We start from the raw sequence: 72,089 nt of genomic DNA on the forward strand, positions 1-72,089 counted from the left end.
AGCTCCCCTGGAGCTGTACTACCATTTTACATTATCAGACGCTAGGCTCCAGGAACGCTCCCTGCATATAAACTGTAAGGAGATGGACCAGCTGCCGTGTTCCCCTGAAGACATAAATGCTGCTGTGGAATAGAATGTGAATAATGTTTTGTTCCAGATGTTTCTTTGTGGGCTGCAGTAATAACTAATGGACACAAGATATCACTGTCTAGAATGTAGGTTAGAGGTGAAGTTTGCCCATTAACACAGTTAGCATAGAGACAGTGTGATGGTTAAGTAAGTGGGAGGACAGCCCATAGTGAGTGGGTATTTTGGGAATCCCTGGGTAGTTTTTGAGGATCAAGAAGAAGTGACAGTCAGTTGAGGGACAGTAGTATGAACTGTCAGAAACAGTCTCCAGCTTTGGGCTGCTAGGGACAAAGTTGAATCTAATACTTGAGGCATTGGATTGCCAAAAATACCCTTCCTTGTGATTCTGTCTAATGGCCTGGGGGAACCTCGGGATGTATGTTGGTGCCTTGGGCGCACTCAGCCTGCGAAGCTACTGGGAAAGAAGGACTTTGACTACATGGGGCGAAAGGTATTACAATCCGAATATACTGCTACAAGTAGAGAAATATTTCTAGTTATAGAGAAGATAGCAACTCATACCGAGAACCAGGGCTGAAGTTGTGTCCGGTACCTGTGGGAAAGATCACAACCCATTACGCCTATTTGTAAAGAATGCGATTTATCATGTAAAAGTTTGATTTTTTTTATGGAATCCATGTCCCCTGGAGTTATTATTGCCAAAGTTCCAGAGAAGGGAAGCCTGGAGCCAATGGAGGCCTGCGGCCTTGAAGTAAATGCTATGCACCCCACACAACAGTACATCAGGGCAGGGGCACGACTGGTATATAAGGAGCCAGAGCAAGTGGGAGCAGAAGCTCACCCATGACTACCTTGCTTGGGCATCTTACAGAATCATAGAATTTTAGGGTTGGAATGGACCTCCTGGGTCATCTGGTCCAATCCTCTGCTCAACACAAGATTCACTAAATCATCCCAGACAGATGTATGTTCAGCCTCTGTTTGAAGAATTCCATTGAAGGAGAACTCTTCACCACCTTTCGTCGCAACCTGTTCCTCTCATTTATCACCCTCAATGTCAAAATGTTTTTTCTCATATCTAATCTATGTCTCCTCCTATTCAGTTTCATCCCATAGCTTCTAGTCTTTCCTTGTGCAAATGAGAATAAAGCTGATCCCTCTATAGTGCGACTGCACTTAATATATTTGTAGAAAGCTGTTAAGTCTCCTCTCAGTCTTCTCTTTTGCAAGCTAAACATTCCCAAATCCCCTAACTGTTCCTCATAGGACATTGTTTGCAGACCGGTCACCATTCTGGTCGCACTTCTCTGAACTTGCTCTAGTTTGTTCACGTCTTTTTTTAATTTTGGCACCCAGAACTGGACACTGTATTCCAGATGAGGTCTGACTAAAGTAGAGGGTGATAATTACTTCACATGATCTAGACAGTATGCTTCTGTTAATACAACCCAGAAATGTGTTTGCCTTTTTTGCTCCTGCATCACACTGTTGACTCATGTTCAGTCTGTGATCTATTAGTATACCCAAGTCTTTTTCACATATGCTGTTGCTTAGCCCTATTCCTTCCATTTTGTATATGCTTTTTTCACTTTTCTTGCCCACATGTAGGATTTTGCATTTCTGTTAAAAAACCATTTTGGTAGTTGCTGCCCACAGTTCCAGTTTGTTTACATCTTTTTGAATATTCTCTTTTCTCTGGTATTAGCTATCCCTCCCAGTTTTGTGTCATCAGCAAAAGTTAATCAGTTTACCCTCAATTCCTTCTTCTAAATCATTGACAGAGATGTTGAACAACACAGGGTCCAGGACAGAACCCTGTGGCACCCCAATTGAGATATTCTTCCAACTCCATTTATGACCACTCCTTGGGTCCAATCACCCAGTTATGAAACCACCTAACAATTGCTGTCACCAAGTTGTCGGTCAGCGGATGGCACGACACACAGACAATAAATCATAGAATCATAGAATCATAGAATGTTAGAGTTGAAAGGAACCTCCTGGGTCATCTGGTCCAACCCCCTGCTCAAAGCAGGATTCACTAAATCATCCCAGACGGATGTCTGTCCAGCCTCTATTTGAAGACTTCCATTGAAGGAGAACTCACCACCTCTTGTGGAAGCCTGTTCCACTCATTGATCACCCTAACTGTCAAAAGGTTTTTTTCTAATATCTAATCTGTGTCTCCTCCCATTCAGTTTCATCCCATTGCTTCTAGTCTTTCCTTGTGCAAATGAGAATAAAGATGATCCTTCTGCAATGCGACAGCCCTTGAGATATATGTAGACAGCTATTAAGTCTCCTCTCAGTCTTCTTTTTTGCAAGCTAACCATTCCCAAATCCTGTAAACATTCCTCATAGGAAATGGTTTGCAGAGCAGTCACCATTCTGGTCGCTCTTCTCTGAACTTGCTCCAGTTTGTTGATGTCTTTTTTTAAAATGTGGTGCCCAAAACCGGACACAGTTTTCCAGATGAGGTCTGACCAAAGAGGAGTAGAGGGCAATAATGACTTCACATGATCTAGACTGTATGATTCTGTTAATACATCCCAGAATTGTATTTGCCCTTTTTGCTGCTGCATCACACTGTTGACTCATGTTCAGTCTGTGATCTGTTAGTGTACCCAAGTCTTTTTCACATGTGCTGTTGCTTAGCCCTATTCCTCCCATTCTGTATATGTTGTTTTCATTTTTATTGCCCAGATGTATAACTTTGCATTTTCCCTGTTATAAATCATTCTGTTAGTTGCTGCCCACTTCTCCAGTTTATTTATATCTTTTTGAATCCTCTCTCTTGTCTAGTATTAGCTATCCCTCCTAGCTTTGTGTCATCAGCAAATTATTCAGTTTACCCTCAATTCCTTTATCTAAATCATTGATAAAGATGTTGAACAATACAGGGCCCAGGACAGAGCCCTGTGATACCCCACTTGAGACATTCTTCCAACTGGATGTGCAGCCATTTACGACCACACTTTGGGTCTGATCACTAAGCCAGTTATGAATCCACCTAACAGTTGCCTTGTCCATTCCATACTTAGTCATTTTTTCAATAAGGATTGCGTGACATACTTTGTCAAATGCTTTGCTGAAGTCAAGATATACTATACAGCATTTCCCTGATCCACCCAGTCAGTGATTCTGTCATAGAAGGAAATTAAGTTAGTCTGACATGAGTTACAAACCCAATGCTGATTCTGTTTAACCACTTCATTCTTATCCAGGTACTTACATACATGTTGTTTAATAATTTGTTCAAAGATCTTTCCTGGTATAGACATCAGACTCACTGGCCTATAGTTCCCTGTGCCCACCTTCTTCCCCTTTTTAAAGATAGGAACATTTGCTCTTCTCCAGTCTTCTGGGACTTCTCCTGTTCTCCAAGAATTTTCAAAGATTATGGAGAGTGGTTCAAAAATTTCTTCTACTATCTCCTTCAGTACTCTGGGGTATAATTCGTCTGGACCCGGAGACTTGAATTCAGTTATGTTAGCTAAGTGTTTCCTCACTTTCTTTCTGTTTATAGATATCTTGGATTCTTCTATTCCCTTAATAGGACAGTGAAAATCAGTTGATGTTAGATTTTCTTTCTGAGGGAAAACAGATACAAAATAGGAATTTAAAAGTTTGGCCTTCTCAACAACCTTTCTTACCATTTCATCATGTTCATCCTGTAAAAATCCTATAGCATCTTTGACTTTACTTTTACTTTACTTTACAATGGGATGGTATAGGGGAGAGGAAGGCCCTACCTAATGGAACCAGAGCTGCCACAAATCCAAAAATGGATTGTGACTATTGCCTTGTCCATTCCATACTAGATCATTTTTTTCAATGAGGATAGTATGATATACTTTGTCAAATGCTTTGCTGAAGTCAAGATATTCTATATCTACTGCATTTCCCTGATCCACCCTGATCCACCCAGTCTGTATTTCTGTCATATAAGGAAATTAAGTTAGTCTGACATGACTTATTAACTAAAATCCCATGCTGACTCTAGTTAATCACTTCATTCTCATCCGTTGTGTGAAAAAGCATTTGTCTCCTTCCTGATTTCCTATTCTTTTGCATGTTTGTCACATTTAAATGTTTCAGATCACAAAACAAATTAAAATATTAGAGAAAAATATAACAAGTAAACACAAAATGCAGTTTTTAAATGAAGGTCTTTATTATTAAGGGAAAAAGAAATCCAATCCTACAGGGCCCTGTGGGAAAACGTGATTGCTCCCTAAACCTATTAACTGGTTGCGCCACCCTTAGCAGCAACAACTGTAATCAATTAAGTGTTTGCAATAACTGGCAATGAGTCTTTTACAGTGCTTTGGAGGAATTTTGGGCCACTCATCTTTGCAGAATTGTTGTAATTCAGACACATTAGAGGGTTTCCAAGCATGAATTGCCTTCTTAAGGTCATGCCACAGCATTTCAATTGGATTAAGGTTAGGACTTTGAATCGCCCACTCCAAAGTCTTAATTTTGTTTTTTTAATCCATTCAGATGTGGACTTGCTGATGTTTTGGATCATTGCTGTCATGGTATAGGACATAGATCGTGTCCTAGGTTAATATTGCTGGCCTCTCTTTGGATATGGGAGGGGTATTTATACACACTCCAGACTAGGATTCCCTGTCAGCTATACTTTTGTTTAGTCTGTGTGTCTGACCCCTTGAGTGTGTGCTCAGTTTGCATTTGCTTATTTTGCTCTCTGTGCTTTACTCTGCTTGCTTGTTCCGTTGGCTTTCTGACTTTCCCTCCTCCTCACCCCTCTGTTACCTCGTTATCTCCTGGTTTTGATCTTGGCCCGTTTAACTACTCTCCAGTGTATTTCGTCTCCCCTGCACCCCGGCGTCTGGTGCCACCCTCGACCACCTCCTACCCTGTCACATGGCTCAGGTCCTGTTTGCTACCCAGTGAACTCCTCGCCATTCTGCTCTCAGCTCCCTTGCTGCGGTGCGCAGTTATCCCCACAGCAGTTATACCCCAGAGTCATGACATATTAGCTGACCCTACAGTCTTTCCCTGGTGGTGGGGTGTTAGTATATTTTGGATCCAGTACAAGCCTGTCTGACAATCTACAGGACGCTCTAGCATTACATCCTCCTCCTGATACCCTGGAAGACGCCATGACGCAGGCGGTCAATATGGATTGGAGACTCGGTTCTAGAGGAGTGATGCAGCAAGAGACTCCCTTGTACTCCAAATTATGTGACGCTGCACCCATACCTGAGCCCATGGAGATTGGGTCTATCTCGGTAAAGGACAAAGAAGGCACCGTAGTGACAACCTACTATGCTTTTACTGTGGAGCCTCTGGACATTGGAAAAGGGACTGTCCCTCCTGCTCTTTTTCAGTGAAACCATCGGAAAGCGACTGAGTCTGGGCAACAATCAAAGAGGTTGTCCAGACTCCAAGGTACATTTTTCCTCGCTTGCTAAAATTGTACTCCAGGTGGAATTGGAACTTGCTGGCGGTCCTGTGGTGACTACTGCCTTTGTTGACTGCGGTTCCTCCATTAATCTGATTGATGCCCAAGTTGTGACACTTAATAAGATAGGGACAATCAGGCTGAAAAACCCTATTAAAATTGTGGCTGTTGATTCATCCCCTCTTACCCGGGAGGGAATTTGTTTCATGTCTGATGTCTTTTCTATGAAAGTGGGTTCCACTCACGTGGCAAAATTAAGTTGATTCATTATGAATAATCTGCCTGCAGGACTGGTACTGGGGATGCTCTGGCTGCAACGCCACAACCCTGTCATTAATTCGGTGACGGAGGAGATGACTCAATGGGGATGTAAGGATAATGGTCCGTGTTGTAACCTGGGACCTTTTATCAATCCGGTAAAATCTGTATCTGTGTCATCCGTCAGTCTGGATGGTATTCCAAAATACCTTAAGGATTTCAAAGACTTGTTCTCCGAAAGCGAGGCTGAGGCACTTCCGCCACATCGACCTTTTGATTGTGCCACTGATTTAGTCCCAGTCCCAGGAGCCAAATTACCCAAGGCTCATCTGTTTAATTTGTCCGGGCCTGAGCGCCAAGCCATGAAAGAGTACATTTCAGAGAGCCTCTGCAAGGGGCATATTTGGCCTTCTGTCTCACCCGTGGCAGCAGGGTTTTTCTTTGTAAAGAAAAAGGATGGTGGTTTGCCACCGTGCATCGACTTTCGGGAAATGAACAAAATTACAGTAAAGAACACATACCCTCTCCCTCTGATTCCCGATTTATGCAACCAACTCATGGGGGCCAATTGGTTCTCTCTCTCGATTTACAGGGGGCTTATAACCTTATAAGGGTCTGGAGGGGTATGAATGGAAAACAGTATTCCTGATGACCAAGGGACTGTTTGAAAACCTGGTAATGCCTTTCTGTCTCACTAACTGTTATGACCCCAATGGCAGAGGGTCTCAGAAATAGTTTCTAAGTCTGCAAACACAAAAACCAGCTCATAGGGCAGTGGTAACTGATCTGACCATATATCTAATCCTAGCACCACAAATAACAGCAGCCGGGGAACGTGCCTACGTTGAGTCTAGACGTCTCGCGCCAGCCGGAGAACTAACTAACCCTAGAAGGGAAAAGAAAGACCTTTCTTGCCTCCAGAGAAAAGACCCCAAAAGTTGGATACAAGCCCCCAACAAATAATAACGGTGAGGTAAGAGGAAAAGACAAACGTAAGGATGAGCTAGGTATTTAGCAAAGAGAGGCCCACTAGCTAATAGCAGAATATAGTAAGATAACTTATATGGTCAGCAAAAACCCTATCAAAAATATCCACGCTGGATATTCAAGAACCCCCGAACCGTCTAACGGCCCGGGGGGAGAACACCAGCCCCCTAGAGCTTCCAGCAAGGTCAGGAATCACATTTAGTTCAAGCTGGACAAAAATGAGAACAAGCAAATAACCCAAAAAACAAAGAAGCAGGACTTAGCTTAATTTTGCACGAACCAGGACCAGCAGATAGGAGCAAACAAAAAGGATCTGATTACAACGATGCCAGGCACTGGACTAAGGATCCAGGAGGTTTATATAGCAACGCCCCTGGACTAACGACCCAGGTGGGTGCAAACTGAGGAAAGAAAATCCCAGAGTCATATCACTAATAACCACCAGAGGGAGCCAAGAAGTCTAATTCACAACAGTACCCCCCCCTTAAGGAGGGGTCACCGAACCCTCACCAAGACCACCAGGGTGATCAGGATGAGCAGCGTGAAAGGCACAAACTAAATCGGCCGCATGCACATCAGAGGCAACCACCCAGGAATTATCCTCCTGACCATAGCCCTTCCACTTGACCAGATACTGAAGCCTCCGTCTGGAGAGACGAGAATCCAAGATCTTCTCCACCACGTACTCCAACTCGCCCCCAACCAACACCGGAGCAGGAGGCTCAACAGAAGGAACCACAGGTACAACGTACCGCCGCAACAAGGACCTATGGAACACGTTGTGAATGGCAAACGACACAGGAAGATCCAAGCGAAAGGACACAGGATTAAGGATTTCCAATATCTTGTAAGGACCGATGAAGCGAGGCTTAAATTTAGGAGAGGAGACCTTCATAGGAACAAATCGAGAAGACAGCCATACCAAATCCCCAACACGAAGTCGGGGACCCACACCGCGGCGGCGGTTGGCAAAACGCTGAGCCTTCTCCTGTGACAACTTTAAGTTGTCCACCACATGATTCCAGATCTGCTGCAACCTATCCACCACAGAATCTACCCCAGGACAGTCAGAAGGCTCCACATGTCCCGAGGAAAAACGAGGATGGAAACCAGAGTTGCAGAAAAATGGCGAAACCAAAGTAGCGGAACTAGCCCGGTTATTGAGGGCAAACTCAGCCAACGGCAAGAAGGTCACCCAATCATCCTGATCTGCCGAAACAAAACACCTCAAATAAGCCTCCAGAGTCTGATTAGTTCGCTCCGTTTGTCCATTAGTCTGAGGATGAAAGGCAGACGAAAACGACAACTCAATGCCCATCCTAGCACAAAAGGATCGCCAGAACCTGGAAACAAACTGGGATCCTCTGTCAGACACAATATTCTCAGGAATGCCGTGTAAACGAACCACATTCTGAAAGAACACAGGAACCAGATCGGAAGAGGAGGGCAGCTTAGGCAAAGGCACCAAATGGACCATTTTGGAAAAGCGATCACATACCACCCAGATGACAGACATGCCCTGAGACACCGGGAGATCAGAAATGAAATCCATGGAAATGTGTGTCCAAGGCCTCTTCGGGACAGGCAAGGGCAAGAGCAACCTGCTGGCACGAGAACAGCAAGGCTTAGCTCGAGCACAAGTCCCACAGGACTGCACAAATGACCGCACATCCCGTGACAAGGAAGGCCACCAAAAGGACCTAGCCACCAGATCTCTGGTGCCAAAAATTCCCGGATGACCTGCCAACACCGAGGAATGAACCTCGGAAATGACTCTGCTGGTCCACCTATCAGGAACAAACAGTCTGTCAGGTGGACAAGAGTCAGGTCTACCAGCCTGAAATCTCTGCAACACGCGTCTCAAATCAGGAGAAATGGCTGACAAGATAACTCCCTCTTTAAGAATACCAACTGGTTCTGCGACTCCAGGAGAGTCAGGCACAAAGCTCCTTGAAAGAGCATCAGCCTTTACATTCTTTGAACCTGGTAAATACGAGACCACAAAGTCAAAACGGGAGAAAAACAATGACCAGCGGGCCTGTCTAGGATTCAGGCGTTTAGCAGACTCGAGATACATCAGATTTTTGTGATCAGTCAAGACCACCACACGATGCTTAGCACCCTCGAGCCAATGACGCCACTCCTCAAATGCCCACTTCATGGCCAGCAACTCCCGATTGCCGACATCATAATTCCGCTCAGCAGGCGAAAACTTCCTGGAGAAGAAAGCACATGGTCTCATTACCGAGCAAACAGGGCCTCTCTGTGACAAAACGGCCCCTGCCCCAATCTCAGAAGCATCCACTTCGACCTGAAAGGGAAGTGAGACATCAGGCTGGCACAAAACAGGCGCCGAAGTAAACCGGCGCTTCAACTCTTGGAACGCCTCCACGGCTGCAGGAGCCCAGTTAGCAACATCAGAACCTTTCTTGGTCATATCCGTCAAAGGTTTAACCACGCTAGAAAAATTAGCGATAAAACGACGGTAGAAGTTAGCAAAACCCAAGAACTTCTGAAGACTCTTAACTGACGTGGTAGAGTCCAATCATGAATAGCTCGGACCTTGACTGGGTCCATCTCCACAGCAGAAGGGGAAAAAATAAACCCCAAAAAGGGAACCTTCTGTACTCCAAAGAGACACTTTGAGCCCTTAACAAACAAAGCATTCTCACGCAAAACCTGAAACACCATCCTGACCTGCTCCACATGTGAGTCCCAATCTTCAGAGAAAACCAGAATATCATCCAGATAAACAATCATAAATTTATCCAGATACTTCCGGAAAATATCATGCATAAAGGACTGAAACACTGAGGGCGCATTAGAGAGCCCAAAAGGCATCACCAAGTACTCAAAATGACCTTCGGGCGTATTAAATGCAGTCTTCCATTCATCTCCTTGCTTAATGCGCACAAGGTTGTACGCACCACGAAGATCTATCTTGGTGAACCACTTGGCACCTTTAATCCGGGCAAACAAGTCCGACAACAGAGGCAAAGGATACTGAAATTTAACAGTGATTTTATTCAGAAGCCGATAGTCAATACAAGGTCTCAAAGATCCGTCCTTCTTGGCCACAAAAAAGAATCCCGCACCAAGAGGGGAAGAGGATGGATGGATATGCCCCTTCTCCAGAGACTCCTTGATATACGAACGCATTGCGGCATGCTCAGGTACAGACAGATTAAATAATCTTCCCTTAGGAAATTTACTACCTGGAATCAAATCTATGGCGCAGTCACAGTCCCTATGAGGAGGCAGAGCACTGGATCTGGACTCGCTGAATACATCCTGATAATCAGACAAATACTCAGGAACTTCCGAAGGAGTAGAGGAAGCAATAGACACCGGCGGGGAATCAGCATGAATTCCCTGACAGCCCCAACTTGACACAGACATTGCCTTCCAATCCAAGACTGGATTGTGGGTCTGTAACCATGGCAGACCCAAAACGACCAAATCATGCATTTTATGCAGAACAAGAAAACGAATCACCTCCCGATGTTCAGGAGTCATGCACATGGTTACCTGCGTCCAAAACTGCGGTTTATTTTCCGCCAATGGCGTAGCATCAATACCTCTAAGAGGAATAGGATTTACCAACGGTTCAAGAACAAAACCACAGCGCTTGGCAAATGACAGATCCATAAGACTCAGGGCAGCACCTGAATCCACAAACGCCATAACAGGGTAAGAAGACAATGAGCAAATTAAAGTCACAGACAAAATAAATTTAGGTTGCAAATTACCAATGGCGACAGAACTGACAACCCTTGTTAGGCGTTTAGAGCATGCTGATATAACATGTGTAGAATCACCACAGTAAAAACATAACCCATTCTGACGTCTATGATTTTTCCGCTCATTTCTAGTCTGAATTCTATCACATTGCATTAAATCAGATGTTTGTTCAGACAACACCACCAGAGGATTAGCGGTTTTGCGCTCCCGCAAACGCCGGTCAATTTGAATAGCCTGCGCCATAGAATCATTCAGACTTGTAGGAATGGGGAAACCCACCATCACATTCTTAATGGCTTCAGAAAGGCCATTTCTGAAATTTGCGGCCAGAGCACACTCATTCCACTGAGTAAGCACGGACCATTTCCGAAATTTTTGGCAATACACTTCAGCTTCATCCTGGCCCTGAGAAATAGCCAGCAAGGCTTTTTCTGCCTGAACTTCAAGATTGGGTTCCTCGTAAAGCAATCCGAGCGCCAGAAAAAACGCATCAATATTTGCCAATGCCGGATCTCCTGGCGCTAGCGAAAAAGCCCAATCCTGAGGGTCGCCCCGTAAAAAAGAGATAACAATCTTCACTTGCTGAGCTGGATCTCCAGATGAACGGGGTCTCAGAGAAAGAAACAATTTACAATTGTTCCTGAAATTCCTAAACCTAAATCGGTCTCCAGAAAACAGTTCAGGAATAGGTATTTTAGGTTCAGACATTGGACTACTGGTAACAAAATCTTGTATGCCCTGCACACGAGCAGCAAGCTGGTCTACACTTGTAATCAAGGTCTGGACATTCATGTCTGTAGCAAGCACAAGCCACTCAAAGGTAAAGGGGAGGAAGAGAGGAAAAAAAAAAACCCTCAGAATTTCCTTTCTTATTATCCCACTTCTGCAATGCAATAAACATTCAATGTTGGCCTGGCATACTGTTATGACCCCAATGGCAGAGGGTCTCAGAAATAGTTTCTAGGTCTGCAAACACAAAAACCAGCTCATAGGGCAGTGGTAACTGATCTGACCATATATCTAATCCTAGCACCACAAATAACAGCAGCCGGGGAACGTGCCTACGTTGAGTCTAGACGTCTCGCGCCAGCCGGAGAACTAACTAACCCTAGAAGGGAAAAGAAAGACCTTTCTTGCCTCCAGAGAAAAGACCCCAAAAGTTGGATACAAGCCCCCAACAAATAATAACGGTGAGGTAAGAGGAAAAGACAAACGTAAGGATGAGCTAGGTATTTAGCAAAGAGAGGCCCACTAGCTAATAGCAGAATATAGTAAGATAACTTATATGGTCAGCAAAAACCCTATCAAAAATATCCACACTGGATATTCAAGAACCCCCGAACCGTCTAACGGCCCGGGGGGAGAACACCAGCCCCCTAGAGCTTCCAGCAAGGTCAGGAATCACATTTAGTACAAGCTGGACAAAAATGAGAACAAGCAAATAACCCAAAAAACAAAGAAGCAGGACTTAGCTTAATTTTGCACGAACCAGGACCAGCAGATAGGAGCAAACAAAAAGGATCTGATTACAACGATGCCAGGCACTGGACTAAGGATCCAGGAGGTTTATATAGCAACACCCCTGGACTAACGACCCAGGTGGGTGCAAACTGAGGAAAGAAAATCCCAGAGTCATATCACTAATAACCACCAGAGGGAGCCAAGAAGTCTAATTCACAACACTAACACACCTGCTGTTTTCCAGAATTTAATTTGTTATTTTTTCTGACCTGATTGGGCGTTATGTAGTCATCTACCTGGATGACATTCTGATATACTCAGAGGACTGTCAGTCTCATTTACACCATCTGCGTATGGTTCTTATGAGACTCAAGGAGAACCATTTACACGCTAAACTGGAGAAATGCGCGTTCTTTGTTCAGGAACTGTCTTTTTTGTGATTAATTGTATCGGGGAGGGATTCTGCATGGATCCTAGGAAGGTTCAGGCAATTACAGATTGGGTGGAGCCTCATGACCTAAAGGGGTTGCAGCGATTTCTGGGCTTCTCTAACTTCTATAGGAAGTTCTTTAAAGGGTTTTCGCAGGTGGTGAAATCCTTGACGGACCTCACTCTCAAAGGGGCGGATGTAAAAAATTGGTCTGCGGCTGCAAAAAATTCCTTCCTGATATTGAAGAAATGTTTTACTTCAGCCCCTGTGTTGGTACAACCCGATCCGTCGAGACCTTTTATTGTAGAGGTCGACGCTTCTGAGGTTTGGGTGGGGGCAGTGTTATTCCAGGGCCCTTTCACCCTCACTAACCTCAAACCCTGCGCCTTTTTCTCTAAAAAATTCTCTTCGGTCAAGAGAAATTATGATGTTTGCAACAGGGAATTGTTGGCGGTTAAATTAGCCTTCGAAGAATGGAGCCATTTTTTGGAGGGGGCCATCCATCCCATTATGGTCTTCACTTCTCATAAAAATTTGGCCTATATCGAGTCCGCTAAGAGGTTGACCCCCAGACAGGCTCGGTGGGCACTTTCTTTTTCTCAATTTCATTTTACCATTATGTTCTGACCAGGGTCTAAAAATGTAAAGGCGGATGCTTTATCCCGAAGTTTTGATTCTGTGTCCCCTCCAGAACCTCATTTCTCCATTCTTCAACTGGGAGTCATTGTGGCAGAAGTCTCATGAGTTGCAGAGAGAGATTCTGGAAGCACAAGCACGAGCTCCCAGGAATAAACCCCCCAGTAAATTGTTTGTACCTGAACATTTCCGTCTCACGCTCCTGCAGGAGTTTCATGATGCTGTGTTAAGTGTTCACCAAGGGATTGCAGCTACACGAGGGCAGTGGCTAGGGGTTTTTGTTGGCCCTCTATGGTTGGTGATATCAAAAAGTTTGTGAGTACTTGTGGGGTATGTGCTTGCTCTAAATGCTCTCAGGTCCGGCTGGCCGGAGAATTGGTGCCTTTGCCAATTCCGGATAAACCATGGACACATCTGTCCATGGACTTTATCACTAATCTTCCTCCTTCCAAGGGCAACTCAGTGGTATGGGTGGTGGTTGACTGGTTTTCTAAACAAGCCCATTTTGTACCGTTACCAGCGTTACCGGCTGCTGAAACCTTGGCCCACTTATTTATACAGCACATAGTTCGGTTGCATGGGGCACCAATGAATGTGGTGTTGGACAGGGGTGTGCAATTTGTGGCCAGGTTTTGGAGAGCGTTTTGTAAGAAGTTGGGGATCACATTGTCATTCTCCTCTGCTTATCACCTGGAATCTAATGGACAGACTGAAAGCACGAATCAGTCATTGGAGCAAATTCTGAGATGCCTGGCCTCATCCAGACAGGAAGACTGGTGTGAGGTATTACCCATGGCAGAATTTGCTTTCGACTGTCCTATTAATCAGTCTACTGGAAAGTCCCCCTTTCAGGTCAATTATGGGTTTATCCCGCAGTTTGGGGAATTTTCCCGCATGGATGCAGGTTGTCCTGGTGCTGAGGCCGTGATACAACATTTGAGAACCCTTTGGAGGGAGGTTCAGGGGAACATCTCTAAAACCCAGAAAAGGTACAAACGATTTGCAGACAGGAGGAGGGGGTCAGCTCCGGCGTTGGCAGTGGGGAAGAAGGTGTGGTTGTCCACCCGGAACATCAAGCTTAAGATACCCTCTATTAAGCTGGTCCCCAGGTTTATAGGTCCATACAAGATTGTGGAGGTGATCAACCCGGTGGCCTATAGATTACTGTTACCCACCTCCTTCAAAATATCTAATGTCTTCCACAGGTCCCTATTAAAACCTATGGGGACAGTTAGAGAAGTTTCCTCATCCAATGTTCTACCAGTGTTGGTAGAGGGTCAGCTGGAATATGAAGTAAAGAGCATCATTGATTCAGGTGGGTGCGCCAGAGGCTTCAGTACCTAATACATTGGAAGGGATATTCCCTTGAGGTTCGGTCATGGGTTCCGGCCAGTTCTGTGCATGCTGATCGACTGGTGCGGGCTTTTCATGCCAGATACCCTGAGAAACCTGGGGGTCCAGTGGCCCCCCATTAAGAGGGGGGTACTGTCATGGTATAGGGCATGGTTCGTGTCCTGCTCCCTCTGGGTTAATATTGCTGGCCTCTCTTTGGATCTGGGAGGGGTATTTATACACACTCTAGAATAGGATTCCTTGTCAGCTATACTTTCGTTTAGTCTTTGTGTCTGACCCACAGCAAATCTTCCAGGTCCTGAAGCAGCTAAACATCCCCAGACAATCACACTTCCAACACAATATTTTACTGTAGGTATGATGTTCCTTTTCTGAAATGCTGTGTTACATCTACGCCAAATGTAATAGGATATATACCTTCCAAAAAGTTCAACTTTTGTCTCCCCACTCCACAGAGTATTCTCCCCAAAGTCTTGTGGATCGTCAAGGTGTTTACTGGCAAAACTGAGAAGAGACTTTATGTTCTTATTGCAAAGCAGTGGTTTTGATCTTGGAACTCTGCCATGCAGGCCATTTTTGCCCAGTGGAATCATGAACATTGACTTTAACTGAGGCCTGTACTTCTTTGGATGTTGTTGTGGTGGCCTTTTGTGACCTCTTGGATGAGTTGTTGCTGCGCTCTTGGGGTAATTTTGGCCGGCCACTCCTGGGAAGGATCAACCCTGTCCCATGTTTTCAACTTTTGTCGGTAATGGCTCTCATTGTGGTTTGATGAAGCCCAAAAGCTTGAGAAATGGCTTTATAACCTTTTCCAGACTGGTTGTTCTCAATTACTTTGTTTTTCATTTGTTCCAGAATTTCTGCTGCCCGAGGTGCATGCACTCCTAGCAGGTCTTCAGGCATTGCTTAGAGCGCACGTGCGCACACTTCCTCTTTCTTAAAGGGGCCACGCACGTTCCTCTAAAGTGTCCCCAGCCAACAGCTGGAGGTCTCTTACTATTTAAACCGCCCCCTCCAACATGGACGTGCATGTGCAATGTTGTGAGTTTGTTCCTAACGCACTTGTCAGTTCTCAGGTCCCAGTACTTGCATCTCAGCCTGCTGCACCCGCCAGTGCTTTCCTCAATGGCAGCCGAGCCAGCTGCACCCATCATTGCTCACCTCAATGGCAGCTGAGCCAGCTGCACCACCAGTGCTCACCTCAATGGCAGCTGAGCCAGCTGAACCCGCAAGTGCTCACCTCAATGGCAGCTGAGCTAGCTGCACCTGCCAGTGCTCACCTCAACGGCAGCCAAGCCAGCTGCACCCGCCAGTGCTCATCTCTCCATCCAAATGACTCCCACTTTCTGATTTATGCAGTATGCTAAAACCACAGCTAGTGTCCACATCTGTAATGGGTTAAAACTCAGTCAATAAATTAGGGGGTGCGTGTCTTCAGAAGAACAAACTGGGCACAAGTTATAATTCACTAAAATGGCATGTTTGCAATTTTCACTCTGCATTGTGCACTGCCTACTTTTTTCTGGCAAACACACATCTGAAATTGGTCACATCACGTGTAGATGAATTCTCAGAGAGGTGTAACTTCCATTATGGGATCACTTTTGGGGGCTTCCTGCTGTTCTGGCATCTCCATGGGTTCTGCAAATGACACAAAAAATTATTACAGACAGAGCTGCACTCTTGAAGTCAAATAATGGTAATTTTCTGTTGGGAAAATAAAACAAATTCAAAGTCAACATTTTAATGGGTAAAAAAATAATTTTTCATTTTCATGACCCAATTGGTGGTCGGAGTGGATCGCCCCCACGTCAGGGCAATGGGGTACTCGGTACCGGGTCCTTCGGTTCGGGGGATGTCACGGTGGCCTGACCCGGTCCGTCGCCCTTAGGCTACGTTCACATTTGTGTCTTGCGACGCAGCGTCGTCGACGCAACGCATGACGTATAGGAACGCTTCAGAAAACGCATGTTTTTCGACACATGCGTTTAACGCATGCGTCGTAAAACGCTGCGTTTTTGTGTGCGTTTCAGTGCGTTTTTCTAAAAAACGCAGCGTTTTCCGATGCATGCGTTGTCAAACAATGATGTCATTTTTAGTGTCTAGACACTAGATAAAGACCACCAATGGATAGAAAAGGGTGGGTATAATGGAATTTTAGTATATATACCCCGGCATCCATGAATTCCTCCCATTTTGCGTGTTTTTTACAGCATCAAGATGGAGCGTCCCATGGAGAGCATTTACATCAATATGGAGCTGGATTTAGCCATGGCTAATGCTTACGCTATCGCCTTTCATGAACAAAGGAAAAGAGATAAACAACGGAGAAGGATTCATCGGCGTTTTTGGCTACACCCAATAGTGGAAGTCCGAGAGAGCCGTGGAGCCTACCATTGTTTGTTTGGTGAGCTGAATGAGAACCTGGAGAAATATTTCGAGTATACCAGGATGTCTCAAGACAGCTTCCGCTATCTTCTGCGTCGGGTGGAATGAGCCATTACCAGGCAGGACACGCAGCTCTAGAGATCAATTTCCGCCGAGGAACGTCTGCTGGTGACTCTCCGGTACGTAATGCAACTATTTGAAGGACTTTAAATGTTGTGGACTTTTTTTCATTAACCTTTTTTTGGTTTTTGGTGTGTGAGGGATGTAAATGTAATTTTATTTTATAACAATGTACATACTTTTATTAAATTTATTTATTTTTCTTCTTGGCAGTTTCCTGGCTACTGGAGAGACCTTGAGATCTCTGCATTTTCAGTTTCGGATTGGAGTCTCTACACTTTCGGGTATTATTGCCGACACATGCCGCGCATTGTGGGACAATCTCCGTGAGGAATTTTTACCAATCCCATCCACTGAGTTATGGGAGGCCAACGCCCAAAAATTTGACCAAGTGTGTTCCTTCCCTAATTGTATTGGAGCAGTTGATGGGAAGCACATTCGGATTACAAAGCCTGCAAGGAGTGGTTCGCTGTTTTTTAACTACAAAAAATACTTTTCCACCGTCCTCATGGCCATTGCAGGTGCGGACTGCAGGTTTCTTGCCGTGGACATTGGAGCGTTTGGCCGTGCCAATGATTCCCGGACATTTAAGGAGTCTGATATGGGCCGAAGATTGTATGAGAACAATTTTAATTTCCCCCAGCCAAGACCTCTTCCCAACACCCAAGGCCCGGCAATGCCATTTGTGGTTGTTGCTGATGAGGCATTTCAAATGTCTGCCAACCTTCTGAAACCGTACTCAAGTCGGGGCTTGGACCACACAAAAAGGATTTTTAATTATAGACTGTCCAGGGCCAGAAGAACTGTGGAGTGCGCCTTTGGAATCCTTGTCTCCAAATGGCGGATTTTAGGATCCGCTATAAATCTGAAAATTGAGACAGTTGATCAGGTGGTGAAGGCTTGTGTGGTTCTACACAATTATGTTATTGCCAAAGAGAGAGTCAACGTTGAACTAGATGAACCCATAGCAAACCCATTGCCCGATTTCCAAGATCATCCTCTGAGGACAACTTTGGAAATTGCTCAGATGAGGGATCAATTTGCATCATATTTTGTTTCTGATGTTGGCCGTGTGTCATGGCAAGATCAAATGGTTTAATGTATATACTGTACTTTATCCTGCTGTAACTGTAAGTAAAATTATTGGGATTAATAAAAATATAATCTAATTTAAAAATAATAAAACACTGTTGAGTCCATGACATTTCAGCCAAATGTACTGTTCTTTAAATGTAGAAATGTATCGTGTTTTTATACTTTTGTATTTTTAAATAAATTTTTTAATTGTGTCTTTACGTTTTAAAAAAAATTCTCCCCTATAAATGTTGTTGGCAATTTAAAAAAAAAAATTAAAAATTTAATGTTCTAGAACCAAATGTGTGTACCATAAAATGTAGTAATGTGAGCACCGGTTCCCTATATTGACTCTGACAAAACAAACCAATTGTTCACATAGCCGTGTGTTCCATAGTTTTGAAAGCAAACATGATTGGCTCCCACCTTGTCAAGCAATTAATCTTGCAGACTATTTGCATATGGAACCTGGCATCATGGAGTGTGATGGCTGAAGCAGGTTTTCTGCCGCTGTGCTGCGGCTGTGTGACAGGCACTACACATGCATGGCGAGGCCAACAAATAGGCCTTGGATGTGCATGTGTTCTGCCTGTCACACAGCCTCTGAACATGTGGCTGCAGATCATATCCGCACTCCATGAAGCCGGGTGACATATGCTACTAGTCTGCAAGTGTTTTGCTTGACAAGGAGGGAGACTATCATGTTCGCTCAACTGTAGCGAGTTAACACTATTAAACTCAGGATGGTGGAATACGTCCTGAGTCAAATAGTGGCTACGCTTGGCCACGTGAACATTGCTACAACCTCACGTGACCAATAGCCTTAAGGTACCGTTACAGAAACGATTAACCAACGATCACGACCAGCGATACGACCTGGCCGTGATAGTTGGTAAGTCGTTGTGTGGTCGCTGTAGAGCTGTCACACAGACAGCTCTCCTTTGACCAACAATGGCGAAGTCCCGTGTAACCAGGGTAACCATTGGGTTACACATGGCCGCTTAAGCCAATGTTTACCCTAGTTAGGATTGTAAATTTAAAAAAGTTAAACAGTATATACTGAGATTACGGTGTCTGCCACGTCCATCGCCGTCAGCTTCCCGCACTTTGCCGGGCCACAAGCACAGCACAGCGTTGACGTCAGCGGTGTGCTCTGCTTTTACTTTACGGCCGTAAATCACTGTCACTCATTGCGGGAAGATGACGGCCAGGGACGTGGCAGACAACGGAATCTAAGTATACACTGTTTATATTTTTTACATTTACAATGGTAACCAGGGTAAACATCGGGTTACTAAGCGGCCCTGCGCTTAGTAACCCGATATTTACCCTGGTTACCAGTGAAGACATCGCTGTTTACCCTGGTTACCAGTGAAGACATCGCTGAATCGGTGTCACACACGCCAATCCACCGATGACAGCGGGTGATCAGCGACCAAAAAAAGGTCCTGATAATTCGCAGCGACCAATGATCTCCCAGCAGGGGCATGATCGTAGGTCGCTGTCACGCATTAAGATTTCGTTATCAACGATATTGTTAACGAAATCGTTATGTGTGACGGTACCAGTACAGTAGGATTTGAAAATTTATATGTTTTTTTAACCTCTTTGTGTTTGTAACAACTCATAGTAAAATGAGCGACAGGGCCAAAAAATTTAAAACAAACTGCATAAAAATCTGTCATACATTGCAGATATGAGTTGTTGCAAACACAAAATTTGTGTACGGCGCACAGTGTGAGTTGGTGCAAACTTTATTTTAGACCAAGAAATCAAATATGGTTAACCAAATAACAATTTATTAGGGGTGATAGGGGTGACACAAAAAGAAAAATGGGGAAAGGTTCTAAGGGGTGGGAACTTCCGCAATTAAGGGAGATTGATATCCCCCAGTTTGGGAGTGGGTGGAGGTGGAGGAGGAGGAGGAGGAGGAAGAGGAGGAACCACCATATTGAAGGATACTGGATGGTATGCCAACGTCTGACCACCCTATGGTCGACGGTGGCGAGAATAACAACGCAGGAGGGGAGGGAGGAGGCACGACCAGTGTCCTTGGCTCTCTGGGCTGGCTCTGGCTACTCCTGCTCCGGCTAGACCCCTGCCGAGAGCTTGGTGCAGGTATTGGAGCAGCCAGAGCCGGTGTAGCGGGTGATGTTCTTGCCCGTTTCTCCTCTCTCCCTCTGGGTGTTGTTCCTCCTGCCGTCTGTGGGTCCTTGAAGGCCTTGCAGGAGCAGGACTTTGCGGCTCTGTTCTATGGTGTCGGCGGCGTCGGCGGCGGTGGCCCTCGGCACGCGGAGTTCGGTGTGGCTGCTCTGCAGCAGGAGTCGGAGTCATGCTAGCCAGCGATGATACTACGGGCATTGTAGTAGCTGACTGCATGACCCGAGCCTGCTGCAGAGCAGTCACGAACGCATTGTTGCAGGCCTGCATCACCGAAATCTGGAGTTCCGGCGTAAGATGTTCCACCATGCCCTTCGCAATGGCACTAAAGAAATGTTTGGCCGGCCTCGAGAGCTCGGATTCCATATTTTCAAGGCGCCGGTCGATATTGGACAGAGCAGTGTCCATTCTATCGCCCAGCGCCTTGAAACAATTCTGGAATACCGTGCTTAAATGGAAAAATTCAGGCAGTAGCGGCCTGTCCGAGGCCCGCTGACGCTGTCGGAAAAACCTGAAGGAAGGAGCGCCAGTGGCCTCGGCCAGGGGAACATCTGATGGACCGGCTGCCGGTTCTCCAGATGGTGGTGCAAGCCTACTGTCGCTGTGGGATGGCTGTGACGGTCCAGATGGCGATTCACGAAGGACCGCTCCAGAGGGACAAACTGGCTCGAGGGTGCTGCTGTGTGTTCTGTGAAAACATAAGGAAAACTTTAGTATACAAAATATAACATTTCACATTCACCACCTCCTGTGTGTACTAAAGTTAACATTGCATCACACACTGTAAACTTTTACATAATTGTAAAGGGTCAGTTCCGTCTGTTAGTCCTAACGGTTTGCTGATTTTTACGGCCAGCTGCCTGTCATGGCTGACGCGACCAACCAGCGCCGGGCACAGTCCTCCTTACTCCCTGCAGTGAATGCCTGTCGCCCGCATACTCCCCTCTGTCATGGATAAACACTTACCGGCGGTAACCGTTGCCGCCGTTAAGATGTAACCCAATTTTTACTATTGACACTGCCGATGACGCATCAATATTAAAAATTGAAAATTTTTGGTGTTAAAAAATTAACAAGCTATACTCAACCATGTTTGCCGTTTGTAACGGCCGGCATGGTTTACGCTTATCGTCGGAACTGTCATGACGTCACGGACATGTGACCGAGACGTCATCACAGGTCCTGCGATCAGACCAACCCTGGGTACACAACCTGCCGTGGACTACAAGGTCTCCCGTGTCAATTATTTTAACGTTATAGGAAACTGTGATAAACCTGGATGTGCAATATACTACGCCACAATGAAATAGTGCAAGTGGCTGGCCAATATACTATGTGTCTGTGTGCTCTATACTACGTCACTGGCCAATGTTAAAAATGGATGGCCAATAAACTACGTGGCTGGGGAATACACTATGTGAATATGCATGTTGGAGAGTACACGATGTGTGGGAATAGGTAATACTTACTGTCGGCGGCCAAGGGCAGGTCTCAGGAACTGCAAAATCCTGTTGTACTTGTATGGTATTGACCTTGCCGCTGCAGCACCACTACGAGCCTGTCCCTCCTTACGCAGGCCCCGATTGAAACGGTCCTTCATGGAGCGCCATCTGGTCTTCAATTTTTTGACTGTGGAAAAGGCAAACAATTAGTTTGAGAGAAACTTTTATTGATAACACAACCGTGTGTGATGATACAAAAGTAGAACACATCACAGACGGTTGTGTATCCTGATGGTTCAGAGCGGCATTTTGGCAATACTTACCAAATTTAGTTTGGTCACTGGGTGAAGCGCTGTCAAAGCCATCCCACAGCGATTTGGCCACCTCAGTCCACATACGTTTCAAAACCACCCGGTCTGCGTGCCGGGGGTCACGGGGGTCCCACAATGGGGCTCGCTCCTGGATTGATGCTACCATGACATCCACATCAATGCTCTCTTCTTGGTCCCGTTGTGAAACCTAGAATAATAGGAAAACATTAATGTTTGCAATATAAATACAAATTGGTCTCCCTCCCTTCAACCCCCCACCCCCACTCCAAAAAAAAAAAAAAAAAATTGGACTACGTTGTTTTAAAAAATTCTTACTCGCTGTCTTGCCACCACAGCTTGGCCCTGAGGTCGCTGATCCTGCTGGCTGTGTTCCTTCTCACTTGAAGAAGCCTGGAAAATAGTTTTAAAAAATTGATTGACACGTCTACTACAAATGACACCGAATAGGAAGCAACAGTAGATCATGTACTCACCGGACTCCCCTGCGGTGTCGTGTGGCTTGAGTCACTTGCCATTGCGATGAAATTCTAAAATGGAAAAAAAATAATAATATTTACTATGCACAATACAGAGTCACATATTGTAAAATATCCAAAATCCAAAAATCCATACATTAACATTACAACCACAACAAACAGTGCACTCACTGTACAATGCCAACTGAACAAGCGCTGAGAAAACAACACCGCCATACATTAAAAGAAAAAACAATGGCAGAGAAGACACAATGCCAGAGTATAGCAAAAGCAACAGTCCCAGGAAAGATAACAAAACAAATAAACAACAGACCCTATGTACTACACAAAAAAGACAAAGATTTTTTTATGCCACAATTTTATAACATTGATTTCCAAAAAGGCACAAGAAAAAGCAAACCATACCGCCATACATTACAATAGAAAAAAATAACAAAATAAAAAGAGTACGGCTACATATGAAGCCCAGAAATTGTTCAGAACCTGATAAGAACATATTTATATTAAAAAAAAAACACAGTGGAACCACCGCATGCACAGAACAACCCCAAATAAACAGCACAATACATTTAAGAAAATTAAAAAAAAAAGAAAAACCCCAACAAATAAAAGTCAATCCTGGATAGACCACCATACTTTACAATTAAACCAACTAGGCCGGAGACAATGAAACGCCATCATATGACGCCAGAAATATACATCACAACCAGAATAAAAAAACACCACAACAAAAATGGAAAAGAAAAGTCAATCCTGGAAAGACCACCATACTTTACAATAAAATCAACAAGGCCAGAGACAATGAAAGCATATACAACGCCAGAAATATACATCACAACCAGAATAAAAAAACACCACAACAAAAATGGAAAAGAAAAGTCAATCCTGGATAGACCACCATACTTTACAATAAAACCAACTAGGCCGGAGACAATGAACGCCATCATATACAACGCCATACATCACAACCAGAATATAACAATACACCAATGTCCATATACACTACAGTGCAGAACTACATACACAACTTGCAATACAATAAAATAAAACATAAAATGCGCAGAATCAATCTATACTTACATCTCTTGAAAGCAGATGATGAGCTCTGGTAGGTCTGGTCTCTGTGGTAAGCTGTAGGCAAAGTGACAAACAATGCAAACTTTATTTTTTTATATGGGGGATGTTTTTGCACTGTCTAGACACAGTCTAGACACTGTGTAATTTTAATTAACGACGCACGCGTCGCACAACGCACGTACGACGCACGCACTTGCGTCTCGTGCGTTGTCAATTGGTTTCAATGGGGATTGTAACGCAATTACGACGCACGGGCAACGCAAGTGCGACGCACGCGTTTTTACAACGCTACAAAAATGCAACATGTAGCGTCGACCGCGCCCCGCCAGGTGCGGCCAAACGACGCATGCGTCGTGCGTTGTCCAAAAACGCATGACAATGCATGTACATGCGCCCCCAATGTTAAAGATAGGGGCGCATGACGCATGCGTCGTTATGCGTCGACGACGCTGTGTCGCAAGACGCAAATGTGAACGTAGCCTTAGAGGGGTGTCCAATGAAAGGGAGAGTTTGTATAAAGTTCGTGACGCCACCTGTGGTATTCGGTCAGGGTGACCGACGCTGCTTAGGGGTCCGCTGGGGTGATGTGATGGCAGCTAGATGGTATACCTTCCCACAGGTGAAGTGTATCCTCAGGGCTTCCCAGAAGTGTAGATGGTAATGGTGGATGATGTAAGGCACAGGGAATAATGAGGACACAAGGTTGCAATCTCTTTACCTTTTACTGGAGGCTTCAGCATCCACAGTCCAGGGTACAGACCACAGGGTAGGCAGAGTCCAGCCGGTCCGAAGGCAAATCCAGAGTCCCCTTATCCAGGTGGAAATCAGTAGCCTTCTGTTGTGAATTCCGTTCTGGAGCTCCCTCCTGTGGTTGCTAATGGTATTTTTGTGAGTTCTGCCCTTGGGCTCCCCCTGGTGGTTTCGAGTGGAACTGCTGCTCCTTTAGGCAGCTGTGGCAGCTGCCTTCACTAATCGCCTTGCCTGGGTTTGTTATTTAAACCTGCTCTGGGCTTTAGTTCATGCCAGCTGTCAATGTTCTTGGTTGGATTTGGTTCTCTCCTTGGATTTCTCATATGGCCTGTCCTTGTCAGCAAAAGATAAGTTTTTGCTAGTTTTGTTTGTCCATTTGCTTGGACGCTATTGCTCTGCAAATATGTCTCTTTTTGTCCAGCTCGTCACTATGTCATATTCAGGCTAGCTGGAAGCTCTGGGGAAGCAGATTTGCCCCTCCACACCGTGAGTCGGTGTGGAGTTCATTTTTGTAAACTCTGCGTGGATTTTGTAGTTTTTAATACTGACCGCACAGTATCCTTTTCTCTCTGCCTATCAAGTTTAGTATTGGCCTCCTTTGCTGAAATCTGATTTCATTTCTGTGTACGTCATTTCCCTCTTCACTCACAGTCAATATTTGTGGGGGGGCTGTCTTTCCTTTTGGGGTTTTCTCTGAGGCAAGATAGCTTTCTATTTCCTTCTTTAGGGGTAGTTAGTTCTTAGGCTGTGAAGAGGTGTCTAGGGAGAGTCAAGAACATCCCACGGCTATTACTAGTGTTGTTGTTAGGATCAGGGACTGCGGTCAGTAGAGATACCACCTTCTCAGAGCTCGCCCCATGTTGCGTTTTAGCCACCAGGTCATATCAGTGTGGCCTCTTAACCACCTGGTCATAACAGTACAGCTGGCCAACAATGTTTTAAATGCATCTCAAAAGAGGGAAAAGAAAGTTCTGAGCCATTTTTTTTCCTTTCCAGCTTGTTTTGTCTTTTTTTTCCCCTTAATCTCTGGGTGGTTCAGGATTTTGGTGCTGATATGGAGGTTCAGGGTCTGTCCTTGCGCGTGGATCAACTCGCTGCAAGGGTACAGAGTATCCAAGATTATGTTGTCCAGACTCCGGTATTAGAGCCTAGAATTCCTATTCCTGATTTGTTTTCTGGGGATAGATCTAAATTTTTGAACTTTAAAAATAATTGCAGATTGTTTTTTGCTCTGAGACCCCGTTCCTCTGGTGACCCCATTCAGCAGGTGAAGATTGTTATTTCTTTGCTGCGTGGCGACCCGCAGGACTGGGCATTCTCCCTTGAGCCAGGAAATCCTGCATTGCTTAATATTGACGCATTTTTTCAAGCGCTCGGATTGCTGTATGACGAGCCTAATTCTGTGGATCAGGCAGAAAAAACTTTGCTGGCTCTGTGTCAGGGTCAGGAAGCAGCAGAAGTATACTGCCAGAAATTTAGAAAGTGGTCTGTGCTCACAAAATGGAATGAGTATGCCCTGGCAGCTATTTTCAGAAAGGGTCTTTCTAAAGCCCTTAAAGATGTTATGGTGGGGTTTCCTACGCCTTCTGGTCTGAATGAGTCAATGTCTTTGGCCATTCAGATTGATCGGCGCTTGCGCGAGCGCAAGGTGGTGCACCATATGGCAGTGTCCTCTGAGCAGAGTCCTGAGCCTATGCAATGTGATAGGATTTTGACTAGAGCAGAAAGGCAGAAATTCAGACGTCAGAATGGCCTGTGTTTTTACTGTGGTGATTCTGCTCATGCTATTTCTGATTGCCCTAAGCGTACTAAGAGGGTCCCTTGGTCTGTTACCATTAGTACTGTACACAGGGGTGGATTAAGGGTAGCCAGGGCCCCGGGCTGTTCAGACACTGTGGGCCCCCCCCCCGGTCATGTGACGGGGTCATGTGACGGGGGTCATGTGACGGGGGTCATGTGATGGGGGTCATGTGACGGGGGTCATGTGATACCCGAACCAGATTATTCCGGAAAAATGGCCGGGCCCTACTCTACTGTAACCTATTAAATATTTGTTGAAATCTGCAATACAATTTAGGTATATTTTGACCAATAATATCACATACAAGGAACAAATACCACCGCGCCATGACCAGATCACAAATTACAACCACAGTGATCGAATAATATCACATACAAGGAACAAATACCACCGCACCATGTCAAGACCACATATTACCACCACTTGGTAACCAAATAGCACATTCAAGGGACAAATACCACAACACCATTTCCAGACCACATATTACCACCACATAGTGACTGAATACTACAATACTGATTAGTATTTAAAAAAAAAAAAAAAACCCACAATACTATCACAAGTGCCAGTATTCACAGGAGATCTGTACTTAGTATGCAGTGTCTGTGTACAGGTAATACAGTGATCACTGGTGACATTGTACACAGGACCTCTGTATATAGTGTATAGGTAATACAGTGATCACTGGTGACATTGTACACAGGACCTCTGTATATAGTATACAGTGTATAGTGTCAGTGTATAGCTAACACTGACTCACCAGTGACGTCTCTGGGTGAAGTCCTCCATCTTTCATCCAGCACAAACCGCCATCATTTCTTCCAGCCAGGACTCATTTCTGCAGGAAATAACATAGTTATCTAGAGCTCTGCTCGCAGGACACATTACTTAATTTTTCACAACTTCTACATTACACCACATGGAGAAAAAAAGGCGATATAGTGTCACTCTGCACAGTAACAGGACCGCCCCCCCTCCCATTTAAAACAGTATACTCAAATAAAATAAATACATCACTGCAGTAATAATATCCCTTAATTAGCCCCTATGGTAATAATATTCCCCACCCTGGCCCTGTGTGTCTCATTCCTGGCTCCAGCCATATGTTCTCCCATCCCGCCCTCATGAGTATCCATTCTACACCATATGATCTCCCCATCCTGCCCCATCTGTCTCCATCGTATCCATCCTGCCCCATGATCCAATCCTGCCCCATGTCTTTCATTCTGCCCCGTGTCTCCAATCATGCCGCGTGTCTACATTCTGCCCATGCCTCCAGTCATGCGCCCAGTGTGTCCAGCAATCTGCCCCAGTGTGTCCAGCATTGCCCCCAGTGCGTCCAGCAATCTGCCCCAGTGTCTCCAGCATTGCCCCAGTGTCTCCAGCAGTCTGCCCCAGTGTCTCCAGCAGTCTGCCCCAGTGTCTGCAGCAATCTGCCCCAGTGTCTCCAGCATTGCCCCAGTGTCTCCAGCAATCTGCCCCAGTGTCTCCAGCATTGCCCCAGTGTCTCCAGCAATCTGCCCCAGTGTCTCCAGCATTGCCCCAGTGTCTCCAGCATTGCCCCAGTGTCTCCAGCAATCTGCCCCAGTGTCTCCAGCAATCTGCCCCAGTGTCTCCAGCATTGCCCCCAGTGTCTCCAGCATTGCCCCCAGTGTCCAGCAATCAGCCCCAGTGTCTCCAGCATTGCCCCAGAGTCTCCAGCATTGCCCCCAGTGTCCAGCAATCTGCCCCAGTGTCTCCAGCAATCTGCCCCAGTGTCTCCAGGATTGCCCCAGTGTGTCCAGCAATCTGCCCCAGTGTGTCCAGCAATCTGCCCCAGTGTGTCCAGCAATCTGCCCCAGTGTCTCCAGCAATCTGCCCCAGTGTCTCCAGCAATCTGCCCCAGTGTCTCCAGCAATCTGCCCCAGTGTCTCCAGCATTGCCCCCAGTGTCCAGCAATCTGCCCCAGTGTCTCCAGCATTGCCCCAAGTGTCTCCAGCATTGCCCCCAGTGTCTCCAGCATTGCCCCCAGTGTCTCCAGCAATCTGCCCCAGTGTCTCCAGCAATCTGCCCCAGTGTCTCCAGCAATCTGCCCCAGTGTCTCCAGCAATCTGCCCCAGTGTCTCCAGCATTGCCCCCAGTGTCCAGCAATCTGCCCCAGTGTCTCCAGCATTGCCCCAGTGTCTCCAGCATTGCCCCCAGTGTCTCCAGCATTGCCCCCAGTGTCTCCAGCAATCTGCCCCAGTGTCTCCAGCATTGCCCCCAGTGTCTCCAGCATTGCCCCCAGTGTCTCCAGCATTACCCCCAGTGTCCAGCAATCTGCCCCTGTGTCTCCAGCATTGCCCCCAGTGTCCAGCAATCTGCCCCAGTGTCTCCAGCATTGCCCCAGTGCCTCCAGCATTGCCCTCAGTGCCTCCAGCATTGCCGTTCGCAAAAAAAAAAAAAAAAAGAGTTCTCCTCACCTGACCAGCGCTCCAGCGGCGAGCAGCTCCCTCCAGCAGCGCACACTCGCCGGCGACTGACAATGATGTCAGACGCCGGCGACGTGTGCGCTGCAGCCGACTTCAGCTGCCAGCCTCCAATTGGCTGGCGGCTGTTGTTAACCGCCGCAGCGCCGGAAGGGGCCTGGTGAGCAGATGAGAGGGGGCCCGATGCCGGCCCCCTCTTTTTGCCCACCGGGTCCGGGGGCACATAAATGCCGGCGGCGGGCATTCACAGTACTCGGGCGGTCAATCTGTGCGGTAGCCCAGGGCCCCCCCACACCACTGGGCCCTGGGCTACCGCCCATATTGACCCTCTTATAATCCGCCCCTGACTGTACAGCCTAAGTTTCTCTTGTCTGTTACCCTGATTTGCTCATTGTCGTCCTTTTCTGTTATGGCATTTGTGGATTCTGGCGCTGCCCTGAACTTAATGGACTTAGAATTTGCCAAGCGCTGTGGTTTTTCCTTGGAGCCTTTGCAGAGTCCTATTCCCTTGAGGGGGATTGATGCTACGCCATTGGCCAAGAATAAACCTCAGTACTGGACACAGTTAGCTATGTACATGGCTCCAGCACATCAGGAAAATATTCGCTTTTTGGTGTTGCATAATTTGCATGATGTTGTTGTGCTGGGTTTTCCATGGTTACAGGTACATAATCCAGTGGTGGATTGGAGATCTATGTCTGTAACTGGTTGGGGTTGTCAGGGGATACATAGTGATATTCCTTTGATGTCCATTTCCTTGTCCCCTTCTTCTGAAGTTCCTGAGTTTTTGTCGGATTTCCAGGATATATTTGATGAGCCCAAGTCCAGTTCCCTGCCTCCTCATAGGGACTGCGATTGTGCCATTAATTTGATTCCTGGCTGTAAGTTCCCTAAGGGCCGACTTTTCAATCTGTCTGTGCCAGAGCATGCCGCTATGCGGAGTTATGTAAAGGAGTCCTTGGAGAAGGGGCATATTCGCCTGTCTTCGTCACCATTGGGAGCGGGATTTTTTTTTTTGCCAAGAAGGATGGCTCCTTGAGACCCTGTATAGATTATCGCCTTCTCAATAAGATCACTGTCAAATTCCAGTACCCTTTACCTTTGCTTTCTGATTTGTTTGCTCGGATTAAGGGTGCCAGTTGGTTTACTAAAATCGACCTTCGAGGGGCGTATAATCTCGTGCGTATTAAACAAGGTGATGAATGGAAAACAGCATTTAATACGCCCGAAGGCCATTTTGAATATCTTGTGATGCCATTCGGGCTCTCTAATGCTCCATCGGTATTTCAGTCCTTTATGCATGATATCTTCCGGAATTATCTGGATAAATACATGATTGTGTATTTGGATGATATTTTGGTTTTCTCCGATGATTGGGAGTCTCATGTGAGGCAGGTTAGGATGGTATTTCAGGTACTTCGTGCTAATGCGTTGTTTGTGAAGGGGTCTAAGTGCCTCTTTGGAGTTCAGAAGGTTTCTTTTTTGGGTTTCATTTTTTCTCCCTCGGCTATTGAAATGGACCCTGTTAAAGTCCAGGCCATTCATGATTGGACTCAACCTACATCTATAAAGAGCCTTCAGAAATTTTTGGGCTTTGCCAATTTTTATCGCCGCTTTATTGCTAATTTTTCTAGTGTGGTGAAGCCTCTGACCGATTTGACGAGGAAGGGTGCTGATGTGATGAATTGGTCCTCTGCGGCTGTAGAGGCCTTTCAGGAGCTTAAACGTCGTTTTACTTCTGCCCCTGTGTTGCGTCAGCCAGATGTTTCTCTCCCTTTTCAGGTTGAGGTTGATGCTTCTGAGATTGGGGCAGGGGCCGTTTTGTCTCAGAGAAATTCTGATGGCTCTTTGATGAAACCATGTGCTTTCTTCTCCAGAAAGTTTTCGCCTGCTGAGCGTAATTATGATGTCGGCAATCGGGAGTTGTTGGCTATGAAGTGGGCATTTGAGGAGTGGCGACATTGGCTTGAGGGAGCCAAGCATCGCGTGGTGGTCTTGACTGATCATAAGAATCTGATTTACCTCGAGTCTGCTAAGCGGTTGAATCCTAGACAGGCTCGGTGGTCTCTGTTTTTCTCACGTTTTGATTTTGTGGTCTCGTATATTCCGGGATCTAAGAATGTGAAGGCTGATGCCCTTTCTAGGAGTTTTTTGACTGATTCTCCGGGAGTTCTTGAGCCGGCTGGGATCCTCAAGGAGGGGGTGGTTCTTTCTGCCACCTCCCCTGATTTGCGGCGGGTACTTCAGGAGTTTCAGGCTGATAAACCTGACCGCTGTCCTGTGGGGAAACTGTTTGTTCCTGATAGATGGACTAGCAGGGTAATTTCTGAGGTTCATTGTTCGGTGTTGGCTGGTCACCCTGGGATTTTCGGTACCAGAGATTTGGTGGCTAGGTCCTTTTGGTGGCCTTCCTTGTCGCGGGATGTGCGTTCGTTTGTGCAGTCCTGTGGGACCTGTGCTCGGGCTAAGCCTTGCTGTTCCCGTGCCAGTGGGTTGCTTTTGCCTTTGCCTATTCCTGAGAGGCCCTGGATGCATATTTCCATGGATTTTATTTCTGATCTTCCTGTTTCTCAGAAGATGTCTGTCATCTGGGTGGTTTGTGACCGGTTTTCTAAGATGGTCCATTTGGTACCGTTGCCTAAGTTACCTTCCTCCTCTGATTTGGTTCCATTATTTTTTCAGCATGTGGTTCGTTTGCATCGTATTCCGGAGAATATTGTGTCTGACAGAGGTTCCCAGTTCGTTTCTAGGTTTTGGCGGTCCTTTTGTGCTAGAATGGGCATTGATTTGTCTTTTTCTTCAGCATTCCATCCTCAGACAAATGGCCAAACGGAGCGAACCAATCAGACCTTGGAAACCTATTTGAGATGCTTCGTGTCTGCTGATCAGGATGTTTGGGTGACCTTTTAGCCGTTGGCCGAGTTTGCCCTTAATAATCGGGCTAGTTCGGCTACCTTGGTTTCGCCTTTCTTTTGTAATTTTGGTTTTCATCCTCGTTTTTCTTCAGGGCAGCTTGAGCCTTCTGACTGTCCTGGTGTGGATTCTGTGGTGGACAGGTTGCAGCAAATTTGGACTCATGTGGTGGACAATTTGACGTTGTCTCAGGAAAAGGCTCAACGTTTTGCTAACCGTCGTCGGTGTGTTGGTCCCCGGCTTCGTGTTGGGGATTTGGTATGGTTGTCTTCTCGTCATGTTCCTATGAAGTGTTATGATCCCAGTGGCTGGGGATCACAGGAAATACTAGCTAAGTAACTAAACATAGACACGAGCTCTAGGGAGGTGGTAACTGGACTGACCGCAAAACCTGATCCTATGCAAACACACTAAAGGTAGCCGGTGAACGTGCCTAAAATCCTGGACGTCTCGACGCAGCCTGAGAAACTGACTACCCCTAAAGAGAAAGCAAGACCTCACTTGCCTCAAGAGAAATAACCCCAAAGATATAGGAAGCCCCCAACAAATAATAACGGTGAGGTAAGGAGAAAAGACACACGTAGGAATGAAAACAGATTCAGCAAATGAGGCCCGCTAATACTAGATAGCAGAAGACAGATAGCGAACTGTGCGGTCAGTAAAAAACCCTACCAAAATATCCACGCTGAGAAATCAAGAACCCCCACACCAACTAACGGTGTGGGGGGGAGAAACTCAGCCCCCCAGAGCTACCAGCAAGCTGGGAAATCACATATTAGCAAGCTGGACAAGAAACATATAGAACACTGATGATCAAAAAATGAACAAAACGGAAACTTAGCTTCTCTTGAAGAGACTGGGAGCAAGGTAGTCAGAAGGAATCAGAATAGCACTGAATACATTGACAGCAGGCATAGACTGAGAGTCCAAGTGAGCTTAAATAGAAAACCAGCCCACAGATAACGAGACAGCTGATGCCAGTCACAAACCTGCAGAAAGACAGCACTCACACAGTACCACTTGTGACCACAAGAGGGAGCCCAGAAATAAAGTTCACAACAATGAAGGTTTCTTCCCCTAAGTTCAAGCTTCGCTTTATTGGGCCTAAGATTTCTGAAATTATCAATCCGGTGTCTTTTCGTTTGGCCCTTCCAGCTTCCTTTTCCATTCATAATGTGTTCCATAGATCCTTGTTGCGGAGATATGTGGTAGCTATGGTTCCCTCCGTTGATCCTCCGGCTCCGGTGTTGGTTGAGGGGGAATTGGAATATGTGGTGGAGAAGATTTTGGATTCTCGTTTTTCGAGGCGGAAGCTTCAGTATCTGGTCAAGTGGAAGGGTTATGGCCAGGAGGATAATTCTTGGGTTGTGGCCTCCGATGTTCATGCTGCCAATTTGGTTCGTGCTTTCTATTTGGCTCATCCTGATCGGCCTGGTAGCTCTGGTGAGGGTTCGGTGACCCCTCCTCAAGGGGGGGGTACTGTTGTGAATTCCGTTCTGGAGCTCCCTCCTGTGGTTGCTAATGGTATTTTTGTGAGTTCTGCCCTTGGGCTCCCTCTGGTGGTTTCGAGTGGAACTGCTGCTCCTTTAGGTAGCTGTGGCAGCTGCCTTCACTAATCGCCTTGCCTGGGTTTGTTATTTAAACCTGCTCTGGGCTTTAGTTCATGCCAGCTGTCAATGTTCTTGGTTGGATTTGGTTCTCTCCTTGGATTTCTCATATGGCCTGTCCTTGTCAGCAAAAGATAAGTTTTTGCTAGTTTTGTTTGTCCATTTGCTTGGACTCTATTGCTCTGCAAATATGTCTCTTTTTGTCCAGCTCGTCACTATGTCATATTCAGGCTAGCTGGAAGCTCTGGGGAAGCAGATTTGCCCCTCCACACCGTGAGTCGGTGTGGAGTTCATTTTTGTAAACTCTGCATGGATTTTGTAGTTTTTAACACTGACCGCACAGTATCCTTTTCTCTCTGCCTATCAAGTTTAGTATTGGCCTCCTTTGCTGAAATCTGATTTCATTTCTGTGTACGTCATTTCCCTCTTCACTCACAGTCAATATTTGTGGGGGGCTGTCTTTCCTTTTGGGGTTTTCTCTGAGGCAAGATAGCTTTCTATTTCCTTCTTTAGGGGTAGTTAGCTCTTAGGCTGTGAAGAGGTGTCTAGGGAGAGTCAGGAACATCCCACGGCTATTACTAGTGTTGTTGTTAGGATCAGGGACTGCGGTCAGTAGAGATACCACCTTCTCAGAGCTCGTCCCATGTTGCGTTTTAGCCACCAGGTCATATCAGTGTGGCCTCTTAACCACCAGGTCATAACACCTTCCTACTAGCGCCTGTGTGTTGTAGTACCTCCTTGCTGAGCTTCCCGGTAAGGTCCTCACATCTTTTGTTGATGTTCTAGATGTTATTTCTTCCTCTCTGTCCCCCAGATGGTGTGGATAGGACAAACCCGTATGACTGATGGCCTGAGGCTTGTTTATAGGAACCCTAGAGACGCCCCGACCCCCACAAGTTGCCACTGTGTCTTCTTAGGTATTAAGGTAGGGCAGCCAACTTGGAATTGACTGTCCTGCCGGTCTCTGAAGTAAAGCATAGAGTCAATTACTCCCTCGGTGTTCCTGCGCGCCTCAGAAGGAGGCAGCCTATTTCAGGGCAGAACTCCTCCCGGTGTTTTCTCCTTGTGCTATGACTTCGTTTCTCACCCTCTACAATACAATTCTCTTCATATCCTTTCTTAGCATGCTGCCGCACGTGGGGCAGGCACAGCTCCATAGCTTTCTGTCCCGCTAGGCCTCTGTCAGGATCCCACCCCTGACAGGGACCCTCTGTCTGCAGCTCAGTTGTTCCTCCTTTCCCCCTGTCTGCCTGACAGGTGTTGCCTGGGCAAAGCCCAGTCAGCGTCTCTCTAACTTTCTATCCAGCCCATCAGTTTTACCCTTCTGTGAGGAGTGCCCTAATAGATAGGAGCAAGGCTCCCCCTGGTGGTCTGGAGTGTGTAGTGTATGGTTTGTGATACCTGGTAGGAAGATCTCTTTTATTGCCATCAGATGTAATATCACTCCCCTTGGTGAAAGAATGGCATCACTGCAACGACCAGGACTCTGGGGCGCTGCACTCCCCCCAGTTAAATCCAGTACTCCCGGACTGGGAAAAGAAAACAACAATTACAGGTTAACAAAAGACATGCAAAATTTTTGGAATGCTGTAAAACAAATTAATATAACAATGCTTGCCTTTATTGGAGGTGAGAACACTTGAACGTTGCAAAACAAGAACATATTTACATTGTCAGCTTACTTCTAATTAACTAACTATGAAATACTATTACCCATACAGGTATACTATCTATTAACTACTAAGTGCAATTTCAAAACAATAAATTAACTTTTTTTTTAATCAAGCATAAAACCAGTTATTCTTTTCTAAGTGCAAAGTCTTTTAACTAACTACCTAAGAGTCACTACTTGTTTCACTAGCCCCTACGGGTTCACTTTATTGAAATGCAGAACAGGTATCACCCCCCCCCTACGGGCTCACTGTATCCTTCTTTCAATTTATTTAACCTCAGTTTTATTTAAAGTACATCATCTTAACAGTTCCTATTCTTAACTACATACTATCAGCTATGCATAAACATTATTACTACCTAACTATCTAAGACAACATTATTTTTCTTAGGCAAAGTGCAACAAATAAACATCCCCTTTAAGAGGAAATCCAAGTCTTTTTCTGAGGTAAAGCATTTAAATCACATCATCAATATTCAAGTCAGTTCAAAGGTGACGTGATGCAATATGAGGGACCCGTTACGAACCCCCGAACGTTGGTTTTGGGTGGGTTACAAGACGTGTAATCCTGACCCGGAATTCTGCCGCACCAACGGGTTTTTCTTCAGGTCTGAAAGGCAAAGTTATTCTTACAGCATAATTAACAGCAGTTTCTGTTAAAAGGCAGTCTCTGTAAAAGCCTCCTATGTAAAACCAGTAGAGAGCACCTTTAAGAAGGTGCAAACTATTTATTATTATTATTATTATTTATTTATATAGCACCATTAATTCCATGGTGCTGTACATGAGAAAGGGGTTACAAACAGAGTTACAGATATCATTTACAGTAAACACGTTTACAGTGACAGACTGGTACAGAGGGGAGAGGACCCTGTCCTTGCGGACTTACATTCTATGGGATAGTGGGGAAGAGACAGAAGGTCAGAGGTGCTGCAGCTCTGGCGGTGGTGAGGCGACTGCTCTGGCGATGGCGAGGCGGCAGAATGGTTATTGCAGGCTGTAGGCTTTCTTGAAGAGATGGGTTTTCAGGTTCCGTCTGAGAGATTCGAGGGTGGTGGATAGTCGGACGTGTTGAGGCATGGAATTCCAGAGGATGAGGGATATTCGGGAGAAATCTTGGAGGCGGTTGTGTGAGGAACGAATAAGTGTGGAGGAGAGTAGGAGATCTTGGGAGGATCGGAGATTACGTGAGGGAAGGTATTGGGAGATTAGTTCAGAGATATAGGGAGGGGACAGGTTGTGGATGGCTTTGTAGATCAGTGTTAGTAGTTTGAACTGGATTCATTGGGGAATTGGGAGCCAGTGGAGAAATTTGCAGAGGGGAGAAGCAGGGGAGTAGCGAGGAGAGAGGTGGATTAGCCGGGCAGCAGAGTTGAGGACAGACTGGAGTGGTGCAAGAGAGTTAGCGGGGAGGCCACAGAGGAAGGTGTTGCAGTAGTCGAGTATTTACAAACAGTTTGTGAACCATTCACCGTCCATGATTCAAATGTTCTTTAAAAGCAACGATGAACTTGTGCAAAAACATAGGATCCCTTTAAACAGGGGATCCCTTTAAAAGTTAACCCTGGATGGGTTCAAGCAGCAAAGAAAGAACAGTTAACTATTTACATTCTGTGGTTTTGAGGTTTATTTAAACCACTCTGGAGGTAGTACCGGCGGGGGTAGTCCTTTTGGGTATTGGCTACCACCTGGTACTACATAGGGAAGTCCCTCATTCCATTTGGGAGTCTGAGTTCCCATTGCTTTCCTCTCAGGGGTAATCTTTGCATGGGCCACCACGGGTGTTGGCTCAGTAGCCATAACAGTTTCAGTCGTGGTGACAGTGCAAGTGGTAATCCGAGTCGCGGTATATGTAGGGGTGACAGTGATCGTGGTAGTTGTAGCAGTGGTCTGGACGCAAGGTGGCGCCGTTGCCACAGGAGACAATCTAGCTGGGGCTTTAATAGGATGTGCCACAATGTCTCTCTTTTTGTGCACATTTAAGGTGAACCAGCCCTTTTCACCGAAATGTCTGGTGTAAGTAACGGTGTCTCCCGGGTAAAGGTCTCGGTCTGGGTGGCCTTCCCAGAGGTGGGACTCCACATCCCTCCGGTTCACAAAGACCTCCGCATACAGTCCCTGCTCCTTGATGAAGCTCCATCCCCCTCGGAGCTTAAAGGTTACAACTGTGCCCTGCTTATGCGGGGCCTGTTGGGTGGTGCGGTCCTTGCGGGCCTGGGCTTTGACTGCCAGGTCACGCTGATCGTGGGCCTTGCGTTGGGCCTGGTGTGTTTCCTCCTCCTTCTCTCATTTACGGGCAAGCTGGGCCTGGTAGTCCTCCCAGATTAGGACCTCAACAGTCTCCCCTTTTTGTGTTTCTGCCCCGGGGAACCCCATGAAATCTGGCCAAGGGTTCACCCAGCGGTACACAGTCCGCTCTGCGTATACTTCGCCCGGCAAGGTGAGGGGCGTAATTGGGGCCTTCAAGAACTGTTCCATGCCCATGGCCTGGTCCCAGGGTTCTAGGCGCTGGAGTCTGTGGGTACCGCAGGGAGGTGGCGCTGCGACGGGGCCTATCAGGAGGCCTTCCGTCACCAGGGCAGGGTCGGCGTGCTTACCGGCCGCAGCGGCGTCCTTCATGTCAGCTGGCTCCACTGGCGGTGTCATCTGTGATGGTGTCAGCGACGGCTCCTGAAGCGGCGTAGGGAGCAGTGTGGATGGATCCTCCACAGGCGTCATCTGGTGCGGAGCCTGGGCCTTCACCCGCAGCTGCAGGAGCTGGTCAATTAGTTCGTCCATTCCGGCCCGCAGGAAGTCAGCATCAGCGGTGGAGGCCTGGTTTCCGTGCCCCTCCGGGTAGCTGGGGGAGTCCTCTGCTCCGACCCCTCGCTCTGGTTCTGGGCAGCTTGCCATGGCGTCCTCCACGTGGCTCGCCTTTTCCTGGTCTTTTTCCCGCTCCCTCCTTCTGGGGCGGTTTCATTTTCTTTGTCTCCGCCCAACATTGAGGATCAGGAGGCGGATCTCGGCTGCTGACGGACACGTCCTCAAGGTACAGAGATATTTGGACTGGGCGGCCATTGTTTTTCGCTCTTCTCAGTTCGTTCATGCCCACAACTCCACGCTCTTCTTCTCCTGCGCTCCTCATGGCGCTGTAATGGCGGTGGTTTTGGCGGGAATTTTGGCAGCAAATGGCAATACACAGTCTTTAAGCAAGTCACAGTTCAAATACAGTTCTGGCACAGTTCTTAGGCACACATGACCCGATTTTCAGGCTTAAGTAGATCCTGTTCATGACGCCAAAGTTGGATCGCCCCCACGTCAGGGCAATGGGGTACTCGGTACCGGGTCCTTCGGTTCGGGGGATGTCACGGTGGCCTGACCCGGTCTGTGGCCCTTAGAGGGGTGTCCAATGAAAGGGAGAGTTTGTATAAAGTTCGTGATGCCACCTGTGGTATTCGGTCAGGGTGACCGACGCTGCTTAGGAGTCCGCTGGGGTGATGTGATGGCAGCTAGATGGTATACCTTCCCACAGGTGAAGTGTATCCCCAGGGCTTCCGAGAAGTGTAGATGGTAATGGTGGATGATGTAAGGCACAGGAATTAACGAGGACACAAGGTTGCAGTCTCTTTACCTTTTACTGGAGGCTTCAGCATCCACAGTCCAGGGTATAGACCACAGGGAAGGCAGAGTCCAGCCGGTCCGAAGGCAAATCCAGAGTCCCCTTATCCAGGTGGAAATCAGTAGCCTTCCTACTAGCGCCTGTGTGTTGTATTACCTCCTTGCTGAGCTTCCCGGTAAGGTCCTCACAACTCTTGTAGATGTTCTAGATGTTATTTCTTCCTCTCTGTCCCCCAGATGGTGTGGATAGGACAAACCCGTAGACTGATGGCCTGAGGCTTGTTTATAGGGACCCTAGAGGCACCCCGACCCCCACAAGTTGCCACTGTCTTCTTAGGTATTAAGGTAGGGCAGCCAACTTGGAATTGACTGTCCTGCCGGTTTCTGAAGTAAAGCGTAGAGTCAATTACTCCCTCGGTGTTCCGGCCACCGGCTACACGCCTCAGAAGGAGGCAGCCTATTTCAGGGCAGAACTCCTCCCGGTGTTTTCTCCTTGTGCTATGACTTCGTTTCTCACCCTCTACAATACAATTCTCTTTGTGTACTTTATTAGGATGCTGCCGCATGTGGGGCAGGCGCAGCTCCGTAGCTTTCTGTCCCGCTAGGCCTCTGTCAGGATCCCACCCCTGACAGGGACCCTCTGTCTGCAGCTCAGATGTTCCTCCTTTCCCCCTGTCTGCCTGACAGGTGTTGCCTGGGAAAAGCCCAGTCAGCGTCTCTCTAAATTTCTATCCAGCCCACCAGTTTTACCCTTCTGTGAGGAGTGCCCTGATAGGAGCAAAGCTCCCCCTCGTGGTCTGGAGGGTGAAGTGTAGTGTATGGTTTGTGATACCTCATAGGAAGATCTCATTTATTGCCATCAGACGTAATATCACTCCCCCTGGTGGAAGAATGACATCACTGCAACGACCAGGACTCTGGGGCGCTGCAGGCACTCATAGCAAGTGAGGTATTCTGCTACATACAGGCGATCTGATCATCGACTGTATGTATCAGAGCTAGTGATGAGCGAATATACTCATTACTCGAGATTTCTCGAGCATGCTCGGGGGTCCTCAGAGTATTTTTTAGTGCTCGGAGTTTTAGTTTTTCTTGCTGCAGCTGAATGATTTACATTTGTTAGCCAGCTTAAGTGTTGTGAATTCTGCTCTTGGGCTCCCTCCGGTGGTTGTTGGTGGTAGTGCAGTTGTCTTGGGGTTGTGTTGTGAATTTGGATTCTGGGCTCCCCCGGTGGCTACTGGTGGAATTGAACTGGTGTCTTCATCTTCTCTGTTCACCTGTTCCCATCAAGATGTGGGAGTCGCTATATAACCTTGCTGCTCTGTTAGTTGCTTGCCGGTCAACAATGTTATCAGAAGCCTCTCTGTGCTTGTTCCTGCTCCTAGACAACTACTAGATAAGTTGGACTTTTGTCCATGTTTGTTTTTGCATTTTGTTCCAGTTCACAGCTGTAGTTTCGTTACTGTGTCTGGAAAGCTCTTGTGAACGGGAATTGCCACTCTGGTGTTATGAGTTAATGCCAGAGTTTTAAAGTAATTTCTGGATGGTGTTTTTGATAGGGTTTTCAGCTGACCATGAAAGTGTCCTTTCTGTCTTCTGCTATGTAGTAAGTGGACCTCAAATTTGCTAAACCTATTTTCATACTATGTTTGTTATTTCATCTCAACTCACCGCCAATACATGTGGGGGGCCTCTGTCTCCTTTCGGGGTATTTCTCTAGAGGTGAGCTAGGACTAATATTTTCCTCTGCTAGCTTTATTTAGTCCTCCGGCTGGGCTGGGCATCTAGAATCAACGTAGGCATGCTACCCGGCCACTGCTAGTTGTGCGTTAGGTTTAGTTCATGGTCAGCTCAGTTCCCATCTTCCAAGAGCTAGTTCCTATATATGCTTATGCTATGTTCTCTTGCCATTGAGATCATGACAGTTTGACCGGCCCGCAAAGTGTTAATTGTTTGGGCTGAAGCAGGAGAAAAAGAAGTGTTGAAGGGAAATTTTTTTTTTTTCCCCTCAGAGTTTTGCTGCCTAGCCCTTAATTGCTGTCTAGCTGCTTCTTACCTCCTCTTAACCCTTGAATGGCTCTGTGTCCACCTGTTTGTAATGGATCTTCAGAGTGTAACTGCAGGTTTGAATAATCTCGCCACGAAGGTACAAAATTTGCAAGATTTTGTTTGTCATGCACCTGTATCTGAGCCGAGAATTCCTTTGCCGGAATTTTTCTCGGGGAATAGATCCGGGTTTCAGAATTTTCGAAATAATTGCAAATTATTTTTGTCTCTGAAATCTCGCTCTGCCGGAGACCCTGCACAGCAGGTCAGGATTGTGATTTCCTTGCTCCGGGGCGACCCTCAAGACTGGGCTTTTTCATTGACACCAGGGGATCCTGCGTTGCTCAATGTGGATGCGTTTTTTCTGGCCTTGGGGTTGCTTTATGACGAACCTCATTTGGAGCTTCAGGCAGAAAAAACTTTGATGTCCCTATCTCAGGGGCAAGATGAAGCGGAAATTTACTGCCAAAGATTCCGTAAATGGTCTGTGCTTACTCAGTGGAATGAGTGCGCCCTGGCGGCGACTTTCAGAGAGGGTCTCTCTGATGCCATTAAGGATGTTATGGTGGGGTTCCCTGTGCCTGCGGGTCTGAATGAGTCCATGACAATGGCTATTCTGATCGATAGGCGTTTGCGGGAGCGCAAACCAGTGCACCATCTGGCGGTGTCCACTGAGAAGTCGCCAGAGAGTATGCAGTGTGATAGAATTCTGTCCCGAAGCGAGCGGCAGAATTTTAGACGGAAAAATGGGTTGTGTTTCTATTGTGGTGATTCTACTCATGTTATATCAGCATGCTCTAAGCGCACTAAAAAGCTTGGTAAATCTGTTTCCATTTGCACCTTACCGTCTAAATTTATTCTATCTGTGACCCTGATTTGCTCTTTGTCATCTATTACCACGGACGCCTATGTCGACTCTGGCGCCGCTTTGAGTCTTATGGATTGGTCCTTTGCCAAACGCTGTGGGTATGATTTAGAGCCTTTGGAGACTCCTATTCCTCTGAAGGGGATTGACTCCACCCCATTGGCTAATAATAAACCACAATACTGGACACAAGTAACTATGCGTATTAATCCGGATCACCAGGAGATTATTCGCTTTCTGGTGCTGTATAATCTACATGATGATTTGGTGCTAGGATTGCCTTGGCTGCAATCTCACAACCCAGTCCTCGACTGGAGAGCTATGTCTGTGTTGAGCTGGGGATGTAAGGGGGCTCATGGGGATGTACCTGTGGTTTCCATTTCATCATCCATTCCCTCTGAAATTCCTGAGTTCCTGTCTGACTATCGTGACGTCTTTGAAGAATCCAAGCTTGGTTCGTTACCTCCGCACCGAGAGTGCGATTGTGCCATAGATTTAATCCCGGGTAGTAAATACCCAAAGGGTCGTTTATTTAATCTGTCTGTGCCTGAACATGCTGCTATGCGAGAATATATAAAGGAGTCCTTGGAAAAGGGACATATTCGTCCATCGTCATCTCCCTTAGGAGCCGGTTTTTTCTTTGTGTCAAAAAAAGACGGCTCTTTGAGACCATGTATTGATTATCGGCTTTTGAATAAAATCACTGTTAAATATCAATACCCATTGCCGTTGCTGACTGATTTGTTTGCTCGCATAAAGGGGGCCAAGTGGTTCTCTAAGATTGACCTTCGTGGGGCGTATAATTTGGTGCGAATCAGGCAGGGGGATGAGTGGAAAACCGCATTTAATACGCCCGAGGGCCACTTTGAGTATTTAGTGATGCCTTTTGGTCTTTCTAATGCTCCGTCAGTTTTCCAGTCCTTTATGCATGATATTTTTCGCGATTATTTGGATAAATTTATGATTGTGTATCTGGATGATATTCTGATTTTTTCGGATGACTGGGACTCTCATGTCCAGCAAGTCAGGAGGGTTTTTCAGGTTTTGCGGTCTAATTCTTTGTGTGTGAAGGGTTCTAAGTGTGTTTTTGGGGTACAGAGGATTTCCTTTTTGGGATATATTTTTTCCCCCTCTTCCATTGAAATGGATCCTGTCAAGGTTCAAGCTATTTGTGATTGGACGCAGCCCTCTTCTCTTAAGAGTCTTCAGAAATTTTTGGGCTTTGCTAACTTTTATCGTCGATTTATTGCTGGTTTTTCGGATATTGCTAAGCCATTGACCGATTTGACTAAGAAGGGTGCTGATGTTGCTGATTGGTCCCCTGATGCTGTGGAGGCCTTTCGGGAGCTTAAGCGCCGTTTTTCCTCTGCCCCTGTGTTGCGTCAGCCTGATGTTGCTCTACCTTTTCAGGTTGAGGTCGACGCTTCTGAGATCGGAGCTGGGGCAGTGTTGTCGCAGAAAAGTTCTGACTGCTCCGTGATGAGGCCTTGTGCCTTCTTTTCCCGTAAATTTTCGCCCGCTGAGCGGAATTATGATGTTGGGAATCGGGAGCTTTTGGCCATGAAGTGGGCTTTTGAGGAGTGGCGCCATTGGCTTGAGGGGGCCAGACATCAGGTGGTGGTATTGACTGACCACAAAAATTTGATTTATCTTGAGACCGCCAGGCGCCTGAATCCTAGACAGGCGCGCTGGTCATTATTTTTCTCTCGGTTTAATTTTGTGGTGTCATACCTACCGGGTTCTAAGAATGTTAAGGCGGATGCCCTTTCTAGGAGTTTTGAGCCTGACTCGCCTGGTAACTCTGAGCCCACAGGTATCCTTAAGGATGGAGTGGTATTGTCAGCCGTTTCTCCAGACCTGCGGCGGGCCTTGCAGGAGTTTCAGGCGGAGAGACCTGATCGTTGCCCACCTGATAAACTGTTTGTTCCTGATGATTGGACCAGTAGAGTCATCTCTGAGGTTCATTCTTCTGCGTTGGCAGGTCATCCTGGCATTTTTGGTACCAGGGATTTGGTGGCAAGGTCCTTCTGGTGGCCTTCCCTGTCACGAGATGTGCGAGGCTTTGTGCAGTCTTGTGACGTTTGTGCTCGGGCCAAGCCTTGTTGTTCTCGGGCTAGTGGATTATTGTTGCCCTTGCCTATTCCTAAGAGGCCTTGGACGCACATCTCGATGGATTTTATTTCAGATCTGCCTGTTTCTCAGAAGATGTCTGTCATCTGGGTGGTGTGTGACCGTTTTTCTAAGATGGTCCATTTGGTTCCTCTGCCCAAGTTACCTTCTTCTTCCGAGTTGGTTCCTCTGTTTTTTCAAAATGTTGTTCGTTTGCATGGTATTCCTGAGAATATCGTTTCTGACAGAGGGACCCAATTCGTGTCTAGATTTTGGCGGGCATTCTGTGCTAGGATGGGCATAGATTTATCTTTTTCGTCCGCTTTCCATCCTCAGACGAATGGCCAGACCGAGCGGATTAATCAGACCCTGGAGACATATCTGAGGTGTTTTGTGTCTGCTGACCAGGATGATTGGGTTGCTTTTTTGCCATTGGCGGAGTTCGCTCTCAATAATCGGGCCAGCTCTGCCACTTTGGTGTCCCCGTTTTTCTGTAATTCGGGGTTTCATCCTCGATTTTCCTCTGGTCAGGTGGAATCTTCGGATTGTCCTGGAGTGGATGCTGTGGTGGAGAGATTGCATCAGATCTGGGGGCAGGTGGTGGACAATTTGAGGTTGTCCCAGGAGAAGACTCAGCTTTTTGCCAACCGCCACCGTCGTGTTGGTCCTCGGCTTTCTGTTGGGGATTTGGTGTGGTTGTCTTCTCGTTTTGTCCCTATGAGGGTCTCTTCTCCTAAGTTTAAGCCTCGGTTTATCGGCCCGTATAAGATATTGGAGATTCTTAACCCTGTTTCCTTCCGTTTGGACCTCCCTGCATCCTTTTCTATTCATAACGTTTTTCATCGGTCATTATTGCGCAGGTATGAGGTACCGGTTGTGCCTTCCGTTGAGCCTCCTGCTCCGGTGTTGGTTGAGGGTGAGTTGGAGTACGTTGTGGAGAAAATCTTGGACTCTCGTGTTTCCAGACGGAGACTCCAGTATCTGGTCAAGTGGAAGGGATACGGCCAGGAGGATAATTCTTGGGTGAATGCATCTGATGTTCATGCCTCCGATCTGGTTCGTGCCTTTCATAGGGCCCATCCTGATCGCCCTGGTGGTTCTGGTGAGGGTTCGGTGCCCCCTCCTTGAGGGGGGGGTACTGTTGTGAATTTGGATTCTGGGCTCCCCCGGTGGCTACTGGTGGAATTGAACTGGTGTCTTCATCTTCTCTGTTCACCTGTTCCCATCAAGATGTGGGAGTCGCTATATAACCTTGCTGCTCTGTTAGTTGCTTGCCGGTCAACAATGTTATCAGAAGCCTCTCTGTGCTTGTTCCTGCTCCTAGACAACTACTAGATAAGTTGGACTTTTGTCCATGTTTGTTTTTGCATTTTGTTCCAGTTCACAGCTGTAGTTTCGTTACTGTGTCTGGAAAGCTCTTGTGAACGGGAATTGCCACTCTGGTGTTATGAGTTAATGCCAGAGTTTTAAAGTAATTTCTGGATGGTGTTTTTGATAGGGTTTTCAGCTGACCATGAAAGTGTCCTTTCTGTCTTCTGCTATGTAGTAAGTGGACCTCAAATTTGCTAAACCTATTTTCATACTATGTTTGTTATTTCATCTCAACTCACCGCCAATACATGTGGGGGGCCTCTGTCTCCTTTCGGGGTATTTCTCTAGAGGTGAGCTAGGACTAATATTTTCCTCTGCTAGCTTTATTTAGTCCTCCGGCTGGGCTGGGCATCTAGAATCAACGTAGGCATGCTACCCGGCCACTGCTAGTTGTGCGTTAGGTTTAGTTCATGGTCAGCTCAGTTCCCATCTTCCAAGAGCTAGTTCCTATATATGCTTATGCTATGTTCTCTTGCCATTGAGATCATGACAGGGTTGTAATCCGGGCAGGTGTTTCTGCTGATTGCAGCTCTATTAGGTATTTAGGTGTGCAGGCTCCATGAGTCAGTGCCAGTTGTCCATTGTACTTGGAGGGATTGCATCTCTCTCTGGCTCCTCATGCCATGCTGCCAATTCAGATAAGATAAGTGTCTGGTTTTTTGTCTCTGTGCACACATGCAGTGTGCTTTGCAATTCAGTGCAATTTATTGTGTTTTGTCCAGCTTAGACTTTGTTTGGATTTTTCAGTCATGCTGGATTCTCAGGAGATGCAGATATACTTTCTATGTCTTTAGTTAGATGTGGAATATTTGTAATTATCTGCTGTGGATATTTTTGGGATTTTAATACTGACCGCTTAGAATTCTGTCCTATCCTTTTCTATTTAGCTAGAAGTGCCTCTTTTGCTAAATCCTGTTTTTCTGCCTGCGTGTGTCTTTCCTCTTATACTCACAGTCAATATTTGTGGGGGGCTGCCTATCCTTTGGGGTTCTGCTCTGAGGCAAAATAGAATTCCCATTTCCATCTATAGGGGTATTTAGTTCTCTGGCTGTGTCGAGGTGTCTAGGACGTGTTAGGTACATCCCACGGCTACTTCTAGTTGCGGTGTTAGTTTAGGGTTTGCGGTCAGTACAGGTACCACCTACTCCTGAGAAAGTCTCTCATGCGGCTCCACGGTCACCAGATCATAACACTTAAGTACATGTGGGGGTTGCCTGGTTGCCTCCCTAGTCCTCCGTCCTGTGCTCCGCTCCCCTGTCCTCCTGTCCGCTCCCCCATGCTCCGATCCCACCCCCGTGCTCCAATCCCCCCCTCATACTTACTGAGCCTCCCGGTGTCCGTCCATCTGCTCCATGGGTGCCTCCATCTTCCAAAAGGGCGGGCGCATGCGCAGTGCGGCCGCTGAATCTGCCGGCCGGCAGATTCGTTCCAGGTACATTTTGATCACTGTGATAAAACCTATCATAGTGATCAAAATAAAAAAAAAAGTAGATGACCCCCCCTTTATCACCCCCATAGGTAGGGACAATAATAAAATAAAGACAATATATTTACTTTTATTTTTCCACTAGGGTTAGGGTTAGAACTAGGGTTAGGGTTAGGGCTAGGGTTAGGGTTAGGGCTAGGGTTAGGGTTAGAATTAGGGTTAGGGTTAGAATTAGGCTATGTGTAAACGGTGCGGATTTGGCTGCGGATCCGCGGCGGATTACAGTACCATGGAAACCTATGGAAAACCAAATCCACTGTGCCCATGGTGCGGAAAATACAGTGTGGAAACGCTGCATTGTATTTTCCGCAGCATGTCAATTCTTTGTGCGGATTCCGCAGCCTTTCACACCTGTTTCTCAATAGGAATCCGCAGGTGAAATCCGCACAAAAAACACTGGAAATCCGCGGTAAATCCGCAGGTAAAACACAGTGCATTTTACCTGCAGATTTTTAAAAAATGGTGCGGAAAAATCTCACATGAATCCACAACGTGGGCACATAGCCTTAGGGTTAGGGTTGGAATTAGAGTTAGGGTTGGAATCAGGGATAGGGTTGGAAATAGGGTTAAGATTAGGCTTGTGGTTAAGGTTATGGTTAGGGTTAGGGGTGTGTTGGGGTTAGGGTTGGGATTAGGGTTAGGGGTGTGTCGGGGCTAGGGTTGTGGTTAGGGATGTGTTGGGGTTAGGGTTGTGACTAGGGTTATGGCTAGAGTTGGGATTAGGGTTAGGGGTGTGTTGAGGTTAGTGTTGGACTTAGAATTAAGGGGTTTCCACTGTTCACGGGTCTCCAAAAGCAACATGGCGCCACCATTGATTCCAGCCAATCTTGTGTTCAAAAAGTCAAATGATGCTCCCTCCCTTCCGAGCCCTGACGTTCGCCCAAACAGTGGTTTACCCCCACATATGGGGTACCAGCGTACTCAGGACAAACTGGGCAACAAATATCGGGGTCCACTTCTGTTACCCTTGCAAAAATAAAAAATTGCTTGCTAAAACATAATTTTTGAGGAAAGAAAAATTATTTTTTATTTTCACGGCTCTGCATTGTAAACTTCTGTAAAGCACGTGGGGGTTCAAAGTGCTCACTACATATCTAGATAAGTTCCTTGGGGGGTCTAGTTTCCAAAATGGGGTCACTTGTGCAGGGTTTCTACTGTTTAGGCACATCAGGGGCTCTGCAAACGTAACATGATGCCTGAAGACCATTCCATCAAAGTCTGCATTCCAAAACGTCACTACTTCCCTTCCAAGCCCCGACGTGTGCCCAAACAGTGGTTCCCCCCACATATGGGGTATCAGCGTACTCAGGACAAACTGGACAACAACTTTGGGGTCCAATTTCTCCTGTTACTCTTGTGAAAATAAAAAATTGAGAGCTAAAAAATAATTTTTGAGGAAAGAAAAGTGATTTTTTATTTTCACGGCTCTGCGTTACAAACTTCTGTGAAGCACTTGGGGGTTTAAAGTGGTCACCGCACATCTAGATTAGTTCCATGGGAGGTCTAGTTTCCAAAATGGGGTCACATGTGGGGGAGCTCCAATGTTTAGACACACTGGGGCTCTCCAAACGCGACATGGTGTCCGCTAACGATTGGAGCTAATTTTTTATTGAAAAAGTCAAATGGCGCTCCTTCCCTTCCGAGGCCTGTCGTGCACCCAAACAGTGGTCCCCCCCATATGGGGTATCGGCGTACTCAGGACAAATTGTACAATAACTTTTGGGGTCCAGTTTCTCTTTTTACCCCTTGGTAAATAAAAATATTGTTGCTAAAAGATCATTTTTGTGACAAAAAAGTTAAATGTAAATTTTTTCATTCCATGCTGCTTCTGCTGCTGTGAAGCACCTGAAGGGTTAATAAACATTTTGAATGTGGTTTTGAGCACCTTGAGGGGTGCCGTTTTTAGAATGGTGTCACTTTTGGGTATTTTCTGCCATATAGACCCCTCAAACTGACTTCAAATGTGAGGTGGTCCCTGAAAAAAATGGTTTTGTAAATTTCGTTGTAAAAATGAGAAATCGCAGGTCAAATTTTAACCCTTATAACTTCCTAGCAAAAAAATTTTGTTTCCAAAATTGTGCTGATGGAAAGTAGACATGTGGGTAATGTTATTTATTAACTATTTTGTGTCATATAACTCTGTCGTTTAACAGAATAAAAATTCAAAATTTGAAAATTGCGAAATTTTGAAAATTTTTGCCAAATTTCCATTTTTTTCACAAATAAACACAAAAATTATCAACCTAAATTTAAGCCCAATATGTCACGAAAAAACAATCTCAGAACCGCTAGGATCCGTTGAAGCATTCCCGAGTTATTACCTCATAAAGGGACACTGGTCAGAATTTCAAAAAACTGCCAGGTCATTAAGGTCAAAATAGGCTGGGTCATGAAGGGGTTAAACAGCAAATTCTGACCACATATAGGGTTTCGCTGTGCACGGGAGAAAATGTGTTAATGCATTGTAGGGTTAATTTTCTCGACCACACCTTATAAAAATGAAAATAGTGGGTTAAAGCAACGTTTAAGTGAAAGAAAATGTAATTTTTATTTCCACTTTGCTAATTAATTGCTATAAAACAACTGATAGGTTAGCAACATTCCTGACATCAGTTTTCTTTAATACATTAACGGGTGTAATATTTAAAATAGGTTTTATAAACTTTCTTGATAAAAATGAAAACTTACTAGTAAATGTTTATGCCTTCTAACATTGCAATAGAACAAAAGGATATTTAAAAACTGCTGACAGAAAGTCAGCAGTTATTAAAGGTCCTTTTATTCTATTATATTTCAGTAAATTTTACTTATTTACTATTTTGTTTATTTACTAAGTATAAAATTGCAAAAAGTTCAAACTTTTTATCAAATTTTAGATATTTTCCTAAATTAATGCAAAACCTAACAATGTAAATTCACCAATAATATATGTGTCCTGAAAAAATACAATTTCAAAATCACTGGAACATGAAGAAGTACTTTAATGTTATAAGTGTAAAAAGTGACACTTCAGATTTTAAAATCTGACCTGGTCAGGAAGGTAAAAATGGGCTGTGGCAGGAAAGTGTTAAAAGGGACATGAAATAGGTGTAATAAAAAGTACTTCTCTTTAAAGGAGTTTTACCATAGATAATAGTTAAGGCCTATTTGCAGTTATTTCTGGGTTCCTATACAAATTTTTTTTTTTGCAACCATGAAATTGTTTTGCAAGATGAGATCTGATCACCAACAATAATTTTTGTTGTTTTTCTTTTCATTTCCTCCCAACTGCAGAGTGTTGTTCTGATCTGCCCACCTGGTTTGACATCATCCCAGCTCTGCAGCCAATACCTATCCTTACCAATGGATGTTTGGCAGCTGCTAGATTTGCATCCGCGCTCTGGAATGTTCTTTTCCAGAAATCACATCCGGCACTGGGAACCGGTCCAAGTCCTCATTAAGTGCAGCTTTATTGGTCTCTGGTCTGGATCCTTTGTTAGTTTTTCTGGCAAACGCGGAAACCTAGTGGCTATTATAAGATCTTGCTACTGATATTTTGTGGGGGCCCTGCAAAATCTATGTATGTAGAAGTATATGACATATTTCTTCCTATAAGAATTGCTCTTTCTAACAATACTAATATGAATATGTTCAATAGCAATGTGTAAAGAATCAGGTTAACTCTGATTTCCAATACACTATTCAATTCTTTCATATACACGTGATTATATACCGTATATATATATATATATATATATATATATATATATATATATATATATATATATATATATACATATATATATATATATACAGCTCTGGTAAAAATTAAGAGACCTCCACATTAAAACCCTGTCATGGGCAGCACAATCTCCAGACCTGAACCCCAATGAAAATCTCTGGAATGTAATCAAGAGGATGATGGATAGTCACAAGCCATCAAACAAAGAAGAACTGCTTAAATTTTTGCACTAGAAGCAGTGTGAAAGACTGGTGGAAAGCATGCCAAGACACATGAAAGCTGTGATTAAAAATCATGGTTATTCCTCAAAATATTGATTTCTGAACTCTTCCCGAGTTAAAACATTAGTATTGTTATTTCTAAATGATTATGAACTTGTTTTCTTTGCATTATTTGAGGTCTGAAAGCACAGTTTTTTTTTTTAATTTTGACCATTTCTGCTTTTCAAAAAAAATGCTAAATTTATTGCTTGGAACTTCGGAGATATGTTGTCAGAAGTTTATAGAATAAAAGAACAATTTACACTTTACCCAAAAATATAGCTATAAAGAGAAAAATCAGACAAATTGAACATGTTGCAGTGGTCTCTTAATTTTTGCCAGAGCTGTATATTGCAGTGACTGAAGTAAGGATTGAACATGTCACCAATTTTCTAAGTACCGTATATACTTGTGTATAAGCTGAGTTTTTCAGCACATTTTTTTGTGCTGAAAACGCCCCCCTCGGCATATGCACGAGTCACGGTACAGAAAGCTGGCGGGGGAGGGGGGCGGCGGGGCAGCAGGTGCCAGGAGCCGGCGCTCACATCATACTCACCTGTTGTGAACTCTATTTTTGGGCTCCCTCTAGTGGTCACAAGCGGTACTGTGTAGTGTTGTCTTTCTGCAGGTTGGCAGCATCAGCTGGGTCGTTATCCTTGGTTGGTTTCCTATTTAGCTCACCTGGATACTCAGTTCCTTGCCTGCAATCAATGTATTCAGTGCTCTTCAGATTCCTTGTGTCTACCTTGCTCCCAGTCTCTCCAAGACAAGCTAAGTTTTTGTTTGATCATTTTTTGATTATCAGTGTTCATTATGTTTTTAGTCCAGCTCACTAAAATGTGATTTCCTCGCTTGCTGGTTGCTCTAGGGGACTGAGTTTCTCCCCCCACACCGTTAGTTGGTGTGGGGGTTCTTGAAATCTCAGAGTGGATATTTTGTAAGGGTTTTTTACTGACCGCATAGATTCCCTTTTCTATTTTCTGCTATCTAGTATTAGTGGGCCTCATTTGCTGAATCTGCTTTCACCCCTGTGTATGTGCCTTCCTCTTACCTCACCGTTATTATTTGTTGGGGGCTTCTATATCTTTGGGGATTATTTCTCTGGAGGCAAGAGAGGTCTTTCTTTCTCTCTAGGGGTAGTTAGTTCCTCAGGCTGGCTCGAGACGTCTAGGATTTTTAGGCACGTTCACCGGCTACTTCTAGTGTGTTTGGATAGGTTAAGATTTGCGGTCAGTCCAGTTTGCCACCTCCCTAGAGCTTGTCCTATGTTTGTTACTTAGCTGGAGTAATTTGTGATCCTCAACCACTAAGGATCATAACAGTATTGCAGGCCAAAAAGTGTTTAATGCATCGCAGAAGTGGGATAAAAAGAAGACCTGAGTACATTTTTTTTTTCCTCCCGCTTTTCCTTTGCTGCAGTCTGTTTAGCTTCTTTCATCCCCTTGAACTCTGGGTGGTTTTGAGCTCAGCTGCAGACATGAATGTTCAGACTCTGACTTCTAGTGTGGATCATCTTACTGCACGGGTGCAAAGTATTCAGGATTTTGTTATTCATAGCCCTATGTCAGAACCAAAGACACCCATTCCTGAGTTGTTTTCTGGAGATAGATCTAGGTTTCTAAATTTTAAGAATAATTGTAAGTTATTTCTATCTCTGAGACCTCGTTCCTCTGGTGATTCCGCTCAGCAAGTTAAAATTGTTATCTCCTTGTTGCGTGGCGACCCTCAAGATTGGGCTTTCTCTCTGGCGCCAGGAGATCCTGCATTGCTTAATGTAGATGCATTTTTTCTGGCTCTTGGACTGCTTTATGAGGAGCCTAATCTTGAGAATCAGGCAGAAAAAGTGTTGCTGGCTATCTCTCAAGGTCAGGATGAAGCAGAGGTGTATTGTCAAAAATTTCGGAAATGGTCGGTGCTTACTCAATGGAATGAGTGTGCCCTGGCTGCAAATTTCAGAGAAGGTCTTTCTGAGGCCGTTAAGAATGTTATGGTGGGGTTTCCCACCCCTACAAGTCTGAGTGATTCTATGGCTTTAGCCATTCAGGTTGATCGGCGTTTGCGGGAGCGCAAATCTGCTCATCCTTTGGCGGTATTTTCTGGACAGAGACCTGAGTCTATGCAATGTGACCGAACTCTGACCAGAATTGAGCGACAAAGTCATAGATGTCAAAATGGGTTGTGCTTTTACTGTGGTGATTCTACTCATGTTATCTCAGCATGCTCTAAACGCTTAAAAAAAATCGCTAAACCTGTCACCATTGGTACTATACAGCCTAAATTTATTTTGTCTGTTACTTTGATTTGTTCTTTGTCGTCCTACCCGGTTATGGCTTTTGTGGATTCGGGTGCTGCCCTGAATCTGATGGATTTGTCGTTTGCCAGGTGCTGTGGTTTTGTCCTGGAGCCTTTGGAATTTCCTATTCCTCTGAGGGGAATTGATGCTACGCCATTGGCTGAGAATAAGGCTCAGTATTGGAAGCAAGTGACCATGTGCATGACTCCCGTACATCAGGAGGTGATTCGCTTTCTTGTTCTGCATAATTTGCATGATGTTGTCGTTTTGGGTCTGCCATGGCTGCAAGCTCATAATCCAGTTTTAGATTGGAAAGCTATGTCTGTGTCAAGTTGGGGTTGTCAGGGAATTCATGGCGATACTCCGTTGGTGTCTATTGCTTCTTCCACTCCTTCTGAGGTCCCTGAGGTTTTGTCTGACTACCGGGATGTATTTGATGAGCCCAGGTCCAGTGCCCTGTCCCCTCATAGGGATTGTGACTGTGCTATAAATTTAATTCCTGGTAGTAAATTCCCTAAGGGACGACTTTTTAATTTGTCTATACCAGAGCATGCCACGTTGCGGAGTTATATAAAGGAGTCTTTGGAGAACGGACATATTCGCCCATCCTCTTCCCCTCTTGGTGCAGGATTTTTTTTTGTGGCCAAGAAGGACGGTTCTTTGAGACCTTGTATAGATTATCGTCTTCTGAATAAAATCACAGTCAAATTTCAGTATCCTTTGCCACTATTGTCTGATTTGTTTGCTCAGATTAAGGGTGCCAGTTGGTTCACCAAGATAGATCTTCGTGGTGCGTATAACCTTGTGCGCATTAAGCAGGGAGATGAATGGAAAACAGCATTTAATACGCCCGAAGACCATTTTGAGTACTTAGTGATGCCTTTTGGACTCTCTAATGCTCCTTCTGTGTTTCAGTCCTTCATGCATGACATCTTCCGAGAATATCTGAATAAATTTATGATTGTTTATCTGGATGACATTTTGGTCTTTTCTGATGATTGGGAGTCCCATGTGAAGCAGGTCAGGATGGTGTTTCAGGTCCTGCGTGCTAATGCTTTATTTGTGAAGGGCTCAAAATGCCTCTTCGGAGTACAGAAGGTCTCCTTTTTGGGTTTTATTTTTTCTCCTTCTACTGTGGAGATGGACCCAGTCAAGGTCCAGGCTATTCATGACTGGACTCAGCCCACGTCTGTTAAGAGTCTTCAGAAGTTCTTGGGTTTTGCTAATTTTTACCGTCGTTTCATCGCTAATTTTTCTAGCGTGGTTAAACCTTTGATGGATTTGACCAAGAAGGGTTCTGATGTGACTAATTGGTCTCCTGCGGCCGTGGAGGCCTTTCGGGAGCTGAAGCACCGGTTTTCTTCAGCTCCAGTCTTATGTCAGCCAGATGTCTCTCTCCCCTTCCAGGTCGAGGTTGATGCTTCTGAGATTGGAGCAGGGGCTGTTTTGTCGCAGAGAAGCTCTGATGGCTCTGTGATGAAGCCATGTGCTTTCTTTTCAAGAAAGTTTTCGCCTGCCGAGCGGAATTATGATGTTGGTAATCGGGAGTTGTTGGCTATGAAGTGGGCATTTGAGGAGTGGCGACATTGGCTCGAAGGAGCTAAACATCGTGTGGTGGTCTTGACTGATCACAAAAATCTGATTTACCTTGAATCTGCCAAGCGCCTGAATCCTAGACAGGCTCGTTGGTCGTTGTTTTTCTCCCGTTTCAACTTCGTGGTCTCATACCTGCCTGATTCGAAGAACGTGAAAGCTGATGCACTTTCTAGGAGTTTTGTGCCTGACTCTCCGGGAGTTTCTGAGCCGGCTGGTATTCTCAGAGAGGGAGTGATTTTGTCTGCCATTTCCCCAGATTTGCGACGAGTGCTGCAGAAATTTCAGGCGGATAGACCTGACCGTTGTCCACCAGAGAGTCTGCTTGTCCCGGATAGATGGACAAGCAGAGTTATTTCCGAGGTTCATTCTTTGGTGTTGGCAGGTCATCCTGGGATTTTTGGTACCAGAGATTTGGTCGCTAGGTCCTTCTGGTGGCCTTCCTTGTCGCGGGATGTGCATTCCTTTGTGCAGTCTTGTGGGATTTGTGCTCGGGCTAAGCCTTGCTGTTCTCGTGCCAGCGGTTTGCTTTTGCCTTTGCCTGTTCCGAAAAGGCCTTGGACACACATTTCCATGGATTTTATTTCGGATCTTCCAGTATCTCAGAAAATGTCTGTCATCTGGGTGGTGTGTGATCGTTTTTCCAAGATGGTCCATTTGGTGCCCTTGCCTAAGTTGCCTTCTTCCTCCGATTTGGTTCCTCTATTTTTTCAGAATGTGGTTCGCTTGCACGGCATTCCTGAAAATATTGTGTCTGATAGAGGATCCCAGTTTGTGTCCAGGTTTTGGCGGACTTTTTGTGCTAAGATGGGCATTGATTTGTCTTTTTCGTCGGCCTTCCATCCTCAGACTAATGGCCAAACCGAGCGAACTAATCAGACGTTGGAAACTTATTTGAGATGTTTTGTTTCTGCTGATCAGGATGATTGGGTGACTTTTTTGCCATTGGCCGAGTTTGCCCTTAATAATCGGGCTAGTTCTGCTACTTTGGTTTCGCCTTTTTTCTGCAATTCTGGTTTCCATCCTCGCTTTTCCTCGGGTCAGGTTGAGCCTTCTGACTGTCCTGGGGTGGATTCTGTGGTGGATAGGTTGCAGCAGATTTGGAACCATGTGGTGGACAATTTGAGGTTGTCACAGGAGAAGGCTCAGCGCTTTGCCAACCGCCGCCGCGGTGTGGGTCCCCGACTTCGTGTTGGGGATTTGGTGTGGCTGTCTTCTCGGTATGTTCCTATGAGGTCTCCTCCCCTAAATTCAAGCCTCGCTTCATCGGTCCTTATAAGATCTTGGAAATCCTTAACCCGGTGTCTTTTCGTTTGGATCTCCCAGCATCGTTTGCCATTCATAATGTGTTCCATAGGTCTTTGTTGCGGAGGTATGTGGTACCTGTGGTTCCTTCTGTTGAGCCTCCTGCTCCGGTGCTGGTCGAGGGCGAATTGGAGTATGTGGTGGAGAAGATTTTGGATTCTCGTATCTCTAGATGGAGGCTTCAGTATTTGGTTAAGTGGAAGGGCTATGGTCAGGAGGATAATTCCTGGGTTGTCGCCTCTGATGTTCATGCGGCCGATTTGGTTCGTGCCTTCCACGCGGCTCATCCTGATCGCCCTGGGGGTCTTGATGAGGGTTCGGTGACCCCTCCTCAAGGGGGGGGTACTGTTGTGAACTCTATTTTTGGGCTCCCTCTAGTGGTCACAAGCGGTACTGTGTAGTGTTGTCTTTCTGCAGGTTGGCAGCATCAGCTGGGTCGTTATCCTTGGTTGGTTTCCTATTTAGCTCACCTGGATACTCAGTTCCTTGCCTGCAATCAATGTATTCAGTGCTCTTCAGATTCCTTGTGTCTACCTTGCTCCCAGTCTCTCCAAGACAAGCTAAGTTTTTGGTTGATCATTTTTTGATTATCAGCGTTCATTATGTTTTTAGTCCAGCTCGCTAAAATGTGATTTCCTCGCTTGCTGGTTGCTCTAGGGGACTGAGTTTCTCCCCCCACACCGTTAGTTGGTGTGGGGGTTCTTGAAATCTCAGAGTGGATATTTTGTAAGGGTTTTTTACTGACCGCATAGATTCCCTTTTCTATTTTCTGCTATCTAGTATTAGTGGGCCTCATTTGCTGAATCTGCTTTCACCCCTGTGTATGTGCCTTCCTCTTACCTCACCGTTATTATTTGTTGGGGGCTTCTATATCTTTGGGGATTATTTCTCTGGAGGCAAGAGAGGTCTTTCTTTCTCTCTAGGGGTAGTTAGTTCCTCAGGCTGGCTCGAGACATCTAGGATTTTTAGGCACGTTCACCGGCTACTTCTAGTGTGTTTGGATAGGTTCAGATTTGCGGTCAGTCCAGTTTGCCACCTCCCTAGAGCTTGTCCTATGTTTGTTACTTAGCTGGTGTAATTTGTGATCCTCAATCACTGAGGATCATAACACTCACCTACCTGCGTGCCCTTGGTGCTGGCACTGCATCTCGTTCTGGCTGCCAGCGCCTGCCTGCAGCTCTTCCTGTGCTCAGCGTTCACGTGATACCCCTCAATAGGAAACATGCACACAGAGATAGGGGATAATGAGGCATGCATACAGGGACGGAATGGGGTAGGCATGCATACATGTTATGATTTTCCCAATGGCAGGGAAATCAAAATAACAACGGACTAGCTCTCGGGTGATGGGAACTAAAGTGACCGTGACCTGAACCTGACACGACACTGGAAGTAGCCGGGGAGTGTTTCCTACGATGCCCTAGACACCACGCGCCAGCCGGAGATCTAACTACCCCTATCAGAGGAATATACAGGCCTGCCTTACCTCCAGAGATGAACCCCAAAAGGAGATAGCAGCCCCCCACAGATATTGACGGTGAGTCAAGAGGAAAAGACATACGTAGGATGAACAGCAGATTTAGCACAGTGAGGTCCGCTTACTAGATAGCAGAAGTACAGGAAAGAGTCACTTCACGGTCAACTTCAAAACACTACTCAAAAACACCATCCTGAAATTACTTTAAAACTCCAGTGACAACTCATGCCACTGGAGTGGCAATTCCAGTCCACGAGAGCTTCCAGCTACAGAGAGTCACATTGCAAATAGCTGGACAAAAATAGAATAAACTAGAAACAAAATTCAACTTAGCTGAACAGGATCTTGAGGCAGGAGAATGCAACAGAATGCTACTGATACATTGTTGGCCGGCATCAGACCAGCAGCCAAGCAGCCTTAAATAGGAAACTCCCCTAATGGGTGTCAACAGGTGATCAAGGATAGAAGAAGGCAAATAAGTGGCACTACCATAAAACACCACCGGGGGAGCCCACAACAGAATTCACAACAGTACCCCCCCCTTAAGGAGGGGGCACCGAACCCTCACCAGAACCACCAGGGCGATCTGGATGAGCACTATGAAATGCACGAACCAAATCAGGAGCATGAACATCAGATGCTGTCACCCAAGAATTATCCTCCTGACCATAGCCTTTCCACTTAACCAGATACTGAAGTTTCCGTTTGGAAACACGGGAGTCCAAGATCTTTTCCACCACATACTCCAACTCACCCTCAACCAGCACAGGAGCAGGAGGATCAGCAGATGGAACAACCGGCACCTCATACCTCCGCAATAATGACCGATGAAAAACATTATGAATAGTAAAAGATGCTGGGAGGTCCAAACGAAAGGACACAGGATTGAGAACCTCCAGAATCCTATAAGGGCCGATAAACCGAGGCTTAAACTTAGGAGACGAGACCTTCATAGGAACAAATCGAGAAGACAACCAAACCAGGTCCCCAACACAAAGACGAGGACCGACACGCCGATGACGATTAGTGAACTGTTGAGTCTTCTCCTGGGACAACTTCAGATTGTCCACAACCTGTCACCAAATCTGATGCATTCTATCAACCACAGCATCTACTCCAGGACAATCCGAAAACTCCAATTGACCGGACGAAAAGCGAGGGTGAAACCCTGAATTACAAAAAAATGGAGAAACCAAAGTGGCAGAACTGGCCCGATTGTTAAGGGCAAACTCTGCCAATGGCAAAAAAATCAAGCCAATCGTCCTGATCAGCGGACACAAAACACCTCAAGTAAGTCTCCAAGGTCTGATTAGTACGCTCAGTCTGGCCATTAGTCTGAGGATGGAATGCAGACGAAAAAGACAAGTCGATGCCCATCCTGGCACAGAACGCCCGCCAAAATCTAGACACAAACTGAGTACCCCTGTCAGACACTATATTCTCAGGAATACCATGCAAACGCACAACATTCTGAAAAAATAGAGGGACCAGCTCAGAGGAGGAGGGCAATTTGGGCAAAGGTACCAAGTGAACCATCTTGGAAAAACGGTCACACACCACCCAGATGACGGACATCCTACGAGAAACAGGAAGGTCAGAAATAAAGTCCATAGAGATGTGCGTCCAAGGCCTCTTAGGAATAGGCAAGGGCAACAACAACCCGCTGGCCCGGGAACAGCAGGGCTTAGCCCGAGCACAAACATCACAAGACTGCACAAAAACACGTACATCTCGAGACAAGGAAGGCCACCAGAAGGACCTAGACACCAGATCCCTGGTGCCAAAAATTCCAGGATGACCTGCCAACGCGGAAGAGTGAACCTCCGAAATAACTCTACTGGTCCAGTCATCAGGGACAAACAGTCTACCAGGCGGACAGCGATCAGGCCTATCCACCTGAAACTCCCGCAAAGAGCGCCGCAGGTCTGGGGAGACAGCTGACAATATAACCCCATCCTTCAGGATGCCAGTAGGTTCGGAATCACCAGGCGAGTCAGGCTCAAAACTCCTAGAGAGGGCATCCGCCCTCACATTCTTAGACCCAGGCAGATATGAAACCACAAAGTTAAATCGAGAGAAAAACAACGACCAGCGCGCTTGTCTAGGATTCAGACGCCTGGCTGACTCAAGATAAATTAGATTTTTGTGGTCAGTCAAGACCACCACCTGGTGTCTAGCACCCTCAAGCCAATGACGCCACTCCTCAAATGCCCACTTCATGGCCAAGAGCTCCCGATTTCCAACATCATAATTTCGCTCAGCGGGCGAAAACTTTCGAGAGAAAAACGCACATGGTCTCATCACTGAGCAGTCAGGACCTTTCTGCAACAAAACTGCACCTGCTCCGATCTCGGAAGCATCTACTTCAACCTGGAACGGGAGCGAAACATCAGGCTGGCGCAACACAGGAGCAGAAGAAAAGCGACGCTTAAGCTCCCGAAAGGCCTCCACAGCCGCAGAGGACCAATTAGCAACATCAGCACCCTTCTTGGTCAAATCAGTCAAAGGTTTAGCAATGGCAGAAAAACCCGCTATGAATCGGCGATAGAAATTAGCAAATCCCAAGAATTTCTGAAGACTCTTTAGAGAAGTAGGTTGTACCCAATCACAAATAGCCTGAACCTTAACAGGGTCCATCTCCATAGATGAAGGGGAAAAAATATATCCCAAAAAGGAAATTCTCTGAACCCCAAAAATACACTTTGAGCCCTTCACAAATAGAGAATTAGCTCGTAAAACCTGAAAAACTCTCCTGACCTGTTGAACATGAGATTCCCAGTCCTCCGAAAAAATCAAAATATCATCCAAATACACAATCATAAATTTATCCAGATATTCACGGAAAATATCGTGCATAAAGGACTGAAAAACGGAAGGGGCATTCGCGAGACCGAAAGGCATTACCAAATACTCAAAATGGCCTTCAGGCGTATTAAATGCGGTCTTCCACTCATCCCCCTGCTTAATCCGCACCAAATTATACGCACCACGTAGATCGATCTTAGTGAACCACTTCGCCCCCTTTATGCGAGCAAAAAGATCAGTCAGTAAAGGTAACGGATACTGGTATTTAACTAATCTTATTCAGAAGTCGATAGTCGATACAAGGTCTCAATGAACCATCCTTTTTACCCACAAAGAAAAACCCTGCCCCCAGTGGAGACAAAGAGGGGCGAATATGACCCTTTTCCAAAGATTCTCTGATATACTCCCGCATAGCAGTATGTTCAGGTACAGACAAATTAAACAAGCGACCCTTAGGAAATTTACTACCGGGAATCAACTCAATAGCGCAGTCACACTCTCTGTGAGGAGGGAGAGAATCAGTTTTAGGCTCCTGAAAGACATCATAAAAATCTGACAGAAATGCTGGGATCTCAGAGGGAGTAGATGAAGAAATGGGAACCAAAGGTGCATCCCCATGAATCCCCTGACATCCCCAGCTCAGCACAGACATTGATCTCCAGTCCAAGACTGGATTATGAATTTGTAACCATGGTAATCCAAGTACTAATACGTCATGTAGATTATATAACACAAGGAAACGAATAATCTCCTGATGGTCTGGGGACAGATGCATAGTCACTTGTGTCCAATATTGTGGTTTATTGCTAGCCAAAGGTGTAGAATCAATACCCTTTAAGGGAATAGAAACCTCCAGAGGCTCTAAATCAAACCCACAACGCTTGGCAAAGGACCAATCCATGAGACTCAGAGCGGCGCCAGAATCCACATAAGCATCCACAGTAACAGATGATAAAGTACAAATCAATGTCACGGACAAAAGAAATTTAGACTGCAAGGTACCCATAGAAAAAGATTTATCAACCTTTTTATCAACCTTCTTTATGCGTTTAGAGCATGCTGATATAACATGAGCTGGATCTCCACAATAGAAGCACAACCCATTTTTGCGCCTGTAATTCTGTCGTTCGCCTCTAGACAATACACTATCGCATTGCATATGCTCTGGTGCCTTTTCAGAGGTCACCGCCAAATGATGCACAGGTTTTTGCTCAGAAGATACCGCCATATGGTGCACAGGTTTTTGCTCAGAAGATACCGCCATATGGTGCACAGGTTTTTGCTCAAAAGATACCGCCATATGGTGCACAGATTTTTGCTCAGAAGATACCGCCATATGGTGCACAGATTTGCGCTCCCGTAAACGCCGATCAATCTGGATAGCCAATTTCATGGCATCATTCAGACCTGTAGGCACAGGGAACCCCACCATGACATCCTTCACGGCATCAGAGAGACCTTCTCTGAAATTAGCTGCTAGAGCGCACTCATTCCATTTAGTAAGCACCGACCATTTACGAAATTTTTGGCAGTATATCTCAGCTTCATCTTGCCCTTGAGAAAGAGCTATCAAGGCTTTCTCAGCCAAAATCTCTAAATTAGGTTCTTCATAAAGCAACCCCAAAGCCAGAAAAAACGCATCTACATTTAATAACGCAGGATCCCCTGGCGACAATGCAAATGCCCAACTTTGTGGGTCACCCCGCAATAGAGAAATAACAATTTTAACCTGTTGCGCAGGATCACCAGCAGAGTGAGATTTCAGAGACAAAAACAATTTACAATTCTCTCTGAAATTCAAAAAACGGGATCTGTCTCCGGTAAAAAATTCAGGCATAGGGATCTTAGGTTCAGACATTGGAGCACGAATAACAAAATCTTGTAAGTTCTGGACCTTTGTAGCCAGGTTATTCAGACCTGCAACCAAACTCTGTGGATCCATGATTCAAACAGGTGTAACCAAAGCCATTCAGAGATTAAGAGGAGAGGAAAAAAAAAAGGCTGAAGACTGCAGTTTAAGCAAGGAGTACAAATAAGCACTAAGGTGCACTTTCCAAACACAGAAGGAAAAAAAACCTTTTCATATCCTTTCCTGCTTTAGTGCATAGTTTTAACACATGTGGGCCGGCCAAACTGTTATGATTTTCCCAATGGCAGGGAAATCAAAATAACAACGGACTAGCTCTCGGGTGATGGGAACTAAAGTGACCGTGACCTGAACCTGACACGACACTGGAAGTAGCCGGGGAGTGTTTCCTACGATGCCCTAGACACCACGCGCCAGCCGGAGATCTAACTACCCCTATCAGAGGAATATACAGGCCTGCCTTACCTCCAGAGATGAACCCCAAAAGGAGATAGCAGCCCCCCACAGATATTGACGGTGAGTCAAGAGGAAAAGACATACGTAGGATGAACAGCAGATTTAGCACAGTGAGGTCCGCTTACTAGATAGCAGAAGTACAGGAAAGAGTCACTTCACGGTCAACTTCAAAACACTACTCAAAAACACCATCCTGAAATTACTTTAAAACTCCAGTGACAACTCATGCCACTGGAGTGGCAATTCCAGTCCACGAGAGCTTCCAGCTACAGAGAGTCACATTGCAAATAGCTGGACAAAAATAGAATAAACTAGAAACAAAATTCAACTTAGCTGAACAGGATCTTGAGGCAGGAGAATGCAACAGAATGCTACTGATACATTGTTGGCCGGCATCAGACCAGCAGCCAAGCAGCCTTAAATAGGAAACTCCCCTAATGGGTGTCAACAGGTGATCAAGGATAGAAGAAGGCAAATAAGTGGCACTACCATAAAACACCACCGGGGGAGCCCACAACAGAATTCACAACACATACAGGGACAGAACAGGGGAGGCATTCATATCAGGACAGGGATGGGGAGGCATGCATACAGGGACAGAATGGGGTAGGCATGCATACAGGGACGGAACAGGGGATGCATTCATACCAGGACAGGGAAGGGGGAGGCATGCATACAGGGACAGGGGAGGCATGCAGACAGGGACAGGGATGGGTTGGCATTCATACCAGGACAGAGAAGGGGGAGCCATTCATAGCAGGACAGGGATGAGGGGACAATGCATACCAGGCTTTTACTCGAGTCAATAAGCTTACCCAGTTTTCCATGGCAAAAGTAGATGCCTCGGCTTATACTCGGGTCGGATTATACTCAAGTATATACGGTAAATGTATTTCTAAAGGTGCTATTGACATAAAAGGAAAAAGTATTGAACACGCTTACTGAAATGTATTTAGTACTTCGTACAAAAGACTTTGTTAGTGATGGCAGCTTTAGGATTCCTCCTGTATGGAGAAACTAGTCGCATGCATTGCTCAGGTATGGTTTTGACCCATTCTTCCACACAAACACTCTTCAAAGGCTGAACGTTCCATGAGCTCCTTCTATGAACTCAGAGCTTTAGTTCCTTCCATAAATGTTCTATTGGATTCAGGTCAGGTGATTGACCAGGCTGTTCTAGCTGCTTCATATTCTTTCTCTGAAACCAATTGTTAGTTTCCTTGGTGTGTGTTGGAGATTATTATTGTCTTGCTGAAATGTCCACCCTCGCTTGATCATCATTCTGGTAGATGGCAGCAGATTTTTATCAAGAATATCTCAGTACATTTGTCCATTCATCCTTCCTTCAATTACATGAAATTTGCCAGTGCCATAAGCTGAAAAACAGCCCACCTCCAAACTTCACTGTTGTATGGTGTTTGTGGGGTGATATGCAGTGCCTTTTGGGCTCCAAGCAAGATGTAGATTATGACATCCAAAGAGTTAAATTTTGGTCTCAGCTGACCAGTCTATATTCTGACATTCACAGGCTTGTTGTTGAGAAAACTGTAAATGCCCTTGAACATGCTTCATGTTCAGAAATGGAATCTTGCGTTATGAGTGTGCAATCAGATCATGGAGGTTGAGTGCATTATTTATAGTTTTCTTTGAAACAATTGTACCTGCTGATTCCAGGTCTTTCTGTAGCTCTCCACATGTGGTCCTTGGCTCTTGGCCAACTCTTCTGATAGTTCTTTTCACTTCTCTGTCTGAAATCTTGTGGGGAGCACCTAGGCAGGGCCGGTTTATATTGAAATTATGTTCTTTCCACTTCCTGATTATGGCCCCAGCAGACAACCTTCAGTAGTTTAGAAATTCTTCTGTAACCAATGCCATCAGTATGTTTTGCAATAGCAAGGTTGGGAAGGTTTTGAGACAGCTCACTGGTTTTACCCATCATGAGATGTTTCTTGTGTGGAACCTTGGTAATGAGACTTTTTTTTATAAGCCATCAGTTGAATCAGCTGATATTATTTTTCACTAAGTGGCAGGATTGCTTGCTAATTATTGATAAATTTTAGTTGGTGTTGTTGATTCGCCCGCCCAGAATACCACAAGTCTTCAGCTCCACCTGGAGTCTGGAGACTTTCCTGTCTACAAACACACAACAAAGAAAAAAACATGTAGCTGGATATTTAACTTCCCCAACCATACCCTTGAGGTGGAGACATGGCGAGTAGGTGTCCCGCCTATCTCTTACACCTACTCACAAAAACCCAAACCCTTGTAATGGCTAACTAACTCCTCAGCACCTATCATGCTGGGGAGAAACTTCTGGGTTTCACATCACACAAGATAGCAACCTTCGTGAGACATATCTCCCCTCACATACAGCACTAGTGACCCTGTCACATATCCCCCTCTGCCCAAAGCCGGTTGTTTTGGCACCTTCAGACACCAAACAGGGAATTCAGGAGAGGGCATCCGCTTTACCGTGTAACTTCTATGCTGTACGTGGAAACTTAAGTCCTAGAGGCCTAAGAACCCCCTAGTCACTCAGGCATCATTACTCTTCTTGCCCCCTAACTATCTCAGAGGGGTATTGTCTGACACTACTTTAAACCTGCGGCCTAGTAGGTAATATTTCGGCATATCCACTGCCCATTTTATGGCTAAACATTCTTTTTCGATAATGGCATAGTTTTTCTTGCAGGAAGAGAGTTTCTGGCTCAGATACAGGATGGGATGTTCTTCCCCATTTATTTCTTTAGACAGCATGGTTCCCAACTTGACTTTTGAAGCATCCGTCTGGATCACAAATTCTTTGCTGAAATCCGGTGAGACCAGGGACCGGATGTTTACACAGGACCCGCTTCAGCTCCTGGAATGCCATCTCTGTCTCAGCAGTCCATTTAACCATTGTCGATTTGGTGCCTTTAAGAGATCCGTCAATAGTATGGAAATTATGGCAAAACTTATGATACACCACTGGTAATATCCCACAATTCCAAGAATTTCTTTATCTGCTTCTTTGAAAGCAGTTGTGGCCACTTCTGAATTGGCTCTACTTTATTCATCTGTGCATTGATTTCGCCTCTTCCGACAATATAGCCTAAGTACTTGGTCCTTTCCTTCAATACAGCACATTTTTTCAGATTGACGGTAAAAACCTGCTTTTCTCTGAGCATCCACAATCACCTGTATCTTTGGTAGATGACTACCCAAGTCAAGGCTGAAGACCACAATGTCATCAAGGTAGGCTGCGGCATACTTCTTATGCGGGGCTAGATTATGGATTATGACATCGCCAACAGACCACATCCTTAACAACAACCTTTGGGGAAACCTCAGCAGGATTGTGACGTTGCTCATTTGTGGCTCTACACCACCTCTGTGGTAAGCCAACCCCCTTTGGGTATTCCAGTAAGTCAGTGCTCCCCAACTCTGGTCCTCAAGAGCCACCAACAGGTCAAGTATTCAGGATTTCCTTAGTATTGCACAGGTGATTAAATTCTTGCCTTTCCAAGTAATGCAATTATCACCTGGGCAATACTAAGGAGATCCTGAAAATATGACCTGTTGGTGGCTCTTGAAGACTGGAGTTGGAGAACACAGCAGTAAGTGTAAGTGACGGTGTCTGTCTGGTTTCCTGAGGGATTTATTGACAACCTGGTACTTCTCTACTAGGCTAACCAGGCCATCTGCATTCTGAGGGATCACCCTGAACAACCCAGGTCTGTATTGGCCAAGGAAGGGAGTGGATGATCCTTTCCATCACCACACACTCGATCATTTGTGCAGGAGTAGAAGACTCTGGATGTAACCACTTTTGAACTAGCTGTATCAACTCAAACATCTGTGAGCGAGGCGGGTTTGTCATCAGCATACACCCAGTGATGGACTCATTAGGCTGTAACTGATATATGTACTCCCAGGCGTGCCAATATCTTGTGTTGTGAATTCTGCTCTTGGGCTCCCTCCGGTGGTTGTAAGTGGTAGCGCTGCTGTCTCTGAATCGCAGCATTTATCAGGTGTGTTCACTTTTTGCAATTTTGACTGGGCTATTTAGTCTTGCTTCACCCTTTAGTCAGTGCCAGTTGTCCATTGTTCCTGGAGGATTCACATCCCTGCCTGGTCTCTTCTGCTTTGCAGTTCATTTCAACAAAGATAAGTTCTGGCCTTGATTTTTGCTGTCCACATGCTGTGGCCTTACTGTTCAGTTCTTTTCCATGTTTTTGTCTTGTCCAGCTTGGTCTGTATAAGGATTTGTTTAGCCAAGCTGGTATCTCTGGAGATGAAGATATACCCTCCATATCTTTAGTTAGCTGTGGAGATTTTGTATTTTCTGTGGTGGATATTTTCTAGTGTTTTAATACTGACCGCATAGTACTCCGTCCTATCCTTTCTATTTAGCTAGAAGTGGCCTCCTTTGCTAAATTCTCATTTCAGTCTGTGTATGTTTTTTCCCTCTCCTCTCACAGTCAATATTTGTGGGGGGCTGTCTATCCTTTGGGGATTTTCTCTGAGGCAAGATAGTTTTCCCTTTTCTAATTCTAGGGGTAATTAGTCCTCCGGCTGTGTCGAGATGTCTAGGGAGCGCTAGCTACATTCCACGGCTACTTCTAGTTGCGGTGTTAAGTTCAGGGTCTGCGGTCAGTACAGGTACCACCTTCTCCAGAGTACGTCTCATGCTGCTCTTAGGCCACCAGATCATAACAGTACAACTGGCCAACAATGAGTTAACCGCATCTCAGAAGAAGGGAAGGAAAGTGCTGAGCCATTTTTTTTTCTGTAGTCTGTTGTGTTTTTTTTTTTCTTCCCTCTTTACCTCTGGGTGGCTCAGGAGTTCGGCGCTGGTATGGATGTTCAGGGATTGGCTTCTCGTGTGGATCAACTTGCTGCTAGAGTACAGGGTATTTCCGATTATATCGTTCAGACTCTGGTTTTAGAGCCTAGAATTCCAACTCCTGATTTGTTTTTTGGGGATAGGTCCAAATTTCTGAGCTTTAAAAATAACTGTAAACTGTTTTTTGCTCTGAAACCCCGTTCCTCTGGTGATCCCATTCAGCAGGTTAAAATTGTTATATCTCTGCTGCGTGGTGACCCCCAGGATTGGGCATTTGCCCTGGAACCTGGGAATCCGGCGTTGCTTAATGTACACACCGTTTTTCAGGTGCTTGGGTTATTGTATGACGAACCTAATTCAGTGGATCATGCTGAGAAGACCTTGTTGGCCCTGTCTCAGGGTCAAGAAGCGGCAGAATCATATTGCCAGAAGTTTAGAAAATGGTCTGTACTGACTAAATGGAATGAGGATGCCTTGGCGGCAATCTTCAGAAAGGGTCTTTCTGAATCCGTTAAAGATGTTATGGTGGGTGTTGTGAACTCTGTTTCCGGGCTCCCTCCTGTGGTCATGAGTGGTACTGTGTGAGTTCTCTCTTTGGGCTCCTCCTGGTGGCTCTTTTTGTTATTTTGCAGGTTTCTGGCAGGATCAGCTGTCTCGTCATCTGCTTGTTAGGTTTCCTATTTAATCCACCTGGTCCTTCATTCCTTGCCTGTTGCCGTTGTATTCAGTGCTATTCTGATTGCTCCTGTCTACATCCGTTATCAGTCTCTCCAAGAGAAGCTAAGTTCTGTTTGCTTATTTTTGCTCATCTGTGTTCAAGATGTTTCCTAGTATATGATGAGTTTTTGTCCAGCTTGCTAATATGTGATTTCCCTGCTTGCTGGTGCTCTGGGGTGCTGAGTTGCTCCCCCCACATCGTTAGTTGGTGTGGGGGTTCTCGCATTCTCTGCGTGGATATTTTTGCATAGGGTTTTTTACTGACCGCACAGATCCCTTGCTATTTTCTGCTATCTAGCGTTAGCGGGCCTCATTTGCTTAACCTGTTTCATCTCTGCGTTTGTCTTTTCCTCTTAACTCACCGTTATTATTTGTGGGGGGCTTCTATATCTCTGGGGGATTTCTCTGAGGCAAGTGAGGTCTTTACTTTCTCTTTAGGGGTAGTCAGTTTCTCAGGCCGTGAAGAGATGTCTAGGATTTCAGGAAACGTTCCACGGCTGCCTATAGTGTGTGTGGTTAGGATCAGGTTTGCGGTTAGTCCAGCTACAACATCCCCAGAGCTCGTCCTATTATTTTCTACTTAGCTGGTTAGATTTGTGATCCTAAGCCACTAGGATCATAACAGTGCAACAGGCCAAAAGTGTTAAATGCATCGCAAAAGTGGGATAAGAGAAATCCTGAGTTCAATTTTTTTTTTCTGCTGTGCAGTCTGTCCTGCTTCTCTCTTCCCCTTAATCTCTGGGTGGCTTTGAGTTCTGCTGCAGACATGGATATTCAGAGTCTGACTTCTAGTGTGGATCATCTTGCTGCAAGGGTGCAAAGCATTCTGGATTTTGTTGTTCACAGTCCTATGTCTGAGCCAAAAGTACCTATTCCTGAGTTTTTTTCTGGAGATAGATCTAGGTTTCTGAATTTTAAGAATAATTGTAAATTATTTCTTTCTTTGAGACCTCGTTCCTCTGGTGATTCCGCTCAGCAAGTTAGAATTGTTATCTCTCTGTTACGTGGCGACCCTCAAAATTGGGCCTACTCCCTGGCGCCAGGAGATCCTGCATTGCTGAATGTGGATGCGTTTTTTCTGGTGCTTGGATTGCTTTATGAGGAACCTAATCTGGAGAACCAGGCAGAAAAGGCCTTGCTGGCTCTCTCTCAGGGTCAGGATGAAGCTGAGGTGTATTGTCAAAAATTTCGGAAATGGTCGGTGCTTACTCAATGGAATGAGTGTGCCCTGGCTGCAAATTTCAGAGAAGGTCTTTCTGTAGCCATTAAGAATGTTATGGTGGGGTTCCCCACGCCTGCGAGTCTGAATGAGTCAATGGCTTTGGCCATTCAGATTGATTGGCGTTTGCCGGAGCGCAAACCTGCGCACCATCTGGCGGTGTTTTCTGAACAGAAACCTGAGTCTATGCAATGTGATAGGATTCTGACCAGAATTGAACGGCAAAATCATAGACGTCAGAATGGGTTGTGCTTTTACTGTGGTGATTCAGCTCATGTTATCTCAGCATGCTCTAAGCGCACAAAAAACTTTGCTAGATCTGTCACCATTGGTACTGTACAGCCTAAATTCATTTTGTCTGTTACTTTGATTTGCTCTCTGTCATCCTACTCAGTTATGGCTTTTGTAGATTCAGGTGCCGCCCTGAATCTGATGGATTTGTCATTTGCCAAGCGCTGTGGTTTTATCCTTGAGCCATTACAGTTCCCTATTCCATTGAAGGGAATTGATGCTACACCATTGGCCAAGAATAAACCTCAATACTGGACTCAAGTGACCATGTGTATGACTCCTGCACATCAGGAGGTGATTCGCTTTCTTGTGTTATATAATTTGCATGACGTTGTCGTGTTGGGTCTGCCATGGTTGCAGGCTCATAATCCAGTCCTGGATTGGAAAGCTATGTCTGTGTTGAGTTGGGGTTGCCAGGGAATTCATGGCGATGCTCCCTTGGTATCAATTGCTTCCTCTACTCCTTCTGAAGTCCCTGAGTTTTTGTCGGACTACCAGGATGTATTTGATGAGCCCAAATCCAGTGCCCTACCTCCTCATAGGGATTGTGATTGTGCTATAAATTTGATTCCTGGTAGTAAGTTCCCTAAGGGACGACTGTTTAATTTGTCTGTACCAGAGCATGTCGCTATGCGGAGCTATGTAAAGGAGTCTTTGGAGAAGGGACATATTCGCCCCTCCTCGTCCCCTCTTGGTGCGGGATTCTTTCTTGTGGCCAAGAAGGATGGTTTGTTGAGACCCTGTATAGATTATCGCCTTCTAAATAAAATCACGGTCAAATTCCAGTATCCCTTGCCATTGTTGTCTGATCTGTTTGCTCGGATTAGGGGGTCTAGTTGGTTCACCAAGATAGATCTTCGCGGTGCGTATAATCTTGTGCGTATAAAACAGGGCGATGAATGGAAAACAGCATTTAATACGCCCGAAGGCCATTTTGAGTACTTGGTGATGTGTTGTGAATCTGATTTTGGGCTCCTTCTGGTGGTGGCTAGTGGTACTGGTGACTCGGGTGTGTTTTCTTTCTCAGTTCACCTGTTTTCATCAGTAGTGGGGAGTTCCTATTTATTCCTGCTCTTCAGTCATTGCCTTGCCGGCCATCAATGTAACCAGAGCCTTTCTGTTGCATGTTCCTGCTCCTAGACTACTGATCAGCTAAGTTGGACTCTTAGTCCTAAGTTTGTTTGCATTTTTTGTTCCAGTTTACAGCTATTTCATTCTCTGTAGCTGGAAGCTCTTGTGGGCTGAAATTACCACTCCGGTGTCATGAGTTGACACATGAGTCTTAAAGTAATTTCAGGATGGTATTTTAAAAGGGTTTTCAGCTGACCGTGCAGTTCCCTTTTGTATCTTTCTACTATCTAGTAAGCGGACCTCGCTTTGCTGAACCTACCTTCATACTGCGTATGTCTTTTCCTCTGAACTCACCGTCAATATATGTGGGGGGCTTCTGTCTCCTTTTCGGGGGAATTTCCCTAGAGGTAAGCCAGGTCTGTTTTTTCCTCTACTAGGGTTAGTTAGTCCTCCGGCTGGCGAGAGACGTCTAGGGATAAAACGTAGGCACGCCCCCCGGCCACTATTAGTTGTGTGGTAGGTTTAGCTCACGGTCAGCTCGAGATTCCATCACCCAAGAGCTCGTCCGTTATTTATGTGTCCTGACGTTCCCCTGCCATTGGGAACCATGACAGTATGGCCGGCCAAGTGTTAAAACTGTTGGCAGAAGAAAGGAGAGAAAAAGAAGTCTGCAAATTTTTATTTTTTTTTCCTTGGTGCTTGCTCTATAGTTGAATCAGTTGCATTTCAGCTCTAATTGCAGTCTTTGTCTCCCTCTCCTTCTAACCCTTGAATGGCTCTGATCTCACCTGCTTAAAATGGATCCTCAGAGTTTGGCTATAGGTTTGAATAATCTTGCCACAAAAGTTCAAGATTTACAGGATTTTGTTATACATGCTCCTATATCTGAACCTAGAATTCCTATACCAGAATTTTTCTCCGGAGATAGATCTCGTTTTTTGAATTTCAAATATAATTGTAAATTATTTCTTTCTCTGAGACCTCGCTCCGCTGGAGATCCCGCACAGCAGGTTAAGATTGTAATTTCCTTGCTGCGAGGTGACCCTCAAGATTGGGCTTTTGCATTGGCACCAGGGGATCCTGCGTTGCTCAGTGTGGATGCGTTTTTTCTGGCTTTGGGGTTGCTTTATGAGGAACCTAATTTAGAGATTCAGGCTGAAAAGGCCTTGATGGCCCTGTCTCAAGGGCAAGATGAAGCTGAAATATACTGCCAAAAATTTCGTAAATGGTCTGTGCTTACTCAGTGGAATGAGTGCGCTTTGGCGGCGAATTTCAGAGAGGGTCTCTCTGATGCCATTAAGGATGTTATGGTGGGGTTCCCTGCGCCTACAGGTCTGAATGAGTCCATGACAATGGCTATTCAGATTGATCGGCGTTTGCGGGAGCGTAAACCTGTGCACCATTTGGCGGTGTCTTCTGAGAAGGCGCCAGAGAATATGCAATGTGATAGAATTCTGTCCAGAAGCGAACGGCAGAATTTTAGGCGAAAAAATGGGTTGTGCTTCTATTGTGGTGATTCAACTCATGTTATATCAGCATGCTCTAGACGCACAAAGAAGGTTGATAAGTCTGTTTCAATTGGCACTTTACAGTCTAAGTTTATTCTGTCTGTGACCTTGATTTGTTCATTATCGTCAATTACCGCGGACGCCTATGTCGACTCTGGCGCCGCTTTGAGTCTTATGGATTGGTCCTTTGCCAGGCGCTGTGGGTTTAATCTAGAGCCTCTGGAAGTCCCTATACCTCTGAAGGGTATTGATTCTATGCCATTGGCTAGTAATAAACCACAATACTGGACACAAGTGACTATGCGTATGACTCCAGACCATCAGGAGGTGATTCGCTTCCTTGTGTTGTACAATCTACATGATGTTTTGGTGCTCGGATTGCCATGGTTACAATCTCATAACCCAGTCCTTGACTGGAAAGCAATGTCTGTGTTAAGCTGGGGATGTCAGGGGGCTCATGGGGACGTACCTTTGGTTTCCATTTCATCATCTATTCCCTCTGAGAGTCCGGCATTTTTGTCTGATTATCGTGATGTTTTTGAGGAGCCTAAGCTTGGTTCA

The sequence above is a fragment of the Ranitomeya variabilis genome, chromosome 2 (assembly GCF_051348905.1).
Source record: "Ranitomeya variabilis isolate aRanVar5 chromosome 2, aRanVar5.hap1, whole genome shotgun sequence".
NCBI lineage: Eukaryota > Metazoa > Chordata > Amphibia > Anura > Dendrobatidae > Ranitomeya > Ranitomeya variabilis.